Source organism: Hyperolius riggenbachi, chromosome 3, assembly GCF_040937935.1.
Source record: "Hyperolius riggenbachi isolate aHypRig1 chromosome 3, aHypRig1.pri, whole genome shotgun sequence".
Classification (NCBI taxonomy): domain Eukaryota; kingdom Metazoa; phylum Chordata; class Amphibia; order Anura; family Hyperoliidae; genus Hyperolius; species Hyperolius riggenbachi.
Genome location: NC_090648.1, coordinates 214215419 through 214287507, shown reverse-complemented (window position 1 = coordinate 214287507; position 72089 = coordinate 214215419). Strand labels below are relative to the sequence as shown.

The 72089-nt window shown below is 43.7% G+C and overlaps 1 long non-coding RNA gene across 2 annotated transcripts; it reads right to left on the bottom strand.

The window, feature by feature from the left end:
* Positions 1-38813: 38813 nt before the first annotated feature.
* On the bottom strand, positions 38814-57014 carry LOC137563349 (uncharacterized). Of its 2 annotated transcripts, none has more exons than XR_011030325.1 (3): positions 56908-57014; positions 43674-43733; positions 38814-38875 (listed from the first exon to the last, which is right to left on the bottom strand). It is a non-coding gene; the product is annotated as an uncharacterized lncRNA (long non-coding RNA). The 2 variants fall into 2 exon arrangements; XR_011030326.1 differs by lacking the exon at positions 56908-57014 and adding an exon at positions 55225-55305.
* Positions 57015-72089: the final 15075 nt, after the last annotated feature.

Genomic DNA, 72089 nt, shown 5'->3' with positions numbered 1-72089 from the left:
GCAGTCAAGGGACTAACCCCACAACATCATGGGACTTTGAATTTGATCCTAGTTTCATTTAGGAAGTGTTTGGCAATTTCATACAGGACTCTGAATGACGTAATAGATTTTCTGCTATATTTTCAGTGGATCCAAATCCGTGCAGCCTTCAACATGAATTTACTATGCATTCTATGTGTACCACTTTCAAGTGTTTAATGGATAAAGAGGTGCAATACTTCCAAAGGAAAGTAAGCTAGCCCAATTCATTTGATAATTCAGGGTCCCAGTCTGATTTTTATGATTCCTCAAACAGTAATAGAAATCAGGCACAGTCATTGTCCTCTGCCCCTTTACTTGTGTCGGGTTACTCCATGGAACGATTCATCCAGAGGACACCCGATCCTTCCCCCCCCCATGCTTACTACAGAACATCCAAGAGGAAAAACAAAACAAAGAAAAGGAAAACCAGAGGAGAGCAACCAGAGCAGGCCGTAAACTTAGGAAACTTAGAAAATTACAGTCACAATTAGCTAGAGAAGGCCTGGTTTCTTTTAATAGTGTGGTTAACCTCTCTTGCCGTGTTCTCACACCCAACCAGATTGCACTCCCAGGGCCGGCTCTAGACTTTTTGCTGCCTGAGGCAAACTTGTGAGAATGTCATTTCACATATATTGGAGATATTAGGAGCAAAGTAGACAGGTGCTCCTTTAGACTTGTTTCATTCAGAATCTGTGTTTTGTTTTTGTTTTTTTTTGTTTTTTTGTTATTCCATCGCCATTTTTAATAATTTACAATAAGTGTGTATGCAAAACAATAAATAACATCAAGAACATCAGAATTTGGGTCTAATAGCATCTGATTTTTCCTTACTCATATTGCCCTCCCTCCTCCCCGTCATTCCCATTTTTATCTCCCCAGCCTGGCACTTCTCAGCTGTGCCCGTCATTTCCTCCTAGGCGTACGTACATTCCAAGGGACAACGGACCCCCTAACTTATTTACTCTGGGAGGACCAGTATGAGCGGGGTCTATCTGATGTCCTCTTGTATATGAAAGAAAGTTAAGAAATCAATAAAGAGATAGATAAGAAAAGTGTGTAAGAATAGAAAACCTGCCCCCCTCCCCCTCATTCGATAGGTGGCATCAGTATCCTCTATTGTTCCTTGTCTATCTCTAAATTACCGACTATTTTCTATTTCCCCGTCCATGGTCTGTGTTCTACTTAGTCTCCCTTGGTCTCTTTTCCTAATCTCTTTATATTCCTCGGAGTTCTTAAATTTTAATTCAGAATCTGTGTTAACAGAAATCGGGTTTAAACAGAAGAAAGTTTACTCATCAGCAAAGTTGTGAGGAAGGAAATAACAGCACAATTTAGGACTTATGCCTGAGTTTTATATCTATAAACAGCTAGACACAGGTTAGTTTAAAGTTTTATTTTTGCTGATGGTTTTGATATTGGGTCAGCCATGCAATAAAACCCCCTATGAGTGAGAGTTCGTTTCCATATGCAGCGCAGGTGCGTCAACGCGGCTCTGCATGGCATCACGTGATTCCCCGAGGTGATTCTTGTGATACCATTCATTATAATGAATGGGATCTTGGGCGCAATCGCCCCAAAATGTGTGCAACCATGCGCTGTGATTCAGTGGTGAATCGCAGCCCATGTATGGAAACATCAGAGAGTGCAGTATATGCAGTGCGCATATGGAATTGAGCCCTAACCATAGCCATTCAAGGCCAAAGGCAGAGATGTCAAAGTGTATCTCCAACCATCTCCAAGTTGGCAAGGTATGTGTAGACAACATGTACATGTAATGCATACACATTATTATTATTACTATTATTATTGTGCATTTTTTGCTTCGCTTTGCTTTTCGCTTTGCATTTTTGCTTTGCTTTTTGCTTTGCTTTTTTGCATACAGCGTTTTGTAGAGCACATCAGAGAGTTCACACCACCACTGTCACTTGGGGTCACAGTCAGAATGGTGGTAAGCGGTTAGCACACTAACCTTTCATGGAGTTTTTATGAACTCCTAGTGTTTGTGTAGGTCTTTTTTAGATGCGTACGTATTGTTTGGCTGTCAGTCAGCTGGGCACATGACGGCTCACCCTTCTGCCACTGAATCACAGGGCAGCATAAATACTATTCCCCCTCTGAGTTGTAGCAAATCAGAGGGAGAAGTAATTTGGGATCGGCTGGCTATCCCCGAAAGTCCCGTGCGTGGGGTGTGGACTACTGCTATAGCCGCGTCGTCATCTGGCGCTACGCTCCGGGTGCCTAGCGCCCAGATGACCTGATTTATCTCTGGATGCTCTGGTTTCCTTCCACATCTGAAAAACAAGCCGGTAGATTAAACCCCTTCTTTATCTGTGACAGGAACATAAATTGTACAATATACTCTATAAAGCGCTGCATAATATGTTTGTGCTATATACAGTGGGTTGCAAAAGTCTGGACAACCTTGTGATTTTCCTATATAAATCGTTGGTTGTCACTATAAAAAATGTCAGTTAAATATATTATATAGGGGACACACACATTGATATTTGAGAAGTGAAATTAAGTTTATTGGATTTACAAAAAGTGTGCAATAACTGTTTAAACAAAATTAGGCAGGTGCATACATTTGAGCACCACAAAAAAGGAAATTAAATCAATATTTAGTAGAGCCTCCTTTTGCAGAAATGACAGCCTCTAAACCAGGGGTCCCCAAACGTTTTCGGTCAAGGGCCAGGTCAACGTACTTCAGACTGCTGGGGGGCCGGAATATACATAAAATTATGTTGAAAATCTAGGTATATATTACCCCCAATCATGCCTGGAGGAGAACTCCCAGCAGCAGCCATTCAGTCATGCAGCACCTGAAGAACGTCTTTGTGCACCAGAAAGTGAAGCATACCCAGGTGACAACCTGCTGTCTACTTGGACAGCAGTGTCACCTGATGCAGAATTGGATTGGAAGCCAGGGAATACCTGCTCGCTGGCTTCTACAGTATGTGGATGGGTGGAGCCAGCACGGCTATTCTATATGCAGGCAGACGATATTTAAAGGTAAAGTGGGTCGCATCTATAAGTTATACATTGTGTGTTTGGGGGGCCAGTGAAAAAGCCTTGGCAGGCCGCATTCGGCCCTCGGGCCTTAGTTTGAGGACCACCGCTCTAAACGCTTCCTGTATGTTCCAATGACAGTCTGGATTCTGGTTGAAGGTATTTTGCACCATTCCTCTGTACAAAACATCTCTAGTTCATTCAGGTTTGATGGCTTCCGAGCATGGACAGCTCTCTTTAACTCACACCACAGATTTTCAATTATATTCAGGTCTGGGGACTGAGATGGTCATTCCAGAACGTTGTACTTATTCCTCTGCATGAATGCCTTAGTGGATTTTGAGCAGTATTTAGAGTCATTGTCTTGTTGAAAGGTCCAGCCCCAGCGCAGCTTCAGCTTTGTCACTGATTCCTAGACATTGGTCTCCAGAATCTGCTGATACTAAATGGAATCCATGCGTCCCTCGACTTTGACAAGATTCCCAGTCCCTGCACTGGCCACACAGCCCCCCAGTATGATGGAACCACCACCATATTTTACTGTAGGTAGCAGGTGTTTTTCTTGAAATGCTGTGTTGTTTTTCCTCCATGCATAACACCCCTTGTTATGCCCAAATAACTCAATTTTAGTTTCATCCATCCACAGCACATTATTCCAAAATGAAGCTGTCTTGTCCAAATTTGCTTTAGCATACCTCAAGCGGCTCTGTTTGTGCTGTGGGCTTCCTCTGCATCACTCTCGCATACAGCATCTCCTTGTGTAAAGTGCGCTGAATGGTTGAACGATGCACAGTAACTCCATTTGCAGCAAGATGATGTTGTAGGTCTTTGGTGCTGGTCTCTGGGTTGACTCTGACTGTTCTCACCATTCGTCGCTTCTATCTATCTGAGATTTTTCTTGGTCTGCTACTTTGAGTCTTAACTTGAATTGAGCATGTGGTCTTCCATTTCCTCAATATGTTCCTAACTGTGGAAACAGACAGCTGAAATCTCTGAGACAGCTTTTTTGTACCCTTCCCCTAAATCATGCTGTTGAACAATGTTTGTTTTCAGGTCATTTGAGAGTTGTTTTGAGACCCCCATATTGCTACTCTTCAGAGAAAATTAAGAGGAGGGAAACTTGCCACTGACCCCCTTAAATACTCTTTCTCATAATTGGATTCACCTGTGTATGTAGGTCAGGGGTCACTGAGCTTACCAAGACAATTTGAGTTCCATTAATTAGTTCTAAAGGTTTTGGAATCAATAAAATGGCAACAGTGCCCAAATTTATGCATCTGCCTAATTTTATTTAAACAATTATTGCACCCTTTCTGTAAATCCAATAAACTTCATTTCACTCCTCAAATATCACTGTGTGTGTCTCCTACATGATATAGTTACCTGACATTTTTATCGTAACAACCAACGATTTATACAGGAATATCATGACGATTAACAAGGTTGCCCAAACTTTCGCATCCCACTGTAAATATTGGTAATAATTACAATGTTCCTACTGCATTCCTGGGCCAGGTAACTAACCTGGCAGGAAGTAACTAAACTTCCAGTATACTTGTAGGATGTGTGAAAATTACAATAATCTAGCTGCAGTGTGAGCTGATCCCTGTTTGAATAATCCATGTAAAACATGTTGCATTGGCTCTTTATTATTTATTATTAGTCTGTCAGCACTACTTGTCATCTCTGTTTAGCTCTTATCAGCACTCAGCAAACAGTGAATAGGGGATATGTGCTTATAATGAGTCATTTATTTGTATGAAAATACAGAGTGACTCATTACTAACCTGTACACCATACATAAAGTCTACCAGAGCTGGAATAAAGTAAAAGTTTTATACATACCTGGGGCTTCCTCCAGCCTCATGTGCACGGATCACCCCCAAGCCGCCGCCCTCAGTCTTCTCCGTCTTCTATACCGGGTCCCATTTACTTCCTCCAGTCGCGGCCAGTCTGGCAAGAGAAGTGCGCCCTCTACGTATCTCTCCGGTGGCTGCTGGAGAGATACGCAAAGAGAGCACTTCATTTGCGTCAGACTGGCCGCGACTGGAGGAAGTAACGGGACCCGGTATAGAAGATGGAGAAGACTGAGGACGGCGGCGTAGGAGTGATCCGTGTGCATGGGGCTGAAGGAAGCCCCAGGTATGTATAAAACGTTTACTTTATTCCAGCTCTGGTTTCCGTTAAAGTACACCTGAACTGATGGAGATATGGAGGCTGACATATTTATTCCCTTTAAACAATGCATATTGCCTGGCTGTCCTGCTGATCCTATGTTTTAATACTCTTAAGCTAGGTACACACATCTGATAATTGTTGCTCATAAGGGCTGGGAAAACAATCCTGCAGGGGACAATTCGGGGAACAATCTTATACTGATGCATCCCTAGTTTTTGGCTACTGTTGTGTGCCCTCCTCATCCCCCTCAGTTATGCGCTCCTTTTCTCCCTAACCCCCTCAGTTGTGTGCTCCTTCCCTCCCCAGCCCCCTCGGTCGTGTGCTCCTTCCCTCCCCAGCTCCCTCGGTCGGGCGCTCCTTCCCTCCCCAGCCCCCTCGGTCGTGCGCTCCTTCCCTCCCCAGCTCCCTCGGTCGGGCGCTCCTTCCCTCCCCAGCCCCGTCTGTCGTGCACTCCTTCCCTCCTCATCCCCCTCGGTTGTGCACTCCTTTTCTCCCCAGCCCCCTCGGTCGTGCGCTCCTTCCCTCCCTAGCCCCCTCAGTCGTGCGCTCCTTCCCTCCTCATCCCCCTCGGTTGTGGGCTCCTTCTCTCCCCAGCCCTCACGGTTATGCGCACCTTCCCTCCCCAGCCCCATCGGCCGTGCGCTCCTTCCCTCCTCATCCCCCTCAGTCGTGCGCACCTTCCCTCCCCAGGCCCCTCGGTCGTGCACTCCTTCCCTCCCTAGCCCCCTCGGTTGAGCGCACCTTCCCTCCCCAGCCCCCTCAGCTGTGCGCTCCTTCTCTTCCCAGCCCCCTCGGTCGTGCGCTCCTTCCCTCCCCAGCCGCCTCGGTTGTGCGCTCCTTCCCTCCTCATCCCCCTCAGTTGTGCGCTCCTTCTCTTCCCAGCCCCCTCGGTCGTGCGCTCCTTCCCTCCCCAGCCCCCTCGGTCGTGCACTCCTTCCCTCCTCATCCCCCTCAGTTGTGCGCTCCTTCTCTCCCCAGCCTCCTCGGTCATGCGCACCTTCCCTCACCAGCTCCCTCGGTCGTGCGCTCCTTCTCTCCCCAGCTCCCTCGGTCGTGCGCTCCTTCCCTCCCTCGCCCCCTCAGTCGTGCACTCCTTCCCTCCCCAGCCCACTCGGTCATGCGCACCTTCCCTCACCAGTTCCCTTGGTTGTGCGCTCCTTCCCTCCCCAGCTCCCTCGGTCGTGCGCTCCTTCCCTCCTCATCCCCTTCGGTCGTGCGCTCCTTCTCTCCCCAGCCCCCTCAGTCGTGAGCTCCTTCCCTCCCCAGCCCCCTGGGTCGTGAGCTCCTTCCCTCCCTCGCCCCCTCAGTCGTGCACTCCTTCCCTCCCCAGCCCACTCGGTCATGCGCACCTTCCCTCACCAGTTCCCTCGGTTGTGCGCTCCTTCCCTCCCCAGCTCCCTCGGTCGTGAGCTCCTTCCCTCCCCAGCCCCCTCGGTCGTGTGCTCCTTCCCTCCTCATCCCCTTCGGTCGTGCGCTCCTTCTCTCCCCAGCCCCCTCGGTCGTGAGCTCCTTCCCTCCCCAGCCCCCTGGGTCGTGTGCTCCTTCCCTCCTCATCCCCCTCAGTTGTGCGCTCCTTCTCTCCCCAGCCCCCTCGGTCGTGTGCTCTTTCCCTCCCCAGCGCACTCAGTTGTGTGCTCATTCTCTCCCCAGCACTCTACGATGTAAGTATGGCTCCTTTCCCAGCCCCCTCGGTCATGCGTTCGGTCCCTCTTCTGCCCCCTCAGTCATGCCCTCATTCTCTCCCCAGCCACCTAGGATCTGTGCTGGTTCCCTTCCCAGCCCCTTCAAACATCCGTTCCTAACCCAAAACATCTTCATGCATCCTTCCCCAACCCCTCAACCTACTCAGTCGTGCAGTTGCTACCGTCACAAAGGCCTAGCACCCGCAGTCATGCATTAATTACCTCCTTAACACCGCAGCACCCTCAATTCTGTGCTTACTCCTTCCCAAGCCCTCTCAATCAGCACTCATTCTCCCTCTGCCACCACATCAGCCATGGAGCCTGAAAGAGCAGCCGTACTGCGCATGCACAAATGTATCTGCCTTACACAGATGCATGACGCACTGGTACCATATACATTATATAGGAGACATCATTTCATGGTAATTTTCCTAGTTTCAGCATCAGAAACACTTCTTATTTATTTCCTATATCTACCGTATATATTGCTGTATATTGGTATGTAGCTCAGCCCTACCAGTGCTCAGCTTAGGCTGTGTTAAGTTATGCAGAATTCTCCTCCCAGAGCATTCTGGGAGACCAGGTATCATTTTCACTGGCTTTGGAGCTTTCAGTAAACAAACATTCTGCAGAGCTGCACCAGACAGGACTAAAAATGTCACCACCCATGATTCATTTCAGAGTGTAAATTTGGTGTGAGCAAAGATTTTACATTTAGCACTGACTAAATAGTTTCCAATTAATACTGTATTGTGAAAAAAAAAATCATCCCTGTGATTTTTTGCTACTTGATACTGACATCTTGGTGAACAACATATCTACTTATTGTGCTATCTTGCAGCACAGGGCCATACTGTTGTTGAGGAGAAGGAAGTTATACTGCAGCTGGGTGCACACATAACATAGCGTGAAAGGCTGTGCTTTATGTCATGTTTTATGTTAAAGTTGTGTTCTTTTTTTTGTGCAATTTACAGCGTTTTTGGTGCGTTTGCGATGTGTTTTTCATGCGTTTTGCGTGCGTTTTACTGCATTTGTGGTTCACATATATGTTTTTCATGCGTTTTTATATTTCCATTAATGCAAATCACTAGGAAGACAACAGGAAGTAGAAATACAGCATAAAAAATTATTTTGGGGAAAAACCTATATGAAAACGCATGAAAAACGCATACCATTGCATTCCCATTGACTTTCATTATGTGCTTTTTTGATGTGTCTATGAATATTATGCAGCAAAACCAGCATTTTTTAAAACGCAGGTTTGAAAACGCATATGCTTTTTTTAATATGCGTTTTTTCCTGCGGCCCATATTCTTCCATTAGCGGCAAAAACGCAGCGTTTTAGGCAATGCTAGCATTTCTGCTATGCACCCAGCCTGCGATACATGTTAAGCTGGTGTATTGATTGCCACACCTCATTTGTCTGGGCTGGAGAAGGCGGTTATATTGGCCACATTTGTGAGAATTGGACGAAGTTGCTATGGGGAGAATAAGAGGTTTAATGTGTCAACACTTGTGTATACTGTATACAACTGAGAGGCGGGCATGACATCTTTGCTGGTGGGCCCCACAGTTTGTAGTTACCCCCCTGGCAATGTAGTGATGATGTGCTGACCATGAAAATGGGGTAGGTGGAGAACGGCACTCTTGCTGCCAGCACTACAGCAGACTAAGAGCCGAGGCTCACAAGTAATGCTGGTATTTCGAATGGCGGAGCTCTGTGGAGCCCATGCTAAGGCACCAGTGATTAAGGGGCAATGTTTACACTTTGTATAATGAGGACTAGGGATGATCAATGAGATGCAAATATTTCCGAAATTTATGCAAATGTTCGCAGCTTGAAAATGGACCAATCAATATAATCCTGGCTGGGACTTGATTGGTCCACTTTCAAGCTGCAAATATTTTCCTATAAATGTGCATAAACTCAGAAATATTTGCATCTCATTGATCATCCCTACTGATGACTGAACTGTCCCTAAGTGTCCTGGGAAGATTGGTCCACACTGCATCGAATTCCTGCCATGCATGATACAGTGGATATACAGTGGGATTTGAAAGTTTGGACAACCTTGTTAATCGTCATGATTTTCCTGTATAAATCGTTGGTTGTTACGATAAAAAAGTCAGTTAAATATATCATATAGGAGACACACACAGTGATATTTGAGAAGTGAAATGAAGTTTATTGGATTTACAGAAAGTGTGCAATAATTGAATAAAAAAAATTAGGCAGGTGCATAAATGTGGGCACCTCAAAAAATAAAACCAATATTTAGTAGATCCTCCTTTGCAGAAATTACAGCCTCTAAACGCTTCCTGTATTTTCCAATGAGAGTCTGGATTCTGGTTGAAGGTATATTGGACCATTCCTCTTTACAAAACATCTCTAGTTCATTCAGGTCTGATGGCTTCCGAGCATGGACAGCTCTCTTTAGCTCACACCACAGATTTTCATTTATATTTAGGTCTGGGGACTGAGATGGCCATTCCAGAACATTGTACTTGTTCCTCTGCATGAATGCCTAAGTGGATTTTGAGCAGTGTTTAGGGTCGTTGTCTTGTTGAAAGGTCCAGCCCCAGTGCAGCTTCAGCCCCACAGCATGATGGAACCACCACCATATTTTACTGTAGGTAACAGGTGTCTTTCTTGAAATGCTGTGTTGTTTTTCCTCCACGCATAACGCCGCCCCTTGTTATGCCCAAATAACTCAATTTTAGTTTCATCCATCCACAGCACCTTATTCCAAAATAATGCTGGTCACTGGGTTGACTCTGACTGTTCTCACCATTCGTCACTTCTGTCTATCTGAGATTTTTCTTGGTCTGCCACTTCAAGCCTTAACTTGAACTGAGCATGTGGTCTTCCATTTCCTCAATATGTTCCTAACTGTGGAAACAGACAGCTGAAATCTCTGACACAGCTTTCTGTATCCTTCCTCTAAACCCTGATGGTGAACAATCTTTGTCTTAAGGTCATTTGAGAGTTTTTTTGAGACCCCCATGTTGCTACTCTTCAGAGAAAATTAAAAGCAGAGGGAAACTTACAACTGATCCCCTTAAATACTCTTTCTTATAATTGGATTCACCTGTGTATGTAGGTCAGGGATCACTGAGCTTACCAAGCCAATTTAAGGTCCAATAATTAGTTCTAAAGGTTTTGGAATCAATAAAATGACAACAGTGCCCAAATTTACGCACCTGCCTAACTTTATTTTAACAATTATTGCACACTTTCTGTAAATCCAATAAACTTCATTTTTACTTCTCAAATATCACTGTGTGTGTCTCCTATATGATATATTTAACTGACATTTTTTATCATAACAACCAACGATTTCTACAGGAAAATCATTACAATTAACAAGGCTGTCCAAACTTTTGCATCCCACTGTATTTGCATACAATAAAGATATGTATTTAGACTGGGGCTGCTTAGAAAAGGCCCCTAGGTTGTGTTTGTTTGCCCCCCAGGCGAAAAGGTCCAAGTGCTCCCCTGGGAGGGACGATCATAGGCACAGCGGCTTCCATCGGTCAGGGGGACGTTGGAAATAGCATTGTGATCGGTCATGTTTGAGCATCGGGGGTCGTTAAGGATCTGACATTAAGGATACCCCAATGCCCAAATAGGACCGATCAGCGGCCGCTGTACACATAGAGCGATCGGGGGCTGAACCTGCCATTATTAGCCATTTTGGCTGCCAGTTATCACTTGTGTACTTACCTTAAGCCATAGACGTTGATCAAGCATGAAGATCAGGTGTCTCTAACTGAAGTCTGACTGGAATAGCCACATGCTTGTTTTGTGTGATTCAGTAGATGAGAATATAACATTTGTACAAGAGTCCCCCAACATTGCCTAAAGATTCTGCACACTGAACCTTTAGTGACAAAGATGCCTGATTGACCCCTCTTGCATTGTTCCCCTCTTCACCCCATCCACCAGAAGCCATTCCATCATGCGCTGTTCCTTGTCCCTCCTCCCCCCTCCATAGCAACAGATATGTTGCTAGTCTCTATGCTGCAATACATTTGTGTGGTACTTAGCCCCAAACTGTTTACCAAAGGCATCAAGTCCTGATCTGAAACCACAGAGATCGTGCTCGTGTTCCTAGCTTTAGCTTTTGCTAGATGTGCAAAGAGATAACAAGCAGCGCAGGGACAAACTTTTGTTAAATGTGGCTATTACCTCTGCTACTCTGCATTTGCCTTGTAGTCTGGGAGCATGGCTGAAAGTAATTCTGGACTTTGCACATTTTCAAAGAGCTTGCAAAGTATCTTTCTGCACTTGGACACAGATACATGATCCACCTTACTACAGCTACACCAGCCCAACCAGTACTGAATTTCAGGGGCGTTGCTAGTATCCCAAGAAATCCGGGGCACTTTTGGGCACTCCAGTTGGAAAATGAGTGTGGCCATGCACCAAAATGTGGGTGTGGTCATGGGTGGAGCCAAATGTACATGAATGTAACAGTGGTCTAAGTAGGCCTGCCCAGCAATATGTTGGAAGAAGTCCCCCTATCCATTAATACAAAAAAGCAGCAAATCACATAAATAGGCAGTGTCACTTAAACATAACTAGGCAGTTACCTGCCTTCCGTGCTGGCTGGTCTGGCTTTCTGCTGGGTGGGCTGGCCTGCCGACAGGTTATCTGGCAGTTCCCCCATAGCATTCCCTGAACTTCTAGTGGACCCCCTTCCATGCTCACACGGTCCTCCCATTCAGGCACCACAACTCCCAACATGCCCCCATAGAAGAACCACAGCTCCCTGCATGCCCCTACAAAGGCATCACAGTGCCTAGCATAGCATCACAGCACCCAGTATGCCCAGCATACCCCCAACTGATGCACCACAGCCCCCAGCATGCCCGCCATTTAGGCGCCACAGTTGACTATGCCTGGGGGACATCCGGAGCACCCCAGAATAGATCCAGGGCATGTGCTACTAATCTTTGGGGCTAGCAACGCCCCTGCTGAATTTGCCTGAGATACCCAGTATCACAATTAGCTTTCATAGTAGAAAAGGAAGTGTATTTCAATAAAATCGGACAGTAAATGGTGATTTACATATACGCACTTGCATGCTTCTAGAGGTGTGTGATACACTGCTGTCTAATAAAGTTATTAAGTAGACAGGACAAAAAAATCATGAATTGCCTCACTGCATGTGACTGCTACAGAAGGATGTTTCCACTGCTAGCGGATAGTCTAGCCTTTCCAAGAAAAGATGCTATATCAAGAAAGAATACCCACATGGTTGTATGTGGGATTTAAAATGACTGGTGATCCAAGAATTGATGTGTGTGGAAATAAGGGGTCTGCATATATACTTGGTTGTGTAGAGGTTGTGTAGACACTATTTAAAATTATTCCTGCTGCTCAGAATGAGCTTACACTAATCAAACACCGTATTGAACATTTACTGTATAAAATAAATAGACTCATTCAGAAAATCTGATATGTGCCCCAAAATTTCCATAAAAGGGTACTTGGTTTAATGCTGCACATACTGTTTAAATACAACACAAAAATAACCATGTGCTGCAGGCAGTACATTTACATATGTGCTTCTGGGGATATCTGTAAATCATGTAAGTTCTGTATGCCAGTTGCCTCCTTCTCTGTCACTCTCTAAATGAGACAGCAATGAGTATACAACAAGCAGACGAGAATCTCCAGCCCACATAGTCACTCATTGCTTACTAGTGTACCCTGGAGAGCAGATACATGGCATTGATCTGATTTTATAAAGTAAAGTGGTTCGGTGCATTCCAGGTATGGCATGGAAAGTCCTGCCTTGGAGAAGTAGGCTGTCTTTCATGTATACATTCTAAAGGCTTTAATGCCAACTGTTGTGCTGCTACTTTTAAGGTTTTACTTTTAAGGTTCTCCTCACTTTGCGAGAGGATTTGTTGCACTGCATGGAAGATTTTGGTGCATTTGTGATACATTTGTAAGGCATGCAAATGACCCCATCAAACTGACTGTAGTTTTAACTGCAGGTCAATACATGTAGCAGAAAACTTTACTAATCAAAATTTAGCACTATAAACTGCCCCATCCAGCCATGTTTTGCAATGATCTTGTATCTGGCAGATGGTTTCATAGCAATGATCTCCTCATATCTGGCAGATGGATTCATATTCCATCTGCAGAAGGACTAAAAGTGTTGCAAGAGCTCCTGCATTGTTTTCAGAGGGCCTTTAACGATCTGCTCAGCGGTCTGCACGGGCAGACAGCTGTTTGTCCATTCCTTAAGTCTGAGGGCTGCAGGTCTCTGGAAAAGAGACCTGCCTGTGCTTTGCAAGTATCTGACCTGTTTTGCTGCTGAGCAATTTGCATACACTTGTCATGCAAACGGCCTAGCTGCCTCCTTGGAAGGCTTGCAGTATAAATACCATGTGATCCCAGAATCCTTTGCTGCTCATAAAGGTTTGTTCCTGCTGGACTCACCTGGAGTGTCAGCCACTGCTATCTTAGTATAGTTAATTCTTGGGGAGTGCTCCTTGCATTCCTAGTTAGTGCAGTCAGTTTGTGTATAATTTGTACTGCCTATTCTGTCCTGTCTTGTCTGTCGCGATTGCGCTGTCGCCAGCGACGGTTGATAGCGAATCGCTCTGTCTTGTTTGGATCGCACTAGCCTCTAGGGGTAGCGGCTGTGGATCCTTCTGATCTGAGTTCCTGGAGTGTAAGCTGGAGCAGAGGTTGCTACTGGCTACCTCATCTGTCTGTCTTGTTTGGATCGCACTAGCCTCTAACGGTAGCGGCTGTGGATCCTTCTGATCTGAGTTCCTGGAGTGTAAGCTGGAGCAGAGGTTGCTACTGGCTAGCTCATCTGTCTGTCTTGTTTGGATCGCACTAGCCTCTAGCGGTAGCGGCTGTGGATCCTTCTGATCTGAGTTCCTGGAGTGTAAGCTGGAGCAGCGGTTGCTACTGGCTACCTCATTTGTCTGTCTTGTCTGTTTGTGCTCATTTGTGTTACTTGTGGCTAGTTAGGGTGGCGTGCTTGTCTCTGTTGCGCTTTTCGTGCAGAGACCGCGCTGTAAACGCGTTCGCTGTTGCAAATGAGTGCGGTGTTCGCGTTTAGCTAGCGTTTGTTATTTTCTTTATCCTCTGATTGTTGTTTGCTGTGCCTTTGCTACTCTCGTGCTCTGTCCTGCTCAGTCTGGTGTCACTATTTGGCAATCGCCATTCTTGCGATTGCGTTCCCACTTTGTTTCCGCCGTTGTGTGTTCACCGTCGCTGGGTGGCGACTAGTTTGGTGGACACACATTGATTCTGTCTCTTTGCTCTCTCTCTTTAGGGGCTATCTTGCCTTGTGTTGCTTCTCTTCGTACAATTTCCATCTGGCATTTGTGGCAGCGCAGAGGGTTTATTCCTCTGCACTCCACAGCTCCATCTGCCGGTGGGAATTCCCCTCTACTGGTGCTTGCACCAAAAGCTGAGTTCTATTATTTTGACACGCTTGTGGAGGACTTCCGCAGTGTCAGCGCACATTTTGTTCGCTGACCAGGGAGATATCCCACAATCGTTAGAGGGCCTCACTCACCCGACCTCCATTCCTGCATTACCAAGTAGCACTCTAATTTCTTCTAACCTCCCTTATGCTGAACATGGTCTTATGGTCATTGTCTGTAGTCTTTAGTGACTTCTGGCGCTGATTCCTCAATGCCTCCACCACAGAGAATTTGTGTTTTTAGGTGCATGGATATTGGAAATGTGAACCCAGTCCATCCCAGACTACTTATTCAGCACAAGTTATTTATTTCTAGGCAACAAAAGATCTAGTCTCAGCTACTATGAACTCAGAGCCCAGTACATGAGTTACATAGGATGAGGCTAAGTGGCACACTGTGTAGAGGGCACAGGTCCCAAAGCTTGCACCGGAGCCTAGAGGTCTTCCTATGCCTAGTGCTGCTAGAAAAACATTGTAAAAGTTTCTTATTATTCTTGTACCATAGGGCGATGTTTCGCTGAAATTATGGAGACGTATTCCAGGTTACTGTTGGTTTAAACCTTAAAGACAATGGAGTTTTCTACTGTACTTTTTTGTTTTTAAACACAGTATTGCAGACTTTTCAATGCCAAATGTTTCTCACCCTTTTCAGAATTGAAGACAGATAAAGAATGTGAGAGAACAGCTGAGTGTAGGAGTGTGAAGAAAGATTAGTGATTTGATGAATGTAGTTTATATCTGTAAAACACTGCAAAGTAGTAGTGATAGCTATACATTAACCAGTGAGCAAGCATAAGGCCTTATATTTAGCTTCTGACACTTGGGGTCTGTTGAATTAAAGCAGATGGGAACGGTAGGGCCCCTGAAGTCAACATGAAGAGTTTCAGGAATATGTGAATTAACAAATTATCTTATTTTAATTCCTACTTTCACTTTAGGTGTAATGGGTGTTACTTTGTGGATAGCCCTCATAAAACAAATAAAATATCTTATCTAGTGATTATATGAAAATATCTTTACGTTTGATTGTCATTACGGTATTATTATGCATATGCCGGCATTACAAAAGAAATCTCTTGTGCTGGCTGTGAACGGGTATGAATTCTGAATATTTTCAAGGTCATATGACTCATATCATAATTTTATATTGTATGTAGGAAATGTTAGCTGAAATACACATGTTTTGTAGACTCAACAAGAATATCTAAAAAACTGTATTAGGGCTCGTTCGCACTCCAGGCGTTTTCGGCTTTTTTTTTTCCCGCCTGCGGTTTTTCAAAACGCCCCCGACCGCGTGGCCAATGAATGTGTATGAGAAGGTTCATATCAGCACGGATCATGCGCGGTGCGGCTAGGAAAGCGATGCGTGTTCCATTTTCGGGGTGATTCCGCCTCAATGGAAGGTATAGGAAAATCGGCGAACATGTACAAAAATGCGCATTAAGGCGCTTGCGCTTGCGTTGTTAGGAATAAATAGATTGTATTTATTATTTCCTGGGTCAAAGAGTTCACTTCCTGACTTGAGTCAGGGAGTGAATTACAAAACCGCTCGGAAAAAACGCTTAGAAAACCGCTAAGCACAAAAACGAATCGTCCGCCCAATCGCTGGGAATCAGAAAAAAAAAGACGCTCAAAAAAAGCCCAACGTGGATGGACAGTTGAACAGAACGCAATGTGAACAAGGCCTCAATGGTGGTTGATGTTGGCCACGTCCATCAAGAAAAACAGCTAGTAGACTTGTTGGGTAGGCCAAGGGGTGTGTGAAAAGATCCCACTATAACTTTTCTCCTTTGTTAATATGAAGAAACACGCTAGTGGTAAATAGAATGTCCCTTACAAGGTAGAGAGAGAGAAATAAATCACAGACTTCCTTAAAGGACAACTGAAGCGAGAGAGATGTGGAGGCTGCCATATTTATTTCCTTTTAAGCAATTCCAGTTGCCTGGCTATCCTGCTGATCCTCTGCTTCTAATACTTTCAGCCATAGACCCTGAACAAGTATATGCAGATCAGGTGTCTCTGACACCTGTCCGTCCCACATGTTTTTTGGGACAGACATACATGTGTCTATGTGTAATGTAGGGCTACAAAGGGATGCATGAAATGTTATTTACTGCTTTGTACAGACTTAACAATCATACAAGCAGAGAAATTAGCATTCTGGGAAATCTTTAGCACCATGCCATAATATAGTACTAGAATACAGCCATATTACTCAGAACATCACAGCTGAACATATAACTTCAGCAGATAATAAGATGCAATGTCAATAACCATCATGATTACAAATTACCTGTCTCACTTAGTGTGTTTGCATAACACAATCACCCACCTTGCAAGGTGCAGATGCTTCTTGAGTTACATAAGCTATGACTTACTAATGCAAGTGCCATGCGGACTGATTATCACTGTGACAACCACATCAGTCTATCCATACAAGTAACATTTCCTAGGGAGTGTCACAGAAAATACAGAAGGGGACAAGCAGAAAGCCACTCATATTCTGTCCTTGGGTAACTTGTATCACTTTCACTGCAGCATTGCCATGGAGCATTTAACAAACAATACCTGGTAAAAGCTGTATACACTGACCACTTCACTTCTAATACTACATTTTTGCCATAGTGCAGATTCCACATTTATACTTATACAGACTTTGAAGAAAATGTAACTACTGAATTACCTTGAGATATTTGCAGCCAGGCAGGATGAAATACACTGCCATGCAGGGGCGTAACAAGAGACCCTGCAAGGGATGCAGCCGCAAGGGGGCCCAGAAGCCACAGGTGGCCCAGTCCTTAGACACTGACAACTTAGGGCAAGGAGAGAAAAAGCTTTATGCTCTCTGCACAATTGTTCTAATGACTGCATCTGCGCAGCCACTGATGAGGATTGATACAAGGTTTTGCAGACAAAGATTTGTAGACATTCCCTATTCAGTGTTTTGCAGCGTCTTGTCTACAACTCTTCTACTCCCAGCCTTTCTACACCTCCCCAAGTACAGTTTTCTGTAGTGATGCTTGAGGAGTCTGGGCACAGAGAGAAAAAGCTTTCTATTCTCTGCAGGTTTGAGGTTCGGCGGGAGGGGGCCCCATCCAAAGTTTTGCAGAGGGGCCCAGTGATTTCTAGTTAATCCCCTGCTGCCATGGTCTCAGCATGGCTCAAACATACCTCTGGTGCTTTTAAGGGTTATTCCGCCAAAACAGGTTTTAGATGGGATTGAATCCAAACACCACTGAAATCAATGAAGTCAAAGTTCTGGTGTTTTGTCGGAAGAGGCAATCTAGGCATTTGTATAGTAGTGAAGAGAAGCCATTTTACATGTGCAAAATATTAACATGATAAAGACACAATTCCTTAAAATTTCAGGTTTGTGGAGATCCTTTAATGCTGGGACTCACCATACATTAGTAGCGCATACTTTGCGTTATATGTCATCATTTTAAATTTTAAATCTTTGTTAATATGCAGCATCACCCCAAAATCCCTTTCTTAATAAATGTCAATACAACTCAAGTCTTGCTCCTGTAGCTTCAGCTGGTGTTACTTTAGAAAATGGTTTTAGCCGTACATTGGCCTGCTCCCCAAAAGCCCATAATTTCATCATTGTCCGTTGGCAAGAAGGATGTTTATCAGTAGGGATGGTCAATGATATTCAAATAATTTTGAGTTGGTGCCGCATTTTGCAAACTATTTATGCAAATTTATGCAGCTTGAAAATGAGCCAATCAAAGCCTGCTGAGGTAAAATTTGATTGGTCCATTTTTAAGATGCATACATTTGCATACAAAATTTGCATAATTCTGCATCAACTCGAAATTATTTGCATCTCGTGCCATCCCTATTTATTAGAGCTTCAGCTATCTGTGTTTGCAGGTTAAAAAGTATTGCATGGCACTCCATTTGCATGGCATGACATTGCAGGCATAAAAAACCGTCTTGGTAACAAAAAATTAGAGTGTTAGCCCTTGGGTAAATATGAGCATAATGTTTTAGTTAGCCTGTGATGCCACATTTGGATAGAAACAAAAATAAGTGTCATAGGTTGGGCAAAATATAAAGAACATTCTTAAAACTTTCTTTCATTTTCTTTTTTAAATGTAGCTCTTTTGTTTTATTTACTTTTAATGTATATATATATATATATATATATATATATATATATATATATATATATATATACAGTGGGTTGCAAAAGTATTCGGCCCTCTTGAAGTTTTCCACATTTTGTCACATTACTGCCACAAACATGCATCAATTTTATTGGAATTCCATGTGAAAGACCAATACAAAGTGGTGTACATGTGAGAAGCGGAGCGAAAATCATACATGATTCCAAACATTTTTTACAAATAAATAACTGCAAAGTGGGGTGTGCGTAATTATTCGGCCCCCTGTGTCAGTACTTTGTAGAACCACCTTTTGCTGCAATTACAGCTGCCAGTCTTTTAGGGTATGTCTCTACCAGCTTTGCACATCTAGAGACTGAAATCCTTGCCCATTCTTCTTTGCAAAACAGCTCCAGCTCAGTCAGATTAGATGGACAGCGCTTGTGAACAGCAGTTTTCAGATCTTGCCACAGATTCTCGATTGGATTTAGATCTGGACTTTGACTGGGCCATTCTAACACATAGATATGTTTTGTTTTAAACCATTCCATTGTTGCCCTGGCTTTATGTTTAGGGTCATTGTCCTGCTGGAAGGTGAACCTCCGCTCCAGTCTCAAGTCTTTTGCAGTCTCCAAGAGGTTTTCTTCCAAGTTTGCCCTGTATTTGGCTCCATCCATCTTCCCATCAACTCTGATCAGCTTCCCTGTCCCTGCTGAAGAGATGCACCCTCTGAGCATGATGCTGCCACCACCATATTTGACAGTGGGGATGGTGTGTTCAGAGTGATGTGCAGTGTTAGTTTTCCGCCACATATAGCGTTTTGCATTTTGGCCAAAAAGTTCCATTTTGGTCTCATCTGACCAGAGCACCTTCTTGCACATGGTTGCTGTGTCCCCCACATGGCTTGTGGCAAACTGTAAACGGGACTTCTTATGCTTTCTGTTAACAATGCCTTTCTTCTTGCCACTCTTCCATAAAGGCCAACTTTGTACAGTGCATGACTAATAGTTGTCCTATGGACAGAGTCTCCCACCTGAGCTGTAGATCTCTGCAGCTCGTCCAGAGTCACCATGGACCTCTTGACTGCATTTCTGATCAGCGCTCTCCTTGTTCGGCCTGTGAGTTTAGGTGGATGGCCTTGTCTTGGTAGGTTTACAGTTGTAAATAGTTGTATGACCAGGCGCTGGATTCGATTCCCTAACAATTAAGCAGCGTGTGAGACAGAGGGATCCCTCAAACCCTCTAGATTTAGTATCAAGATAAATTTATGAAAGTCTGACACGCGCTATCAATAAATATCTTCTTTATTCAATTAAAAGCATCAAAACAAACAAGGAGGAAAAATACAGTAATTAAAATTGATAAAAACTATCCCAAATTCACTCATCCATTCCACACTGCCTCTACATACACACCATAGAAGGGCCCTTCTAAAAAATTGTATTGACTTAATAAAAAATAGAAGTAGAGAGTTCCCACTGTATTAGGATTCTGACCCCAAGAGTGTCCTGTATGCATATGATTTAGAAAGCCTTGTGTTTAAAAAGGAGTCCGTCCTTATGAATTTTTTCCAACAGTGTCCCACTTTCAAAAGATCAATGAACAGATAGATCCACTTACATATCAGAGGGTTTGATCAACGTATAGATTCCTGCAAGATCCTCATACCATTCCTGGCGACTCTATAATCATCCACAAGGCTGGGATCGTCCGCTGTCACACAGCTTTCTCCGTGCACTCCACGCTGGCCTCTTCGTGCGGCATGCGTCACTTCCGTGTGAAGAATACAGTGCTCCACTTGCCGCACTTCCGCTCAGCTGACTCAGGCTCATATTGGTGTTTAACATTAAAGTTTTAAAGAAGAAAGAAACCTCATTGCGTTTCTGCCAATAAACGTTGGCCTTCTTCAGGAGGATTTTGCTAGTCTCTGGAGCTGCACTCATTTCTCACTTCCTTAAACGAACAATCGTTCACCACCTTTTAAACGAGCAGCTGTTAGGTGGTGAACAATTGTTCGTTTAAAATATGGAGAGTATTGGTTTATAAGAAGGTATGTGAGGGGGAATGTGTATGTAGCTGTGAGAATATCTTGGGTTTTATATGGTTTTATTTTATTCATTTATTTAATAGAATCTTGCAGAAATGCACCCTGTCACCGGTGATCTTAGATGTGCCCAGCAATGGAATCACCACTCCATCAATCGTAAAAGTATATACGCTGGCACCATCTGTATTTAAGCTCTTTTATTCAGTCATGTCATAGGTAAACAGCCACGACGTTTCGGAGTAACCTCCTTTATCAAGTGTAAGACAGACTGACATATATTCACATTATCACATTCCTTTTATATCCTCACTCTAACTAATACAGCCAATCATCTTTCTATATTTAAATCATCCAATCACATTTCCATCTAGAAGTCTGCGGACCTAATGGGGAACTGAGGCTGAAAGAGAAGAGCCACTCACAGTGTCTGCAGTAGACCCCGTGACCATCCAGGAAATGTCGGGGGAACGAAAGGCGTGACAGCTCAAAGAGCGCACGCCCTTCTGCCGCTCGTCATATCTCCGTCTCCACCTCCAGGTCAGCGGACCTGATGGGGACAGGAGAGCCGGCACGTCACCTCTGCCAACAAGCCAGAGAAGAGCGACCAATCTCCGCAATGTGTACGCCCCCCCACTGGCACGTCATCTGCCACAGTCCAACCCACCCACACCCCAGCAACCAAGCCAAGCGTTGCTAGGTAGCCTCGCTCGGATTGGCGCACGAGGTCTGTGAGCAGGCAAAGCAGCGGCAGACAGCGGCATCAGCCACAGCCTGCATCCACCGCATGACACTAGGTCACCCATCCCCTAGGAGTGGGTTATTCCCAGCGCCACCAGGAGACACAGACTGTGGCCAATCATGGGGGAACAACACAGTGCAGCGATCAGTGTGAACTGACAATGGTCAGTAGTTGGTACAGCCGTGTCGGGACCAGCGGCAGGAGATCCCCCATCCATCTGGGATCACATCTGCTAGAGGAAATAAAGAGACAGTAAATCAAATGAAAATATTCACAATAAGGGCAATAAATCATATTCTCGATTGAGACCATTTGGTTCTAATGCATCTAAGGTCCTGATCCAATATGCCTCACGTTCTAATAGTTTTTTATATCTATCCCCTCCCCTCTTGAGTGGAGGTATTTCTTCAATTATCTGGCATCTAAGCTGGCTGACATTGTGATTGTGCAGTCTAAAATGATTTGAAACTGCCTGATCTGTCAATTTTTTTCTAATGGCATGTTTATGAGAGGACAGACGCACCTTGAATTTTGTGGTCGTCTGTCCCACAGAAACAAGTCCACATGGACATTTGAGTAAATATACTATGTATTGTGAATCACATGTGTAACAGCCACGGATGTCATATCGTCTGCCAGTTAGGGGATGTACAAAGTAAGGGCTTCTGATTATAGAATTGCAGTGGACACAGTTTAGGCACGGAAACGTGCCTTTACTTGAGGACCTTTGGTGGTCTCACCAGGGTTCTCATTTCTGCATGAGTCAAGCGGTCTCGAAGTGTCGGTGGTCTTTTGTATGACATTAGTGGAGGATTTTGTAGTTCAGCTATAGAGGGAAGAGAATGCGCCAACAGTGACCAATGCTTCTTAATAATCTTATGTATAGTATCACTATGTACATTATACTTTGACACAAAAGGTAAACGGTTGGCACACTGTCTCCTCCACGGTAACGCAGGCGCAGTGGTTTTCAGACTTTAAAGTCTGAAATTCCAGAAGTGAACCGGAGGCGGGGCCGGAGCATCAGTGAGTGGCTGCGCGGGCACAGGATGTCTGTGGGGGACCATTAGAAGCCCCAGGTAACTTCAACTAATTTTCCCCCGACCCCCTACAGTATCCCTTTAAGACGAGGACTTACTTTAAGAAGGTAGATACCAATAGTTATATTTTTTTGGATAGCTGCCATCTTTTGAAATGTTTAATCAACATTCCAAAGAATCAGTTTACACGGGTTAGAAGAAACTGCACAGAAATGATAAATTATGAAGCACAGGCAGAGATTTTGAGAAAAAGATTTTTAGAAAAAAATTATGATGCTTGTGAATTGGAACGTGTAGTAGAGACAGTTAAGATCTGTCCTAGAGAAAGTTTATTGATTGAGAAAAATAAAAATAAAGAGATTCCACCACTCTGCATAAAAATGCAATATAATCAGCAGACAAAATGCATATGTAACATAGTGGAAAGATACTGGCATATATAGCAACAAGATAAGACTCTAAACGGTATTGTAACGATTGGTGTCAGTGTCAGCAAGAACAGATTTCTGATTATGTGGTGATCTGCAGTATCACCAATAATACAGATGCTATACCTGATTATATGGTGATCTGCAGAATCACCAATAATGCTAGTATAGCGAGACACAATGTATAAGCTGATGTACAGGTGAGTGATTGGTGCAACAGTAATTCAGATAGAGATACCTACTCCCCAGAGGAGCTGGTAGGGAAGGATATCTCTGGTGATGCAGGCGGTACAGGAATGCTGTTCACCTGGGAAGCTGGTGATACAGATAATACAGAATATGCAGACCACCCGAGGAGCGGGTGATAATACTGTTCTGAGTATGCAGTTCACCCCGAGAAGCAGGTGATAAGGCTGTACTGAATATGCTGATCACCCGAGAAGCGGGTGATTCAGACTGTACTGAGTAAATGGATCACCCGAGGAGCAGGTGATTCAGACTGCACTGAGGATACTGATCACCCGAGGAGCGGGTGATACAGATTGTACTGAAAACCCCTCACCAGTGATTAGGCCCACTGGATAGAGTAGGAGAGTGAGACAAGCAGATTCGGCAACAGACAGGCAGATGCAGTACAAAGACAGAAGGCAAGATCAGAGTGGTTTCCAGGCAGAGTCGGCAACGAGATCAGAAAGGCAGAAGCACAGAATCAGCAAGCAGAAGAATAGTCAAGACTAGCAGAAGGTCATAACAAATGATACAATTCAATTAGTACTTTAAGCTATCAACAGAATCTGACTAAGTGTGAATTCCCAGCTCCTGCTAATTCTAACACACTTGGGATCTGACTAGGGTCTGAGTGCTAACACGTTGCATTCGCAACAGCAGACAAAGACCAACTGACGGCCAGCTCCTTTTATGCTGTAAAAGTTACCCAAGTGTCTGGGCAATCAGAAGTGCTGCTGGAGTCAGCTGACCGGCCGATCAGCTGACTCCTCTTCTATTGGCATAAAGGTCCTGCCGCCGGGCGCGCGCGCGCGTACCTCTTACTCTATGTGCGACTGAAGGACCAGGCAACACACAGCGAGTGCGCGGCGGAGGCCGCTGGTTGAGACGCAGAGACGGCCGCCACGCCGCTATCCGCCGCGGCGGCCTCTCTGCTGCCTATTACAGGTATCTTAACGGAAAAGCCAAAATTTATTTTTAAAAAAGCTTCTAACATTAATAATATGATCGCACCTACAGTTGTGGATTGTAAAAATGAACCAAAAAAGGAAAGGGGGTCCTTTAAGAGGTGCGGGTTCTGGTTGCCCTGCCGGAATATCAAATATGAGGCTCCCATTACCAGTTTTATATTTACAGCTACTAAGGAGGAATTTGATATAATGGGCAGCTTAAGCTGCACCACCACTGGAGTGATCTATGTTATAGAATGTGGATGCAAGAAACAATACGTAGAGAGGACTAAAAGAAAACTGCTATCAAGAATAGGGGAACATAATAACAATATAAAAAGTAAAAACAAGAAGTATCCCCTAAGTAAACACTTCTTTGAAGTACATGGCGGCAGCTTACAAACTTTTAAGTTAGCCATACACTGGTCGATTTGCCATTAGATCGACCAGCTGACAGATCCCTATCTGATCGAATCTGATCAGAGAGGGGTCGTATGGCTGCCTTTACTGCAAACAGATTGTGAATCGATTTCAGCCTGAAACCGATCACAATCTGTTGAGCTACTCCTGCCGCCTGCCCCCCCTCCCCCCTCGTATACATTACCTGATGCTGGCTCCCGGGCATCTTCTCCGCGCTGCACGGCTCTGTTCCGGCTCCATCCCGGCGCTTCCTGTGTCACTCCGTGACCAGGAAGTTCAAATAGAGCGCCCTCTATTTGAACTTCCTGGTCACGGAGTGACACAGAAAGCGCCGGGATGGAGCCGAAACAGAGCCGTGCAGCACGGAGAAGATGCCCGGGAGCTAGCTTCAGGTAATGCCTGATCGGATCGGCCGCCGCTAGCGACGCACTCCCTACCCGCGGGCGATCGAGGGTAATTTCCCGCACGGCCGGATCGACGGACCGATCCGTTTTCGGGAGGAAATCGGATCGGCGGGTGCGTTTACCGCGAATGATTGGCAGCAGATTCGATCCCAGGATCGAATCTGCTGTCGAAACGGCCACGAATCGGGCCAGTGTATGGCCACCTTTAGATTTTTTGCTATCCAAAATGTGGCAAAAGAATGGAGAGGAGGAGACTTTATTAAAAAGATGTCCAGGACAGAGACGAAGTGGATCTACACTCTAAACAGTTTAGCTCCAAAAGGGTTAAATTAGACGTGGAGCTATTTGCATTTGAATAGGAACGAAGATACGCAAGATGTTAAGTGTAGATCTGCAAGACATCAAGATACGCAAGACGCTATAGATACGCAATGTAGATACGCAAGACACACAAGATGCATTAAGGAGAGGGGGTGGAGAGAAGGAGTGTGTATAAGAATAGACTGACCCAATGAGAATTAGCCCTGAAGAAGGTAGGCGTGTCTACCGAAACGCGTTGGCTGATTGGCTGTGTAAGTGGTGACGTCACCCGAACATCCGGTAGAGCACGCCGGAGTTTGCCGATCTGTTTGGGTCAGGACTGTGGAAGACGGCGTAAGCGCAAGCCGTAAGACATCCGGGTGAGTCCTCGGCCGAGACTCATTACCGCTGGAAAACACAGGAACTCTGACGTTTGTGAACTACAGGGACTCTGATGCTCTCTCCCCTGTCCTGGACTATACTAGAAAGTGAGTTGTGGTGAGGTTATTGACACTGCCGTAAGCTTTGATTTTTGATTTTTAATGGATTTATATTTTATACTGCCGTAAGCTTTGACTTTTAATGGATACATTTGATGAATGAATATTCAATAGTGACTGTAACGCTTAAGGAGAAGAGCGTGATACACTTTTTGGAAACTTACCCTTCTGAAAACTACATTTTTAAAGAAACAGGATACATTAACAAGAGGAGTGTGACCTATTAATGTGGATTATCTGAGATGATCTCCTGATAGAACACTATAGGTAGATAGAAAATGCCAGAGTGTGGAATCTTTTATGGCAGAGTGTGTTGGTGGGAGTGCTGCTGTGATTTTATCCAACATCTAGGTGTCATTCTTCCTTAAGCAGTATCTATTAGGCTAATGTTGATGATTTTCATTTTTTGCAGGTATTGAATTCATTTACTGTATGAAACACCATCTAGGCCACCAACACCAATTGCAAAAATTGCTTACCTTCATGGTGAAAAAGAAACATTCCCTGTATTGTTCTACCAAATGGCAGTTGAAGAAAATACAATAATGCAAGCAGTATTAAAAAGGAACTTTAACCCCGGATTGAACTTACTACATGGGGGTGGTTAAATTGGTCAGTGATTGACCAGTGATTGACCAATCAAAATTGTATGTGCGTATACATCTTTAATCTATGCCTATACTGATTGTAAATTATCTAAATAAAGGACGGAGCCATCCAAAATTTCGATGGGCTGCAGGCCCATTATCTGTAGCTTACACCGCTGCTAAGTTCATGTACATTTGACCCCACCCATGGCCATGCCCACTCACAGAATGGCCATGCCCATTTTTGCCACACCCACCTAGTGCCCACAGGTACCCCCGATCTTCAAGGACCCTAGGAACGCCCCTGTTCAACAGTCATATGTGGGCCCCCAGTGTTTGCCTGCAGTCATCATAGGTGGCCCACAATATTTATGATTAGTCATAGGTGGACCCCAATTTCCACCAGCAGACATAGGTGACCCTCAAATATCTGCCAGTAGTTGACCTCAACATCGGCCAGCAGTCATAGGTGGCCCCAGATATCTGCCAATAGTCATAAGTGGCATCTAACATCATCGTCAAGCAGTCATATGTGAGCCCTGATATCTGGAGGCAGTCATTGGTGGACTCCAAAGCCTTTCAGCAATCATGGATCGTTTTCAATATTTGCCAGCAGTCAACGGTGACCACCAATATCTGTCAGCAGTCATAGCTGACCCCAATATCAGCTAATAGTCACAGGTGGCTTCTAATATTTGCCAGCAGTCATAGATGGCCTCCAATATCTGCCAGCAATCAAAGGTGGTCACAATCTTAACCAGGGGTGAGTCCCTGACTGTTTCCGTCTGTGGTACTGAATGCTGAGGACATACCGTGGGGTAAAGTAGAAAGCTGCTACACATTCTGAGGAAGGTTTAGACACAACAGGGTGCTCAAAAGCAGGAAATGCACTGGTGAGCACTGAAGAGCTGGGTCACTGGAATTTTGTCAGTAAATATTTAGCACTTGAGGCACCACCCATTTTTTCCAGCACTCCTCCAATGCCCACTTAGTTTTGTTCTCTCCCCAAAGCTAAATGGTCCCATTCCCCTTCAGGAGACACTCTAATGAAGTATTTGTGCTATGCAGGGGCGTAGCAATGGGGGTTGCAGAGGTTGCGACCGCATCGGGGTCCTTAGGCCAGAGGGGCCCCGAATGGCCCTTCCTCAACTACACTATTAGCTCTCTATTGGCCCTGTGCTCATAATAACCACTTCTATAGATAGTTTGAATAGTGATAATCATTAACAAACTTCCCCATCCCCTTCTTGCACCTCTGACACTGTAGTTGCCATTGGCAGGTTTTGGTGCGCCATATCAATTGTTTTGTATAGAGTGCTTGGGGAGCCCCTTTGTAAAACTTGCATCGGGGCCCACAGCTCCTTAGCTACGCCACTGGGGCTATGGTCAGTGACAGAGCATCCACTGTGTCTGTGCACGGCACAAATCTGTCATAGTAGGGAAAGAGCCTAAAGCTGAATACCCACCTGAAGACGTAGGAAGATGTATCACAGGGACGTCACCAGATGACAATCGTTACCCGATCCATCTTCCTGCCTGTGGGAACAGGCAAAGTTGCGTGATGACACACGATAGGCACTAACTAGTGTTTAAATGTGGCACTTTGCGCGGGAGTTGTTGAGGATCTTAAAGGACACCAGAGATGGTTTCCTAGTGCTAATTTATACTTACCTGGGGCTTCTTACAGCCCCATAAGTACCATGGCTTCCCTCACAGTCCTCCTCAGGCCCTCTGTTAAGCCACTATGACAGTCGCAGCCTTCTGCGCATGCGCGGCTTGACCGAGCATGCACCCCTTGTCACGCTCCTGTCCCCTGGAGCTCCCTGTGCCTGTGTGCAAAACGCTCCAGGGGACGGGAGCGGGGCATGTGCATGGCCGAACAGCGCATGCACAGAAGCCCTCAACTGGCGGCGAATGACCAGATTCCTGGGAGTCGTACCGCCCCAACAGATGGGCTGAAGAGGACGGCAAGGGAAGCCACAGTGCTTATGGGGCTGGAGTAAGCCCCTGGTAAGTATAGATTGGTGCTAGTGTACCATCTCTGGTACACTTTAAAGACCCAGTCTGCCGTGACAGTCGTTATTGCTGCACGTCGCAATGCTTCGTTTGCGTAATCGCACACTTGTCCCCGCATCGCAAGACCTCAGAAACAATCATTCATCCCTCAAAAAATCGCCGGCAGTTGGAAGAATCACGCACAAAATCGCAACGTGGACTTACGAGCCGTTATAGAGGTGGGCAACGCCAGTATCTCTCGTGTTGCACCAAGACAGGTGTATCTGGGGTTTCCTTGTGCTACTGTATATTTTCATATTTAACTCAATATAAGTAGTTAAAAAGTCATGATAATGTTATGGGACACCAAGCTAAAGAACAGGAAAATTAATATAATCATCATGCATGCAGAGTGTATCTGAGTCTGCATCTCTGATGTGTGTAATACTGTATACAGTATGTGTATCACTATTAGGAAGAACTATTGTTATATAACATTCGCCCCCTTGTGGCCATACTATAATAGTGCTTTGCTGGCAGTGATGTACTCTCATGTATGACATTTGCTTCATTCGAAAATGAAATCGCTGTTGATTTTGCAAACATTCAGCATAGCATTACGCTTGGCAAGAAGTCACATTGTTTGTGGCAAGGGACCTGCTATGTCTGCTATGCAATATCACATCGAAGGGGTTGTCTACAAGAAATAATATGGGCATCTTTTCAGCAAATCTTCCATCCAGAAATGCACTACAACCTCCTGAATATGTGTGTAAATACACATAGTACATATTACTGGGAAATTAAAATAGTGGGCAAATATCATGTTACTTAAACAAATCTTAACCCCTTAAAGAGACTCTGTAACAACAAAAACCTCCCCTGGGGGGTACTCACCTCGGGTGGGGGAAGCCTCCGGATCCTAATGAGGCTTCCCACGCCGTCCTCTGTCCCACGGGGGTCTCGCCGCAGCCCTCCGAACAGCCGGCGACTGTGCCGACTGTCAGTTCAATATTTACCTTTGCTGGCTCCAGCGGGGGCGCTGTGGCGACTTTCGGCACGGAAATAGACGGAAATACCCGATCTCCGTCGGGTCCGCTCTACTGCGCAGGCGCCGGAAACTTGCGCCTGCGCAGTAGAGCAGACCCGACTGCGATCGGGTATTTCCACCTACTTCGGCGCCGAGAGGCATCAGAGCGCCTGCGCAGGAGCCAGGAAGGTAAATATTGCGTCACGGCTGTACGGAGGGCTACAGCGAGACCCCCGAGGGACGCAGGACGGCGTGGGAAGCCTCATTAGGATCCTGAGGCTTCCCCCACCCGAGGTGAGTACCCCCCAGGGGCCGTTTTGTCGTTACAGTTCCTCTTTAAGGAGAAGAGACTGCTGGTACCAAAAAACGCTCTCCCACCACTGCAGGCTCCTCTCTTTGCCGTCACAGGGACGGGGCTCTGTGTGCCGGTTAGAAGCCGATTTCATTGGTTCCTGACCCTGTCCGTCAATATAAGCCAATGGGATTGGCTTATAGTGGTCACGCGGTCAGGAGCCAATAAAATTGTGACCTTCTCATACAGCTCTGTCATCATATATAGACAGCAGGGTGAGTGAACTGGAGTGGGAGACAACAACGCGATTGTCATAGAAGCAGGAATGTGTGGTTTCTGAAGCAGTGGTAATTTTTAAAACCCTCCTCCAGGGCTGGTTCTAGACATTTTAGCTGCCCGAGGCAAACTCCCCCGACAATTTGCACTGCAAGGTATCGCCGTGGTGTGACTAAAAAAACCAACCCTCAGTATAGGTAGGTAGCCAGGTATAGGTGACCCCTGTATAGGACGCCAAGTATAGGTGCCATCAGTATAGGTTAGCCAGGTATAGGTGCCCCCTGTATAGGTAGTCAGGCATAGGTGCCCCTTGTATAGGTTAGCTAGGCATAAGTGTCCCCAGTATAGGTTAGCTAGCTATAGGTGCCCCCAGTATAGGGTAGCCAGGTAGGTGCCCATAGTATAGTTAGTCAGGCATAGGTGTCCCCAGTATAGGCTAGCTAGCTATAGGTGCCCCCAGTATAGGCAGCCAGGCATAGGTGTTCCCAGTATAGGTAGCCAGGCATAGGTGTCTCCAGTATAGGTTAGCCAGGTAGGTGTCCCCAGTATAGGTAGCCAGACATAGGTGCCTCTAGTATAGGTTACCCAGGTATAGGTGCCCCCAGTATAGGATAGCCAGGTAGGTTCCCCTAGTATAGACAGCCTCCCCGCACCCCACCCCAGGCTGTCGCTTGTTTACCTTTTCGAGTCGTTGGCTGCCTCTTCCAGGACAGCCCCCGGATCCCCCTCGCCCTAGACAAGACCTCAGAACAGTGGTGACCCGCAAGGCTGCAGTGAAGAGAGGAGAGCGGTTCCTCAGTAAAGGTGCATATACCGTAAGTACTTCTAGTATATGCACTGCTACGGGAGACACTCTCCTCTCTTCACTGCGGCCCTGATCTGAGGTCTTGCCTAGCCTGATGGGGATCTGGGAACTGTCCTGGAGGAGAATTAAAAAGGTAATCGAGCAGCATCTGGAGAGCATGGGGGGAATCTGGAGAGCATGGAGGGCATGCTGCTGGCATAATGACCCCCCTTGGAAGACACCTCCTGACGCAAGACCTTCAAGCTCATGCATGCGCAGTGGGCCCCAACCTGGCCGGGTTGGCGGCCGCTACAGAGGGGACCCTGGGAGACAAGCTTGGAGCTGAGCTGTGGTGAGGGATGCATAGGCCTTCAGGGGCTGGAGGAAGACGCAGGTAAATAGATCTGATTTTTTTTTAGGTGTGTTAACTCTCGGGACCCCCCCCCCCCCTCCACCTCAAAACTCCTTCCTGACATCTAACCTTAACCATCCACACCCCCAGTGCAAATCTCCTCCCTGATGCTTAAAATTAACCGTTCCCCCTCCCCGCCGCAAATTCCCTTCCATATGCCTAACCCAGGGCTGGGCCAAAGCAGAGGTGACAGAGGCTCCAGCCTCAGGGTGCAGTGTAGGAGGGGGCGCACAACTCACTCAGCTATCATTCCCCTATTGTGTTTGAAGCAGAGAGAAATAAGAAAAGGTGATACATGGCAGTGACTGCAAGCCAGATAACTAGATATTAAGGTGTTAGGGGGGTTTGGGCCCTGGGGAGCCTCTTAGTCTAAAATCATTGGGGTGGGAGGAATGGAGGGGTGCACTTTGGTGTCTCAGCCTTGGGCGTTGGAGGACCTTGTCCCGGCTCTGGCCTAACCTTAATCGTCCCCCCCACCACAAATTGACTGCAAAGTTGTAGAATAGCGGAGGTGCCGCAGAAGTTTAGACACTGTCATAAGAGCTTATACAAATATTGTTTATGAGTAGTACCCAATATGCAAATTGTGACTACCAATAGTGCCCCCTATTTATCGGGTGCCTCTGGTGCCCAGCTTTCCTCATAAACAATATTTGTATGGGCGCCTATGGCAGGACACAAACTTCCGTGGCTCCTCCCACACCCAAATTTATTGTTTCCACAAGAGATACTCCCCAGTGGTTGGTAGGCAGAGGGGCACCCAGTAATAGGTAGCCAGTGGTAGCCCCCCAGTATATGTTGCTGAATGTGACCCCTGTATAGTTAGCCAGAGAAACCCTTAGTATTAAGTAGCCAGAGAGTCCCCATCCTTAGATAACCAGAAAGTATGCAGCGGAATGGAAGGATGAAGTGACTCATCTCTCTAGGATCCAGCGACTCATGCAATCCAACTTCCTTTAAGGTGTCCCAGTCTATGGTTCCAACGGCATTTGTTTTATGTAACCATAGAGACCAGGACAAGACCATGTGAGTCATTTCATCCCTCCTTTTGCTGCACACTTTGTATAGGTTCGCTTCTTCCCCTCCGCCATTTCATCATGGGCAGAGATCGCCATGTGTGTCCCTAAAATGGGTCTGCACTGCATCAACTAAATTTGCTAGCCATTTCACATTAGCTTTGTTACATACAGATGCTACATTTTTATTTCCAGAAATGGCCAGCTCTAGCGTTGGGCGAGAGAGGGCAGGGCCCCCTCAAATAAATGTCCTGCCCCCTCAATCCGGCAGAGCGGCAGGGAGGGGCAGAGGGGGACAGCGGAACAGGTGGTAGGGGACATGCCCACCTTCCCCTGCCAGACTGCGGAACTCCCGTGGTGAACTGGCCGTGTCTAATAGACACCGTGCCAGTTCATCCTCGCAGCCCGCAGCTCACCGCTCCAGCCTGCATAGTCTTCCGGCAGGCAGAACAGGACTACGGGAAGATGGCGCCCGAAGCCCTGTACTGGGGACTATTTGTGTCTCCAGTACAGAGCTTCGGGCACCATCTTCCCATAGCCCTGCTCTCTGCCTGTCAGCGCGGGACTTTTGCAGGCTGGCTGCGCGCTGCAGATCGTAAGGGGGAAGCTGAGCCCAGGAAGAGGAGTCTTCTGCAGGTGAGTAAATACTTTTTTTTTTATAGGTGGTCATAAGTTTGTGGTGAAACGCTGGCCACATTACGATTATTTTATGGTGAAATGCTGGCCACATTATGATTACTTTATGGTGAAACGCTGGCCACATTACGATAATTTTGTGGTGAAATGCATTTTATGTGCTGGAGGTAATAGTTCCTGCATTTCATGTGTTGGAAGTAATGGTTCTTGCATTGCCGCCTCACTGTTACGGGTTACATTACAGTTAGCCACGCCCACATGATGTTATGGACACACCCATGTTTCCCCGCACTAGCATTACCGACAAAAAATGTGCTCGAACATGATGCCCCATTCATATTTCTGACTGCCCCCTCATATGTGCCTTTCTAGAACCGGCCCTGTTGCCAGATATGGTTGTCCATGATTCTTTCAGTCATAAATCTAGTGTCATTATAGGTTTCCCACAGCATTGTTTAGTCCAAGGTGATGGATCAATAAGTGACAAGCAAGTGCATTTTGTCACAAACAAGTGCTCATTACTAAGCAACACCTGGCTTATAATTGGCTACAGGGAATGCCAAATTTAAAGGCACAGAGTGTGCAATTGCATCTGCAGTACCAAAAATAGCAAGGGCTGAAACCAACTATGTTATCTCTTCTTCTTACAAAGAAACGAGCAATTACTTGTTGGCTGAAGCACTGCATGCAGGCTGTTTCATGCCCCCTCCTAACCTCTCACAAGCGTTTCACTCAATTTTGGGAACATGTATGCTATGTGACTTGGGAGCTACATTACCTGGAAGTGGGAACATTAGAGGTAGCTACCCAAGTGCTCTCATTGCCTAGGAACACCACCTGCAACTATAACCCGGGGAGGGGGGCTGGGGAAATTGGAGCAGTGCAAACAATGCTCTAAGTGTGGGGTCAGGAACCTTTTTGGCTGGGAGAGCCATGAACGCCACACGTTTTAAAATGTATTTCCGTGAGAGCCATACAATATGTTACAAACTGGGAAAGTGCACATGTTCCTGTTGCCATGGTAATGTGTGTACAATTGATTCGCCCGGCAGCAGAAGTGTCAGACACATCTTCAGCTTCTCTTGGGTTTCAGCAACATCAGCAATTTCCCAGAGAGCCAGACAGGGGAAATGCCGACTAACAGCTTGTACAATTAGCTAGCTGACTTGGGGGTTGATTCACTTTATAAGATGAGATCCCCGCACTTTGGCCCAATAGGCTGCCTATCCTGCCTGTTAAGTGACAGGCAGCCTATTGGGCCAATCAAAGTGCAGGGATCTCCTCCTACAAAGTCACTGGACCTGATTGGGTCCAGGAGTGGGAAAATTGGAGCAGCCGTTAGTTTTGTGGGAGTGTGAATAAGTAAGTGGTGCATGCTACAGCTACACTAAGCTGTGCAGCTTAAGCAGTGCAGCTTAGTGAATCAACCCCTACTGATTTGTATGTGAGCCAGATGCAGACATCAAAAGAGCCACATCTGGCTCCCGAGCCATAGGTTCCCTACCCCTGCTCTAAGTGTTCACACCATCTGCGATAATCACCCACAACCACTTCCAAAATCAACAGAAAGTTTTAAACTGTTGAAAACAAGTAGGATGGTAAGTGTTCATTGCCAAGCAGCGTCTGGCTTATAGATGGCTGCAGGAAAAGCCTCTCAGCAGATATAAAGGCACAGAGGCCTACAGAGAGACACTGGTGCACATAATGCAATTATGTGTTGGCAAAGGCGCATTTGGCTGTCTCATGTCCCTTTAAAATTGCTTTTACATTTTCAGAGGGGCTTCCCCTGAAGCCATTTATAAGCCAGGTGCGGCTTGGTAATGAGCACTTACCACTCTACTCTTTTGTAATTGCTCATAACTTTTTGTCTCTTTGGGGAGTCGTTGTGAGTGGTTTTCTCAGGTAGTGATAGTACTAGGGGTGCTCTCAGTGCTGCTCCCCCGCTCCAGGGGTGTAGTTGCAGGTGGTGTTTCCAGATGATGATAGCACTTGAGGCACTGCCTGTACGGCTCCCTCTTCCAGGTAATGTAGCTTTAAAGTCACATGGCGAATGTGCAGTGCCGTTTTTATTGACAGACATTCTATGGATTGCTATATTAAGTAAGGACAGACTCCAATGCCTTATCTCCCATGGCATGGCCCCATTAAGCTGGAAAAGACAAGCTGCAAGTAGTGGTCCCCCCAGCCCCTGCAGAGTACTTGTAGCAGAGTGAACTCATCTGTATGGCCTGTGTGCTCCCTCCTTTAATCTGCGTGCTTTTATCTTCAAACTTACGGTTGATTCTTCTCCATGACCCGTCAGCATGTAGGTACTGACGTAAGCACCAGCCAACTCTAGAGCTCAGGGGGAACCTACCACCAGAGTAGAGACTGTGAGTTATGCAAGTTTAGCTCTTGAGTTTCTTTGTTTGTTAGTTTATTATCCATCCAATAAAAAAGGCCTGAAAGTTCAAAAAAAGGATCCCCCCCCCCCCCACACACACACACCTTAACGCTAGAGACTTCTTGTTGATATTGTTAGTAGTAGTTCTCTTGAATGTTGCTATGGAGCAAATATTTTAATTTGTCAGCCAGTTTTTGCCAATGGTATCCTCTGATTAAGTATTTTGTCATCCTACTCTCAACTTCCTCGGGTAGTGGCGTAGCTAAGGAGTTGTGGGCCCTGATGCATCCGATTCCATTTTTACATCAGGGGCCCCCCAAGCACTCTATACATAGCAATTGATACGGCATACCAAAACCTGCCAATGGCAACTACAGTGTTTGAGGCGCAAGAAGGGGATGGGGAACAGTTTGTTAATAATTACCACTATTCAAAGTATCTATAGAAGTGATTATTATGAACACAGCACCAATAGAGAGCTAATACTGTAGCTGAAGGAGGGCCCTTCGGGGCCCCTCTGGCCCAAGGGCCCAGATGCGGTGGCTACCTCTGCACCCCCTATTGCTACGCCCCTGTCCTCGTGCCTTAATTGCAATATGATCTGAGCATGAGCGCCTCTAATATAGATCATATTGCAATTAAGGCAATGTATTGACCTGAGGAAGTGAGACAACATCCGTGTCATTATGTGCTTTAATAAATAAATTATTTTCCAATAATATTGGTTTGTTTTTCAAGAGAGGTAATGCGCATTACCTCTTCCATACAACTTTAGTTGTCATTAGCAACAATTATTATACTCAGGACACCTCCACCAGTGTTTTCTAGATATTAAAAATTCACCAAAAGTGAGACTGTCTGGAAAGGGGGATCGACTAATCCTATCCTATATAATAAAACCCCTGTGCCCCTGCGTCCTTCTTTGTCCCTGTGTCCTTGCTTCCAGACCTGACAGTTTGCTGTCTGTGAAACTCATTGCATTGTGGGAAATAACAGCTTTTTCAAAATACCAAGCAAGCAACATCTCCCTGTGTGCATATACTTCAGACAGCAGTGGGGGAAGGGCGAGCAGGACGCGTTTGTGCATGCGTTGAGCCTGGGGGGGGGGGGGGGAATATCGTCCATTTTAATGGGCGGGCCTTTTTACTGATGTAATAATAAGAAGGTAAAACAATAAATTTAGACCTTTGTGTTTTGTGTTGAAATTGTTTTGTATATTATAATGATTTTTATCTTATGATAAATGCTCTTTTCTGATCTGCATCATCCAAAATAATTCCAGCAGCTTCTACTATGTGCAGCGGAACCCCACTGTGTTCTATACACAGTATAATGAAAAATGATCATGCAGCCTGAAAATGCACTCATGACATCCTGAGAGTAATGCCTAATAATGGGACAGGTAGTCTGCTGGATTAATGTCCTTTTTCTCTATGCTGAACCTCCCATATGGCTATCTTTAGAGTAAAACGCTTAGCTGCCCATCAAAGAAGAGTTTCTATTAACCACAGAACAAAGAAGTAATGTTTAGAAAAGGCTAAAATCCTTCTGATTTATTTGGTAAGGCTATGTGGCTGTTTTTACTTTTTTCAACAAAAGAGGCAGTTTTACTTTAAAAATTGATAAGATAAGGAAACACAGATTTATGTAAAGCATTATAAAAATGAATAGTGTGTCATGATGAATGACGTCTTCTGCTAAACTGCTGTTGTACATTATTGTTGCATGTTACAGTATGTTAGTAATCTTGTAATGGATGGATGTACTGTAGTCTAAATGAAGTGTTAAGGCTACATAACATGCAGCCTTGCCAAACTTTGCTGTCTGTTGTAAGCAACGGGGCCCTCTAAACTCTGACAGATACTAGAATCAGTGGCATAGCAACAGGGGATGCAGAAGTAGCGCCCAAACCCGGGACCAGAGAAGCCCACTAGGGGCCCGCCTCCAGCAGCTCCTTTAGCTGGTCATTGATGCTTTGCTGGTGATGATGACCTCTATATGTGTTATTGTTATGTATTGCTTGAGCGGGCCCAATGTAAAACTCACACTGGGGCCCATAGCTTCTTATCTACACCACTGACTAGAATTTGAATGATAAACTTACTTGTGGTGTTTGTCCGCACTTATTTGCAATCCTGTTCCCAACTCAATGTGTCAGCTGCCTGCCCTCATTATTATTATTGTGGGGGGCAGGCTTCTGTACTTAATGTCCCCACCAGGAAATCCAGCCAAAATTAAAAACATCCACAGCTCACAGCACTGCTAAGGAGGTAGGCCTACTTCGTATGTATGACCGAATGGAGTGTGAGGAGGCATACCCTACCTCCCTGTGATGATTATTTTTCCTTCACCTCCCCACACCATTCCTCCCACTTTTTCTACCCCATCTCTCTCTTTTCCTTTCCTTTCTAGCTTTCTGCCTTTTACCTCCCTCCCCCCCCCCCCCCCCCCCCCCCATTACCTCTCTCTGAGTGCTGTGGAAAGCTGCCTAAGATTGCATACACTACCTACTGTAATTGAGGTTTATTTTCTCTGTCTCAGTCTCTCTTCCCAATATCTCCTCCTCAGTGGCGTAGCTAAGGCGCAATTGGGCCCGGCCTGGTGCAAGTTTTACATGAGGCCCCCCAAGCACTCTATAAATAACAATTGATACGGCGCATCAAAACCTGACAAGGACAATAACAGTGTCAGAGGTGCAAAAAGGGGATGGGGAACAGTTTGTTAATGATTATTGTTATTTAAAGCATCTATAGAAGTGATTATTACCAACACAGGGCCATTAGAGAGCTAATATTGTGATTAAGAGAGGGCCCCTCGGGGCCCCTCTGACCCAAGGGCCCTGATGCGGTCGCTACCTCTGCAAACCCTATTGCTACGCCACTGCTCCTCCTCTTTCTCTCTGTTTAGATCTATTTGGACCCTCAATGACGGTATTAGCTCTTTATTGGTCCTATGGTGGAAATGACCACTTCTATAGATACTTTGAATAGTGGTAATTAGTAACAAACTGTTCCCATCCCCTGCTTGCACCTCTAATATTGTGGCTGTCCTTGGCAGGATTTGGTGCACCATATCAATTGTTATGTATATAGTGTTTGGGGGGTGGGCCAATGTAATGCTAGGTACACACTATGCAATTTCCTGGCAGATTTACTGTCAGATCGATTATTTCCAACATGTTAAATCTGACTTCCGATCGATATCCGAGCATTTTGCGACTGTTTTCCATTCACTTCAATAGGAAATCGATCTGAAAATGCTCAGAAACCGATCAGAAATCAAATCGGACATGTTGTAAATAATCGATCTGACAGTAAATCTGCCAGAAAATCTCATACTGTGCACCTAGCATTAAACTTGCATTGGGGTCCAAAGGTCCTTAGCTACACCACTGCCTGCATCAGTGTGAAGAAGACAGAATCAGTTCTATGACGTAAGTCACGTAACCTTGATAACTAACTTACTGAAAATAATTAAATTGTCATCAAATGAACCATGGCAATTTGTTCAAAAACAATTTAAAAAAAATCACTAATAAAAAATCAATTGGTTTGTTTCATCTTCATCTAAAGAATGAATAGTGTATTGTCTCAAACTGATACCAAAACACCAGATGATCAGCCAATTTGATGATCACATGATAAAATCAACTAGAAAATGAGCATTGGAATTGTTACATGTGTTCATTTTGTGAGCTACTGACATGGCACCAAGTAACTACTACAGCCAGGGAAGTGCCACGGTGACAGAATGAGGGAGTAGGGTGAATGTAGCAGGAACCTGAACTGTGGCAGTTTGTCATAGACAAAGGATGGCTTGCTGCCAGAGTGATGCTCTAACATTACATTCATAACTCAGCTGTACCACAGTTACATGAGAAATAGAAATTACCTTGCCCTTGAAGTAGACTCTTATTTCCAAGGCATCTAGGGGTTCTTTATTTCTCGATTTTCTAGTAGAAACAAAGATGGTACAGGTTTTAAGGAAATCAGTAGCAAGTGTCTTTATTCATAAACAAGAGTATAAATAGTTGCTTAGGTTCAGTGAGCACCAAGCTCAAAGCTCCAGTACTCAAAGAAAGGTTCTCCTGCTTCTTAGTAGACAGAGGACTCCTCAGACATGGTACAGACAAGCTGGGGACCACTCCTGCTTAGTTAGCATGTATGTTTACATATTAGCAAGCAAAGTATTAGTGATTAGAGTTGGGCCGAACGGTTCGCCGGCGAACGTGGTTCGCGCGAACTTAGGTGGTTCGCGTGCGGGTACCGCACGCGAACGTTTTGCGGAAGAAGTTCGGTTCGCCCCATAATGCACCTGAGGGTCAACTTTGACCCTCTACATCACAGTCAGCAGGCCCAGTGTAGCCAATTAGGCTACACTAGCCCCTGGAGCCCCACCCCCCTTATATAAGGCAGGCAGCGGCGGCCATTACGGCCACTCGTGTGCCTGCATTAGTGAGAGTAGGGCGAGCTGCTGCAGTCTCTCATATAGGGAAAGATTAGTTAGGCTTAACTTCTTCCTGGCTGCATACCTGTTCTGTTCAGTGAGCCCTCAGCCCACTGCATACCTGTACTGTGATCCTGCCACTGCATACCTGTTCAGTGATCCTGCCACTGCATACCTGTTCTGTGAACCCACCCACCACCACTGCATACCTGTTCAGTGATCCTGCCACTGCATACCTGTTCTGTGAACCCACCCACCACTGCATACCTGTTCAGTGATCCTGCTGCCACTGCATACCTGTTCTGTGAACCCACCCACCACTGCATACCTGTTCAGTGATCCTGCCACTGCATACTTGTTCTGTGAACCCACCCACCACCACTGCATACCTGTTCAGTGATCCTGCCACTGCATACCTGTTCTGTGAACCCACCACTGCATACCTGTTCTGTGAACCCACCCACCACTGCATACCTGTTCAGTGATCCTGCTGCCACTGCATACCTGTTCTGTGAACCCACCCACCACTGCATACCTGTTCAGTGATCCTGCCACTGCATACTTGTTCTGTGAACCCACCCACCACCACTGCATACCTGTTCAGTGATCCTGCCACTGCATACCTGTTCTGTGAACCCACCACTGCATACCTGTTCTGTGAACCCACCCACCACTGCATACCTGTTCAGTGATCCTGCTGCCACTGCATACCTGTTCTGTGAACCCACCACTGCATACCTGTTCAGTGAACCCGCCACTGCATACCTGTTCTGTTCAGTGGACCCGCCACTGTATACCTGTTTAGTGAACCCGCCACTGCATACCTGTTCTGTTCAGTGGAGTTTGGTGTGTCAGTGTGAAGCAGTACCTTAATTACACTACCTGATTGATGTATACACATGCAAGATGTTTTAAAGCACTTTAGGCCTGTCATTTAGCATTCAATGTGATTTCTGCCCTTAAAACGCTGCTTTTCGTCAAATCCAGATTTTTCCCGGGGACTTTTGGCGTGTATCCCACTCCGCCATGCCCCCCTCCAGGTGTTAGACCCCTTGAAACATCTTTTCCATCACTTTTGTGGCCAGCATAATTATTTTTTTTTTTCAAAGTTCGCATCCCCATTGAAGTCTATTGCGGTTCGCGAACTTTAACGCGAACCGAACCTTCCGCGGAAGTTCGCGAACCCGGTTCGCGAACCTAAAATCGGAGGTTCGGCCCAACTCTATTAGTGATTCCTGCAACAAAGAAGACCTTCATTACACTAGAGAAGTAATAGATGCTAGAGGCATCTATAAAATGGCAAAAACGATGTTAGGAAATGAGGATTCAGAAATAATTACTTGGATTTTTGAACACCTCAAGTCTCTACTTTGGTTAAGTAGGTAAGAAAAGCATTAGTGCATCAACAATACTACAGAAAAAATGCAACTTTTGTGTCACCCTTTCATGGCATAAATTGTACTGACATACCCGTTCCAGTTGTCGCACCTTTCTCTCCCATTCTAACAAAACTAACATATAATAACACTGTATGTATAGAAGGACCAGCTGGTAAGGTAGGTCAGGAGAAGATGAACTGTTATACAGCTAGGATATCTAACTAGACAAACATTTTCTCTTCCTACATGCATACATGTACAATTACTGTCATCCACAGGGAATGGGACTTGAACCCTTGGGCAACAGTTCTGGGCCAAGTTCTGTATAGATGCATTGCTAGCCTACAGGGGGGGAGGAGGTTGGCTAATGGTGCTGTGCATGATTGAGTGGGACTGACCAAGAAGGGTGAGGAATAGAAATAGGGTCATGCTGTGCTTGGACAAGATGATCCACCAATCCAGAACCTCTCGCTGATGGATTGTGGGGGAGTACGCTGTACACACACTAGATTCTTGGCAGAGGCGACCCCCGAATGTCTGTTGCTGCCCAGAACCATTTAGCAAGTGAACAAGACTTTATTCTTCAAGTCTGGTAAGAGGAGGTGACAGGGCATGATATTCGAATTACCTACATATCCTGTGGTGGAGGAATGCAGATTTGATGATGTCCTCTGCAACAGGCTTTGAATGGTGCTGTGAAGCAGACCAGGATGTATAGACCTGAGGCACAGGCTTAACAATTCTATTTTATGCTGTACACCTCAAGATATTATGCTGTGATCCAGATGTTTAAGTGTAAGTGGTTTGTCATACTAAATCTGTGATAAACATATGAAAGTCACACTATTTTCCTGCTCTGGCTATAGTCTGCTCACACCACAATACACAACCCTTGTCAATGCTTCACTGTCCACCTGCCAGTTTGCTACATGTGAGATATGAAAAACCCAGACAGGATTAGGTCACTCTAATCGGTTTAGATAACGTAAAGTTGATCTTACATGCATGAGGATTGACCTTTTCATGTCTGGATAGCATGATTTACTCCATGTAATTATTGTACCTGCTTTTTCATGGGCTAACCCAACAACAGAACTGGAAGTGCTAAGGCTTTATATAAAAAATATATGGGCTCTAGATTGCTTGGAGACCATCTGCACCTAACACAGGCTGTCTGCACAGTAAGGTAATGCATACCACAGACTAACATACCCTTAGCTTTTATGCCATATGCTGTGTAATATATATTCAGCTCATAAAAATCAAAAGTATAGTATTTTTATGTGCTGTAACTCATTTGATGTATGAAGTTCATGTTCTATAAATTAGAATTTCTAACGCAACTATTTATAAAATGGCAATAAATACCATTTTATACATTACTTTCACTCCACTGCACATTGTAAAGCAATTTTTCTCTGCATTTAAAGTGTATATACTGTAGTCAGATCCCCTTTTAGTGTTTATAGGCAGATTTCCCCCCCCCCCCCTTAGTGTATGGAGGCAGATTCCCCCTTTACTGTATATAGCCAGATCCCCTTTCTGTGTATATAGGCAGACCCCCCCCCCTTTAGTGTATATAGGCAGAACCTTTTCTATAGTACATATAGGCAGATCCCCGTTTACTGTATATAGGCAGATCACCCCCCTTTAATATATACAGTATAGGCAGATCCCCTTTAGTGGATATAGGCAGATCCCCCCTTTAGTGTATCTAGGCATATCTACCCCTTTAGCGTAGGGAGGCAGTTGGGGAACTTTACTTTTCTGCTGGGAACAGAAGATGGCCAGGAGTCAGGACAGGAGTGACAAGTCCAGAGCAGCATCTCCGGAGCAGTCCGCATCTCCCACTGAAGCAGGCTGAGCCATGCAATTCGACATCGCCCGTGAGCAAGGGGCGGAGCTACTGGCTCACACACACTCCACAAGAGGCAGCAGGAGTTTCCTGGAGTCTTCGCCCCCATCACCCCCAGCGGCACCAGGGTGCGGAGCTACCACTCAAAGCAGCCATACACGGACCCGGCTAGAGCCCGCAGCCAGGTAGAAATGCGGCCAAGGTCAGGTAAATGCACATGCGCCCCCCCTGGAAGCCTGCACCCTGAGCGACCGCTCTGGTCGCTCAGGTCAAAGGCCGGCCATGGGTAGGGATTAGACTGTGAGCGCCTCTAAAGGAAAGTTAGTGACAAGACTATGTACTCTATAAAGTGCTGTGGAAGATGTCAGTGCTAAATAAATGTTAAATAATAATAATACGGTGACCTAATGACTCACTCATCAGTCTGCATTGCCTTTTAAGCCACTTTTCTGTCATGTAGCTTAAAAGGGATCAGGACCAATGCCAGTGTGGTTTTTGCTAGTTGTATCTGAAATGGGGATATTTTTCCCATATTCCCTGTTTTGTTTTGTTTTGTTTTTTTTAAGCAGCTATGAGTAGGATAGAAAGCAACTAAAGTAGGACAGACCATACTAAAAGCCTAATAGATATTCATACTCATCTTCCACTTAGAAAAAAACAATATTTTGTCTGTATCATTATTGACTAGAATTCCTCTTATTTTCCTTACTTTTTCTTTGATCACCATGACAGCAACAAGAAATGTTTTTAATTTAATCAGTTTTAATTTTCCTATTATGGGTATTCAAAATAGCAAAGCTGAACAGTTACTTTCTGGCCGACAGCTCTCAAAGAGCTCAGACTGACAGAAATGTATGCTGACCCAATGAACTGATACATTTTCATTTAACCTGCTGGTTGCATATGGCACATATAAAATATTAGTACATAACATAATATCTCATATTTACCTAACAAAGTAAAAAAAAAAAAAAAAAAAAAGTAAATTACATTTTAACAATACTTTATTTACTTTATTTAAAAAATGTTTTTATAAATTTCCCTTAAAAAGTTGTCAACACAGAACTTACCATCTTGTTCCCTGCAGTCATTACAGTCCAACAGCAGCACTCATGGTTTCTGTTTGGCATCTAATGAACAGAAGCAGTACAAATATGTATATTGTATTTTCATAATGGGATATGTGATTTTCATTGTTCATATTTATTTTTTACATTTTAAAAACAAGGCACATACCACTAGAAAAGCACAGACATTAAAGTTCCTAGCAGTTAAAGTTAAAGAGTACACAATTTCTGTGTCACTAAGACTGGAAGGAATTCTACTCTATGTAAAGTCGCTGTTATTAACCATATCAATCAAATGTACCCTCACTGTCACAGACCGCGCCGCAAAAGCTTCCTTTTTATACCACTATAAATACCAATTCCAAATAACACGCTGCTAACGCAATTAATTCACTGCCATTAATAATGTTAAGACCCCACAGCGCAACGTTTCAAAACCACACTCTGCAGGGACTCTACAAAATTCTCTGGTGATAGATGAACTTACAACTGAGATACAAGTCACGTGTTTAATGAGGAGATGCAAAAGAGTATTTTTCAGGGCAAATTGCTGCTAACAAGCAAGCCTATATTATCCAAGAAAGGTTCTTAGATGTTCCAGGAACCATGTCACGAGGAACCAAATAGCTCCAAATCAAAGATTGGCTTTTTATGAAATTCTAAAACATCAGAAACAAACAAGTATTTATAGTTGGTAAAGAAAAACTTTCTTTTACATGACCACTTAACACTTTATATCCAAGTATTTCAATGTGCAACATCAGTGAAATATATAATCATGGTCAGTATACTCCACAAAGCACATAATTCAGTTTCATAGAAAAAGTAAAAAGGCAAATTTAAGACTTCACTTTGCATAAATAGAATTAAGGATATGCCAGGTTTATTCGTTTGTGAAAAAGATTATCCCCCCCCCCTTCTTCCTTTAGATTGTAAGCTTGCAAGGGCAGTGCCCTCTCACCCTTTTGTGTCTTGAATTTTGTTGTTTATGTCATAGTTTGCACTCTGTTATACATTTTGTTCATAATGTTCTGTCTTTGTAATCACCTGTATTTTGTACCAATGTCCATATTGGATGTATATCATTGTCTGTATCATGATGTGCCCCATGTTTGTTTTCCTACTTTGTACATCGCTTCAGAATATGTTGGTGCTTTATAAATCAATAATAATGTTTTCATCTTTCAAGGGACTGCATACTGATTTAATTTAAAGTACATCAGTAGAGAAAATTTGAAATGAAAATTGCCTGTACAGAACCCAGAGCACCCACTCCACCACATTTTGGAAATGATGGTTCACATTAATATCATTATGTACTTACATAGCGATTACATCTTCCACAACCCTTTAGAGAGTATATAGGCATGTCATTAACTGTCTCCCAGAGGAGTTTGCAACCTATTCCCTACCATACACTTAGTCTAATGATGCTATCATGCACTAAGGCTAGTTTTGTGTGCAATTAATTTGACTTATCTGTATGTTTTTGGCATGTGGAATGAAAATAGAGTGCCAGTAGGAAACCACACAAACACAGGGAGACTATACTGTACAAGCTCCATACACAGGCAGGCCAAGAGTACGGCAAGTTGAGAAAGTGCTATCCAGAGTTCCAATGTGCTGGACAGTTGAGTAATACAAGTATCCGGGGCCCTAATAACTAATAACCCCATCTATAAGGGATGAAATAACAAGCATGGCCACTATTATTCCAGCCACTATAACACCCCACCCCATAACAACGTGGACGCAATAAAACTCCACAAACCAGTGCAGCCACTATGAGACCCTTCCCTTTTCCCAGAGCAGTGATCATGCCTCCCTTAGTGCTGCCGGGTCCTCCAAATATGGCCATGCTACCCCAGTATAGTCATGTCACCTTGATACTGCCTTCTCCTTTGCGTATATACACATCCTCCCTCCTCATCAGTATATCCATGCTCCTCCACTGCTATACTGCCATTCACCCATTGGCCAGTAGAGCCACCCCTTTCTCCACCCTCCCCAAGCCTCCCACTCCACCAGTAGTTCTATTTACCTCCAAATAGAAGGACCATGTATATTTCCCCGGTATTGCCATTTATCCCAGCATAGACATGCCCCACCAGACGCAACCTATATTTCTCTGAGTATAGCCGTCCCCCTATTAGTGCCATTACTTCCCACTATCCCCAGTATTGCTGTCTTCCAGTGCCTTTAATCCATAGTGTTATTTATTTTATGTATTGTATTTATAAAGCGCCAACATAGTACGCATGTTCCTCACTGTACATGTAAAAACTATTTTTTATTATTTTGTGTAATCCTCAAAATAACTAAAATAAATATAAAAACATTGCAAATGCTCTTTAAATAAAATCTATCTAACCCAATTTTTTTTCCAGTGTTTGCTTTTAAATGAGCAGCTGAAGGGTCTACAAGGGTCTGGCAGTCTCTTGCTTCTGTCATTCCTGCAGATTAGCAGTTGATCTATAAATACTAAATGCAGCTTTCTTCTGAAACTACGCACCCATAGGTGGAGGCACAAGAAAAGGTCACAGAAAAACAACAATTTATAAACGTTGCCATTATTATTACAAAGTTTGCAGACTTGCAAATAGGTATAATCATCTTCACTGTATGGCTTGTTAAAGCAGCATGCAGAGGGAACTGTGAACATATTTCCTGTGTGTGAAAACTGGCCTTGAATAGAAACCCTGAACATTTGTGTTTATTTCCTGATGAAACTGCACTAGTTCTGACACTCCATGAGTGACTCCATGCCATTTATTATTTTGTTATGTTATGACTGATTCAAAGCTCTCAAGACTGTATTCCTCAGGTCTTCCTCACTTGTGACCTAGACAATATAATGCCTGAATAAAGTGCCTACATTACTATACAGAAATTAATAACGGGACTTTCTCTCCCCATTTTAGAGAAAATCACTTGCGTGTATGGTGAAACAGAAGGCTAGATTTACACCTTTTCTCTCCTAGGCTGACTTTCTTGTAGTTCCCCTTCCATGCCTTCTGTATATAGCAACCACCACTTATTAGTGCTCTCTTATTACACATGTTGCACCCTCTTCCATGTGTAACACTCATGTACAGCAGCCCCTCCCTCAAGTACCTCTCCCTTGGGCAGAATGTTCTGTCTTCCATGTGTTGCACCCTGTTTTTGTAGTCTTAGTATTCCTTTTGCACACTCCTTTTCCATATGCACTGTCTTTCATGTCTCGCCTATGTGGCCTTGGCCTTGGTGAGCCCTGGTGAAACACCACCCAGATCACTGTTTCTCAAAATTGTCAAATGGGGGTCATTGATTGGCCACAAGATGCAAAAACGGAAGATGGAGGCTGGCACTTCCAAAAATAGAAAAGCTCTTTTATTGAAGCATCATATAAAATCAGTGGCTATACAGCTTGATTGCCCACAAATATGTCAGATGGTCACAAGCCGTGTGCTGTGACTTGCACCTCTAGTCTAACAAAATGTATTATACAGTGGGATGCAAAAGTTTGGGCAACCTTGTTAATCGTCATGATTTTCCTGTATAAATCGTTTGGTTGTTACGATAAAAAATGTCAGTTAAAATGTATCATATAGGAGACACACACAGTGATATTTGAGAAGTGAAATGAATCCAAGATGGCTCTGGCTAGGCTGCCTCGGTACACAGGGCTCTGATACATTTCTGATTTCCTCTTTTTTTTCCTTAGTGCTTTTTTTTTTTTTTTAGTTAGTTCTAGTTAGTTTAGGGGTGAGGGTTAAAAATTAGCCTAGCGTGCATTGCCACCAGTGCTCAAAATTGAGCGAAGCCGGCTTGGAACAGAAGAAGGCTTCTGTGTCGTCCACCCATGTGGAGCGACCCGCACAAGCACGTGTGCCTTTTCCCTGGATCAAGTCCACTGCCAGCACTGTGGATCTGCTCCCTCGGCCTGTACCCCCAGGACCTACATGAGGAAACTCAAGCCGGATGTCCGCGACAGCCCACGCTCACCTTCGGCGGTCTGGCTCCCACTAGCAGGGCCCTGCTCCCAGACCTGGACCACGGCAGCCTCTGCCAGATCCACAGCGCAGAGCACAGTCCCCGCTGCCAGCCAGCCTCCCAGTCCGCAGCACCACAGAAGCTCCTCCGCAGCCAGACTTCACCCCACCAGTACCTCAGTCTGGGACTGCACCCCAGCCAACATCCGGCTGTCCAAACGGCCCTCCGCCTCCTGTACTTCCCGCGGCCTGCTACGTCCCAAAACCACGGCATTGCTCTGTTGCTACTGAGCATCTCTGGGGGGCTACCTCACACCAGATCCTGTTTTCCACCGCACCAGGACTCCGGTCTTATCCTCCATCTACCACCAGGTGAGACCTCTGTTTTCTGGGCCCCTGCCACATGGTCTTGCAAACCTCTTTTGGTACTGCCACTGCTGGGTACTGGTACCGAATTGGAACAGGGTACAGCCTAGTGCACTATCACTGCCTGCTCTGGGAAATGTATGTACTACCTGGAGCCCTTGCACTGCTATAAGCATCTGCTATGCACTGCTAATGATGGACTGTTTGTGCATCAATTCTTTTTTCGCTGTCAGTTTATGGACTGTATTGCACTGCTGATGGACTGTTATTATACATGCTTGTGACTGCGCCACACTGCTGAGTGACTGTTATTGCACATGCTTTTTGCATCTGTGTCACACTGCTGATGGACTGTTATTGCACATGCTTATTACATTTGTGTCACACTGCTGATAGACTGTTATTGCAAATGCCTCTTACATCTGTGTCACACTGTGGATGGACTGTTATTGCACATGGTTTCTACATATGTGTCACACTGCTGATGGACTGTCATTGCACGTGTTTTTTTTCATCTGGGTCACGCGGCTGATGGACTGTTATCGCACATGCAGTCTTTTGCTTTACCGAAACGTGGCTTCATGACGACATCCCTGAGAGTGCCCTCCAGCTCCCAGGTTTCAGCCTCATTCGAGCAGACTGTGACAGCACCCTCTCTGGGAAAAAGAAAGGGGGCCGGCATCTGCTTCTACATCAGCTCCTCCTGGTGCTCAAACACCTCTGTACTGGCCAAGAAATGCACACCAGAACTTGAACTCCTCCTCATCAATTGCAGGCCAACCTACTCGCCCAGGGAGTTCTCTTCCTACATCCTCGTCACCTCGTGGGTATGTATATCCCTCCTGATGCAGAGGTAAATGCTGCCCTGCGTGATCTCAGTGATACCATCATGCAGTGGGAAACGGCCCTCCCGGACTCGCCGTTCATTATCATGGGGGATTTCAACAAGGCCAACCTCCGCAAAGAGCTGCCTCGCTTCCATCAGCACATCACCTGCCCCACCAGGAGTGCCAACACCCTTGACCATTGCTACACGGCCCTGAAAGATGCATACAAAGCGACACCGCGGGCAGCCCTAGGCTCATCTGACCACTGCATCATACACCTGATACCTACTGTACTTACAAAAGGCGCCTGGAAACCTCAAAACCTGTCACCAAGTCCTCCAAAGTGTGGTCAAGTGAGGCTAAACTACAACTTCAGGCCTGCTTTGACTGCACAGACTGGAAGTGGTATACCAGTGGTACCAGTGGTAGTGACACATTTGTCACTACCACTGGTATACATCATATACAAATTGGATTAGAGTAATTTTTAATATTAACAGGTGTTTTACTTAAGTAGTATCACACATATCGCCAGTCATGCAATCAGCCATGAAAAATTCTAAAAGAAAAAATGATTACAATTTTTGGAAAAAGTATCACTGTGTATTTATTTAAAGGCCAAATATATTTTTTACAATTGTACAAACACTGTGGAATTTTAGCAACACTCCATTAGGGTGAAGATCAACAACTTGAATGCATTTTTATTATATGGTTTCAGTGTTTCCTCATACTATATTCATGTGGAGAGATTGCCAAGATTGCCCAATCGGATTGTGAGGGGTGTGGCCACTGTAACATATGTGCTTTATGTGAGAGCTGCTGGAAAGGACTGGGGAAAGCAGAAAAGGAAGGGGTGGGGAAAGTTAGGAGACAACAGGAATAAAGAAGACTAGAGAAAGCACCAGTTACTGTAATGTATAAGCAGTGAATTGAAGAATGCAAATTGTGATATTAACCACATGAACCAGTGCTGTGAATCACTCCTTCTCCCTCCCTCACATATAATGGCCATGGTGAATTGACAGAGTTCAGAAGGAAACATTTTATAAACTATTCAAGTGCTATAGTACCATCTGAATATTTTGTACTTTTTACTGTCACTTTAAGCACAACAGTTGCTTTCTCTAAGACGGTCAGTACTCAGCCATCTAATAAATAGATTGTTGATTAAACATTTCTTTAACATTGCATTTTGAAGTGTTCTTAAACTCACAGACAGAGATACATTCTTTTTTACGTAACGCATTCTTAGCTCGAGATTCAGGCGGGTGGACAGAACTTAATTAGATTTAGCAACTATTAGATTAAGAAGGGCAAACAAACATACATGAAATCAGTTTATTCTTGGCTTGTTTATCCTTCCTTCTTAGAATTTTATACAGATGTCATTGACTTGTTCAAGGGAAAATAGATTTCGATGGCTTCAGTCAGTTCTCTACAAGGATGGGAACAGTAATGTAATTATTACATCACCTCCAGGTATTGTTGATGTTACTGAGAATCTCATCCTTTTGCACTGGTTTAGGAGGGAAGTTTTATTTTGCTTTCTGTAATTCAATACTATTTGTTATTTTATGTATTTGGGTTCTGTCCCTCTTGTCTGAAATGAAAACTGTACCTGTGTAAAAACAGCATGTATAGAACAGCCACAGATGGGTGCAATTATTATTATTTAGTAAGTATAAAGTGCCAACATTTTTCGCATCGCTATACACAGTATATAGTCTTGTTACTAACTGTCCCTCACAGGGGCTCACAATCTAATCCCTACCATAGTAATATGTCTAATGATGGCCACTAATGATCCAATCTTTTTCATCCAATCTTACCAAATCTACGTAGTAGAAGGGTAAATTGAGTGAATATACTGAATGGATACTTAAGGCAGTTACCTTATATTACATATAAATGGTAAGATTGGATAAAAAAGATTGGATCATTAGGGGCCACCTTTAGGCCAATTTATAAGGGGGAAGCTAAATAACCTATCTGTATGTTTTTTGGGATGTGTGAGGAAACCGGAGTGCCTGGAGGGAAACTCACACAGACATGGGGAGAACATACAAACTCTGTGCAATCAGACTTTAGAGGATACAACTTAGGTGTGTGTAAGCAGAAAACTTTGTGAAGTGTTGCAGATAGGGTAGAATTTAATTATACAAGATCAGCTTGGGTGAAAATCTAGTGACAGTATACTGGTGGTAGTTGTCCCATGATGTTATTTAGTGATCCATCAAGACAGACTGCTAAATGACAAAGGCGGAATGAGCATTTTTGCCTTTCATTCTTCTTGCTGCTACCGTTGTTGCTTGTTTGTCCACTATTCATCATCCTCTTTCTCTCTCCATAGAAGAGGTCATCATAGACAACAGAAGCAAAAAAAAGAAAGGATTGATACTCCAAATGCATTCAAAGCTGGATTTTTGGAAGCTAAATATTTTAAATGTGTTTGGGTGCCGATCCTTACTTTCTGCATATGTGTTGGTCTATCCAGTGACAATTATTGCTCAAATAATAGTCACCCAAGCTTCACCAAGGCAGAGCCGGGACAAGGTCCTCCAGCACCCAAGGCTGAGACACCAAAGTGCGCCCCTCCATCCTTCCCACCCCAGCCGTCACACACTGATTGCTATTAGACTAAGAGGGCCACAGGGCCCACAACCTCCCCAACACCTTAATATGTAGTTATCTGGCTTGCAGTCACTGCTATGTATCCCCTTCTCTTATTTCTTTCTGCTTCATACACAATTAGGAATGACAGCTGAATGAATTCTGCGCCCCCTCCTACACTGCGACCTGAGGCTGGAGCCTCTCCAGCCTATGCCTCGGCCCGGCCCTGCACCAAGGCATTACCATATGGTGTGCATTATATCTAACCCTACCACTATCAGAGACAACAGAACAACCCTGTGTCCTCAGTCTGCTGATAGCAGGAATGTGTCAGTCCTCTTTTTAATTTTTCCCCTGCAGAGTTTATAAGCCAATCTACCCATGGACAAGAGGAGTTTGTTATAATGCTTTAAGCTGGGATGACCCAGCAAAGCAACAGCAACACATAGACCCTTTTTCAATACAATAAGGCTTCACACTCATTTGGACAGGCCCTCTCAGCAGCCAAACACTCATAATTTTCCTCCCTAATCTCCTCACTGTCCCACAAACCTAAACTACTCTTTGTCACCTTCAATTCCCTCCTCCGGCTAACACCACCACCTTCTACTCCATTCAATTTAGCTGAGGACTTGGTCTCCTGGTTTTCTTTTTAAGAGAATTTTTATTGAGTTTTCAACAAACAAAAAACAAATAACAGATAATATCCAGTACAGCATTTTCAAATGTTCAGTGTCAGATGCCATGAAAAGAGACAGTAATATAATAGTTTATATAAATATCCAAACGGGTTTATACACCTGGAAGAATAGTCAATAATGATCTCATATTGGTCGAGTAGAAGATCCATTATAAATATTGATGTATACAGCATAGCAGATTAAGTTGATTGAGTTCTAAAAAAAACCCTAAACATTTAGCATATGAGAACTGAGCAAGGTCTTGTACTGCTACGTTAATATCCAGGTTGGGAATAGTGGTGTCCGAGGCATCAACCCATGTGTGCCAAATTTTATCAAATTATTTGAATTAGTTACGTGATTGGTAAGTGATTTTGTATAAGGGAAGAGCTAAGTTAAGTAATTTCCGCCAGTCTAGTACGGTGGGGAGAGTGGATAATTTCCAATTAAGAACTAATGCTTTTCTAGCATAAAAAGAAGGATACGAATCAGTTGTAATTGTTTTTTTGTACAAATCATGTCTCCCACGATTAGAGCCGGGACAAGGTCCTTCAGCACCCAAGGCTGAGACTGCAAAGTGCACCCCCATCCCTCCCACCCCAGCCGTCACACACTAATTGCTATTAGACTAAGAGGCGCCCCAGGGCCCCCAACATCCCCAACACCTTAATATCTAGTTATCTGGCTTGCAGTCACTGCTATGTATGTCCTTTTCTTATTTCTTTGTGCTTCAAACACAATTGGGAATGACAGCTGAATGAATTGTGTGCCCCCTCCTACACTGCGCCCTGAGGCTGGAGCCTCTTCAGCCTCTGCCTCGGCCCGGCCCTGCCCACGATTCCCAACAATCCATTGTTACTGGTAGATTTAAGGAGTTTCTCATAAAATGTGTTACAGATTTCCAGTATTTATGTACCAATGGACATAACCAAACACAATGGATAAAATCAGGCCTGGATGTTTTACATTTAAAGCAGTTATCATCATTAGTGCCTATTTTGGCTAATTTTACAGGTGTCAGATAGGCATTATGGAACCACTTGATGTTTGTAAGTTTATCGTAGGAGGCAATGACTATTTTATCAAAAAATTCGGAGTGTTCTTTCCAATGGTCCTGGGTTAGATCTGTGGCAATAATTTGCCGTTTTTCCTTGGAGGAGTGTAATTTTTGGGTATTATTTTTTGTCATTAAAAATGTATAGAGAGTAGAAACCTGCTTGTTTTTTTTCTTTTCTAAGGAGCATCTGTTCTAGTTCAGATGGTATTAATGAGACATTAGATAGTCCTAGTTGCGCCTTAAGAGCATATCTAAGCTGAAAATAACGAAACATGGTATATTTGGGAAGGCCAAATTCTGATCTTAGAGTAGATAAGTCTTTAAAAACTCCCTCTGTATAGAGCTGCGATATATATTTGATATTATATCAATACCAAAAATGTATCTGGGATTGAGAGAAGTTCGGGGAAGATTATTGTTACCCCAGAGAGGAGAGCTTTGTGAAATATATCTAATGGGTTCTCCTAAGAGATTATGCGTTCTTTTATATGTTCTAATAGTATTATAAATAAGTTTAGTCCCTATACGATCAGAAGGTATTTCATACCTATATATTGCTCCGCATAAGGCTTCGTAAGAACCTGCGATTTCTGCTTCAGTCGCCAGACTGGAGTCCAGTCTATCACTTCCCAACCAACTCTGAATGGGGACTAATTGGGCTGCTACATGATATAGGAAAAAATTGGGGACTGCTAGGCCTCCCAAGTGTGTAGGTAGTTGAAGGGTGGATAGTGAAATACGCGGTGAGGAACCCGACCATATAAAATAAATCATAATCAAGTTTATACGCTTAAAAATCAATTGAGGGATCCAGACTGGGGACATCTGCAGTTGTCTCCTGCATTAGTGACAAAATCACCAATATCAGGAAAAGCTTCACCAAGCAGCCATCTCTCTCCATACAAACCCCAAACCTTATATTCTCCTTAACTGTGTTCTCACCACTATCTAAACTCATCATCTCATCTCTGTCTAAATAACATCCCATTACCTCATTCCCTCTCACCTTATTGCTCACCTATCCTCTACCATTACACCTGCCTCATAACCTCCCTCTTCAAAATTTCTCTCCCCAAAAGCATCTTTCTATCCACAGTACACAGAGGTGGCACCACTCAGGTTGAGCTACATGTACATTAGTCCATAAAACAGGTCCCAAAAATTCACAAAAACCGGGACAACGCCCCCGGGCAGACCAGTCATAAGCGGGATAGGATCGGTTACCAATCGTTTGGGACAATATTTGGACGAGTTTCTGCAGCCATTAGTGGGTAAATTGCTGCATGTACTAAAGCAGTGTTCCCCAACCCTGTCCTCAAGGCCCACCAACAGTGCATGTTTTGTAGAAATCCAGAGGGGTAGTTAATCAGCTCTGCTGAGACACTAATTACCTCACCTGTGAATGTTGGTGGTTTCCTGCAAAACATGTTCTGTTGGTGGGCCTTGAGGACAAGGTTGGGGAACTCTGTACTAACGGACACAACACACAAAAAAAGTTGGAAGGGGTAAAGATTGAGGAAGGTGAGGTAATGGTCACAGCGGACGTAGCGTCCTTGTATACCAATATTAGGCATGAGCTAGGACTAGAAGCAGTCCGAATTTATATGGAAAGAGATGGTACCATAAAAGTGGAACAAGGAATATATCCTCACATTACTGAAGTTTGCGTTGAAGCAAAATTATTTTTGGTTTGATGGAAAATTCTACAGGCAGCATAAAGGTTGCGCCATGGGAGCTAGTTATGCCCCAAGTCTTGCTAACTTGCTAACCTGTTTATGGGTTTATGGGAGGAGCGAATATTGGAAGGTGCAACATGGCATCGATTTATGGATGACCTTTTATTTTTTATTTTTATTTTTTTTTTGGGGGGGGGGGGGGATATGGACTGGATATATTTGAACAGTAATGAGGTGGGTATATCCCTGACTGCTGAATCTAGTGCAGACAAACTCCATTTCCTAGACTTGGAAATAATAAGAAAAGGAGATGGTGCTAATACAAAAAGTTTCCTTAAGGCAACAGATAGAAACGAATACATACTGTATCTGTATATAGTTGTCACCACCCCTCATGGATAAGTGGAATACCAAAGGAGCTGCACCACTTTGGATGATTATGATGAACAGGTGAGGGTCCTAAAAAACAGTTTTTTCGAGAAAGGGTACAATAATATGCAATTACAAAATGATATTGACAAGGGGAGAGAAAGGGATAGGGGAGAGCTGCTAAGTAAAGGAGCTACAGGAGAAAATCAAGGTTAGTATGATTTGGCATGTATTAGCACTTTTAGAACACAATATAGGGATCTGCAAAGAATCATATAAAACATTGGGATATTCTGGGAACAGATCAAGTGCTTGGGACCATCATCCCCCCTAAACCTAAATTTATATATAAAAAGGCAATAAATCTTAAACAAATCCTTGCTCCCAGCTGCGTGGATCCAGTTAGGCCCCCTAGAATGCAGGGGTGGCAGGTACCTGGATTTTTTCGTTGCAGAGGGTGCAAGGCCTGCCAAGAATCAAGGGGGGTTAGAACAAAACTAGTAACATCCTTTAGCAATGGGAAAGAATTCCCAGATCACCCATTTTATCACTTGCAATGATAGATGTGTGGTTTACCTGGCATGGTGTGTGTGTGTGGGGGTGACAATACATTGGGAGAACAACCCGAACCCTCAAAGAGAGAATGGGGAGCACATCAGGAATATAGGGAAGGGAATTGCAAACCACATCTTGTCAGCTCATTTTGCGGCCGAGCATAACTGTGACCCCAAATTACTGTCTTTTTGTGCCATCAAAAAGATAATCCCCTCCTGGCGAGGATGTGATATAACCCAGATGGTTTCACAAGAGGAAACCAGGTGGATTTATAATATGGGAACACTGAGGCCAGGAGGTCTAAATATTGATGTGGATCTTATGTGCTTTCTGGGGGAGTGAAAATAAATAGGCTAATGAGCATGAGCATTGGAATGCTGCTATTATGAGTATAATGTTTTATTTAACAGGCCTAGTATGTTTTAACTTATTTTTCTTGTATGTTTTTAATTATAATGTGAATGTAATAATGTAATATAGAGGGGTATATAATGCAGTCTTTTTTGCAGGGATCAGTTGCCGATATTGTACTGTCAATGGTGTGTACGAACAGAGTTTTCCCCGCTGAACTATAGGCAGGCTGCATTAGTCTGAGTGGTATAGAGGCTGTTTTACTGATTACAAGGAAGAGACAGTCGTTGTTGGAGTGACCCAGTTCATTGTCAGAGAGGTGGTGGACGACCCAGTAACGGTCCAAAGGCCACATTAGACCCGCCAGTGGGTCTTATTGGACGGTGAGTCTGGCACAAAAGGGTGTGGTGGCGGCTGTACCATCCAGCAGATTGTCCATTATATGGAAGATTGAAGTGATCTATCAATATTAGAGATCGTATTTCTTATTTTACTCAGAGAGACTCTCTATGTTTTATGGACTAATGTACATGTAGCTCAACCTGAGTGGCGCCACCTCTGTGTACTGTGTTTTGATATTGAAAGAGGAGGCGAACCAGTGAGAGACCACTGCATGTAGTGAACCTTAGCTGTCTAGCGTGCTTGTGTTTTCTTGTTTTTTTATCTTTCCATCCACACTCCCCTTTTGTCTCACAGTACTGGATAATGTGTAACAACATCATGTAAAAATCTGTAATTGACTTGTAGTATTGTTTATATTGTATTGTTGTACCTTGTATTCTGTTGTACATCGCCATGGAGGATGCTGGCACTATATAAATAAATAATAATAATTCTTATCATTATTAGACTCTGCTCGAGCTGCTGTTTGGGTTGCTAAGTAATCTTTCAGCAGAGGGAGAAGGTGGACTAGGTCAGGTGACCTGTGCTCACGGGGAGAGACTCACTGAAACCTCCTCCAAGCTCCTCATCAACTATTTCCTGTGTGGGGGATGATGGGATAGGGGGAGGAGTATGGACTGTTTCCTGTGTAGTAAAATTGCAACAGGAAGCAAAGCTACAGGGTGCTGCTAGTCAGTACATTTAAGATATTTACTGTAAAGAGTCATTGCTAATTAATGCAAATGTACTCTCTTGTGCATTAAACATTGGTTTCAGTAGTGACTATAGCACACGCCTGAAACTTGGATGCAGCCAGTGAAGTCAGACAAGAGTAAGAGATCACATGCAATAATTTACCTGCTGATTCTGTATCAGTGATTCAGGTGAAAGAAGCAGAGAATAACACAACAGCGTGGGAAGTGATATTTTTTAAAGGAGCTTAGCAGCAGTATCCTCTAGGTTTTTCTATACGTCCCTTCATCCCTTGGTTAATGTTGAAACATCTTCTAATAACAAAAGGTCAACATCCTGGACAAAGTTGCCTTATTTACCATTAGCATATAACTATGGGTTATAGAACAGTCGGACTAAAGGAAAAGCCTTACAGGAAGGCAGGCATCCGTTTCAAGTTTCTTTTAAACTGGGAAGTCAAGAAGTGTCCCTGTTTCTTTAAATTTGCCCAGAGTACTTCTTTAAATAGCTACAGAATAGGATTATTTTCAAGTATCCCATAGCTCCATGGAAGACAATGCTGCTTAATCTTTCATCCCTAAATACCAGTCAGGGGGGAACATGGGTCTGATTTGTGTGCGCTGTGTTTTCATTTCAGTCCTGAGCATCATCTGTCTTTCTCTTCCTTCCATTCTGTCTGTGTGCCACAGCTCCAGGCGTTCTGTGCTCCTCCTCCTGCTTGACATTTACTGAATGTCTGTGGAAAGATCAGTGTGTAATGCAGATGGCAGTGAGAAAGCCTGACAAGTACTTGCACTGTGGTGATTCAGATACACAGAGGACATGATGCATCAATGTCACAATGATGCTGAGAGGGGCTTTTAGTGGTGCCCATGTCAAAAGGAGCTTTGGACGAGAATGAAGACTTTATTTATTGTCCCTTTTTATTAAGCCGATTATTAGAGAAAAATCTCAGATTTTCATTTCATCACACTATGCAATTGCTTTCAGATTGTACTAAGCAATAAAGGGCATTCTTTGCTACATACTATACTAGCTTTTTAATCAGTAAAAGACTTATTTAGAGAGAAAAAATCCAGCTACTTCTGAGATTAAGGGGCGTATTTATAAAGTGGGGATAACTTGGTGCGTTACAGCTCACCCTACATTGCTTCTAATCCCAATGCCGTGCAAAAAGAAGCTTTGGCCTATTTATATAAAACCAAATACTCTTAGCAAATGAATAAATCAATGAATAAATCATAATAAAACATACTATAGTGTGAATTCCTGTTATGGGCCATATGCAATTTAGTTTTTCTCCTGAGTTTTCTCCTAGGAGATAATTTTCATCTTCCATTTAAAATAACTTTCCAGCACTTTTCAATTTAAAAAGTACCAAAAAGTAGGTAAAAAACTACTATGAAATTTATTTTCAGTATGTTCTTGCTTTCTAGTGGCTTAAAATGCATTTTATTGACAAGTTTAAAATGATCACCTAGGAGAAAACTCAGGTGAAAAAGTGAATTGCATATGGGTCTATGTGTGTCAGTCGCTGGATAATTTCACACTAAGGCCACATGCAATTAACTTTTTCTCCAAAGTTTTCTCATATGTGTTATTTTCACACATTTGCAATATAATGCCTTTTAAACCACCAACAAGCAAGAAAATACTCAAAATAATTTTGAGTTTATTTCTTCACATATTTTTTGAAACTTTTTCAATGACAAAGCACTGAAAAATTATTTTAAAAGAAGATAAAACATTCTCCTAGGACAAAACTCAGAAGAAAAATGTAATTGCATATGGACCAAGGGCCCTTATTTAACCACAAGGCTCTTTTTGCCTGATCTGTGCAGCGTGGGCTCTCCAGCCCGCAGCACAGATCAGGTTTGCAGCATGGCGATCAGACTTCCCCCCATTTTTCCCCACTATGGGGATGTCCTGCTGGGGGGGTCTGATCGCCGCCGGCTGTCTGTGATTTGCGGGGGGGGGGCTCCTCAAAGCCCCCCTCCGCAGCGATTTCCGCCCTCTCTGCCCTTACCTCGCTCTCCCTCTTTCTATGGGCTGCGCAGGACGGATATCCGTCCTGCGCCGCCTAAGATAGGCTTCAGCCTATCAGATGCCGGCGATCCCCGGCCAATCAGCAGCGCCGTATGATGTAAACAGCGGGGATTTCTTCCTCGCGTGTTTACATTTTGCCTGCGAGCCGCAGTCGGCGGCTCGCAGTCTGTTCACGGAGACACCCTCCGTGAACTGACATGGAACAGCCGCCGTCATGTAATTCCACTTACGACCAGCCGCTGCCTATCGGCGTTAGGCGGTTGTTAAGTGGTTAATTCACTTTTTCTCCTATGTTTTCTCCTTGGTAATATTTTTTTACACACATAGCCCATATGCAAGTAACTTTTTCTCCTAGGTGATATTTTTAAATGTGTCAATAAAATGCCTTTTAAGCCAACAGAAAGCGAAAAAATACTCAAAATAATTTTGGTAGTACTTTTTCACGTACTTTTAGGTACCTTTTTAATTGAAAATGAGAAATGAGAAAACTCAGGTGAAAAATGAATTGCATATTGCCCCAAGGCCCATATGCATTTAACTTTTTCTCATGATTTTCTCCTAGGAGATATTTACAAACTTGACAATAAAATGACTTTTAAACAACCAGCAAGCAAGAAAATACTTATAATAAAATTTATAGTACTTTTCCACCCACTTTTTGATACTTTTTCAATTGCAAAGTGCTGAAAAGTTACTTTAAATAAAATATGAAAATTATCTCCTAGGAGAAAACTGAGGAGAAAAAGTTAGTTGGGTTCTTATCAATAAAATGCATTTTAAGATACTCAGAATAATTTTGACAGTACTTTTTCACATACTTTAACATAAATATTATTGCAGAGTGCTGAAAAGTTATTTTATACAGAAGAGAGAAAACAATAAGGTCCTATTGTAAAACATGAATTATCAGTGAAAGATCTGGGAAAGCACATACCCAGGCCCCCATTTAAAATATCACCATGACTAATGGCCGGTGTTCCCTTGGTGGGGGCTTGCACTTGTTCCTGAAACTCGTCTGGATCTCCAGTTAGTTAAAATAGACTTTGCTAACTAAAATTGTCAAAGCTGTTGTACTGAAAAAGAAGCACTTTGAATCCCGCCACATTGGAGAGCAGCAGCAATTTTCTACCTCCTAAATCGAGTCTATAGTCTAATTGCTATGTTTTAGTTTCATTATTGCTGTGTTTGCTTTGCTGCTTTTTCACAGTAAATGCTCAGACTCCCGTTCAACTCCTTTTTAAAATAACTTTTCAGCAACTGAAAAATACAAAAATGTAAGTGAAAAAGTACTGTGAAAATAATTTTGGGTATATGCATAGCCTGGGTGCGCCACCAAGTAAAATTGAAAATTGAAAATTGCGCAAAAGGTGGATCAGCGCATCACCAGGCCGCCTCCAAATGGCCTCCAATCAGAGGTGCGCTGAGCCCCCCCAGAAACTGTTTCTAGGGGGGCTCAGCGCACCTTTGATTGGAGGCCATTCGGAGGCGGCCGGATGATGCGCTGATCCACCTTTTGCACAATTTTCAATTTTACTTGGTGGCGCACCCAGGCTATGCATATGCATAGGTTAGGATTTAGTTAGTGTTAGGTCCCCTCCCGTCAAGGATGACTTATCCGCAGTGGGAGGGATGAGTACTTAACAAGTTGCATGCAAGCTGTTACAGGAAACCAACATCCTCCAGTGGTAGACAGGTCATGTGTATGCTAGGTGTTTATTTTATCCCACAAGTGGGGCTTGCACTCTCTTGCAGGTAGGCACTTATCTGTTTTTAAGTAGTGCTGTTCATTTCCTTGCCATGTACTAATTTAATTCATTTTTGGTCAGCTGCTCCCACTTAACAGCCTTGCTTTTGTGTATATGCAGAGCTTCTGTTTGGGTTCAAGGTGTGTTTGCAGTTTCTGGGGGGGCTCAGCGCACCTCTGATTGGAGGCCATTCGGAGGCGGCCTGGTGATGCGCTGATCCACCTTTTGCACATAACCATCATCAGTGACTCAGACACTCTCTCTCTGCAACTGCCACAGTATGTACGTAGATCTCTGTTGGTGTGAGGTTCAGCCTCTTGGGCTGGATGTCCACCAAGTTCATTTTGCGTTTACCAATGGCACAGAGCCTGAGTTGGGTATGAGAATTGTTGATGTCTCCCCCTGCCTCCTCATCTGTCTTGCTGTACACATCATAAAAAAAAAACTCTGCGTCATTCTAAGAGCATGCTCCAATTGTACTTCTCCTGTTTATGTTTTTATTTCTTTCATTAACTCCGTTTTTCTTTTTGATTTTATACCTCAACCAATATGCTGCTTACAATATAGACCTTATGACAGCATTTTACCCAACTGATATTCATTTCAAATTCCTTTCAAATTTAATTTTTTCCATAAAACGGTTGTACTTACTTTGCCAAATTAAAATTTGAACAATTTACTCGTATATACTCGAATACAAGTTGACCTCGTGTATAAGTCAACTCCAATATTCAACCCTCTTAAACTGGAATATTTTATTGATTAAAGTATAAGTCTACCCAGCAGAGCTAATGGTTGCATTTGGGAACCAGGAGGGTTATTGACTGCACTGCATACAGTGATACAGCCATTAACCCCTCCTGTCCCATAAGTGCAGCCAATAACTCCTCTAGGCCCCCAAGTGCTGCAATTATTCCCTTCCCTTCCTGAAGCCCAGTATTTTTCCTCTGCCCTTTCCTTGGTAATTGTTTGTTACCAGGACTTTTGGACCTTTGTTTTCTTGGCATTTCCTTTCCTCAAAGTGTCACTTACCACTGAGTAAATTGCTGCAAATGGGAATGTCTATATTAGTACACACATAACTTAGTGTGCTCAGTGTTGCTTGTGACTCGTGTATAAGTCGACCCCTTTTATGAAGTGAATCAGACCTAAATAAATTTCTAGACTTATACTCGAGTATATACGGTGCTTGTTTATTCTGATTTTTCCTTTATCAAAGGGTAATTTGTACTGCTCAGTTAGCATATTAATAATAAAGTTGGAACACTTCACCAGGCCATCTTCAAAATCATTGTCCACTTAACAATGCAGGGTCTACTATAACACGCTTTAATAACATTCTTGTTTAAGATTCAAGCTTCAAATATTCTTATAATTGCCTTATAGAGTACACTCATCTTCAGTGGCAATATACAAATATACAAATTGAGAAACAAGCACAGGTACATGACAGAGGCATTGGTACATATTACAGAGTTGGTAGACAACATAAATATCATAACGACTACTACTGAGTAGAATGTGTAAAAAAAAAAAAAAAAAAAAAAACACCAGCAATTGCAAATGGAAATAAAAAATTAGAGAGTCCTGCTGTGGTGAGCTTACATTCTAAAAAGACTGCCAGATAGTGTAAGTCTTATAAGATTCTTTATAAATGAAGTGCACAATTCTTGTATTGGTTACATCATGAAATAATTTCGTACGTCTGCTGCTCCATGCCTCCTCTAATGAGTGCAATGAAAAGACGATAAAAAAATAACACAGAAGAATATTAAAAATGACAATAATTGCAAACATTACCAGTTGCCAAAAATGCAATACAGAGTGGTACAGTTTGCTGGCAATTGTTTACATTTGATTCAGGCACAGAGCCCGTAGGTCTACATAGTACTATAGGTGTTGCTAGAGCTTTCTGACCCGGGTCACAGCACTTTAAGATTATCCTTCCACACTGTGCTTCACAGAAGCAATGGGGGAAAAGGGATGGGGTGGGTCATTGCAGATAGTCCTTTGGTATACTATATCTATTTTAATTTTTTATGTCTATTTTAGTTTTATTTTAGAACTTTCATTGTTTGGTGAGTGTTTTGTCCTTTCAGTAAAGATATTTTCTTGCTTGTGTTTTATTAACTTTTTTTAACAGATGCTTTTATATTAAAGTTCACATTATACAAGCAACATTGTTAAAAAGATATTTTTAAGAGCCTAGCGGTCTCCTAGAACAGGGCTTTTCAACCCTATCCTCAAGTACCACCAACAGTGCAGTTTTGTAGAAATCCACAGAGGTAGTTAACCAGCTCTGCTGAGACACTAATTACCTCGCCTGTGAATGTTTGTGGTTTTCTGCAAAACATGCACTGTTGGTGGTACTTGAGGACAGGGTTGGGAAGCCCTGTCCTAGAAGACATGTGCTTATAAGCCCGGTTAGGGGTGCTCACCTGATTGCTCTTTTAACAGAAAAGCAAACTGCAACATAAACCCTGTGCAGTGGTGTAGCAATAGTGGATGCAGATGTAGCGACTGCACTAGGGCCCCTGGATCAGAGCGGCCGTCTCCAAACCGCTTTATTAGCTCTTTATTGGTGCTATGCTGGTAATGATCACCTCTATATGTACATTGATTAGGTGTAACCATTAATAGACTGTTCTCCTCAGCTGCTTACACCTCTCTGACACTGCGGCTGTTCTTGGCAGGTTTTGGTGCTCAATATTAATTGTTACATATACAATGCTTGAGGGGGCCGCATATAAAACTCGTACAGGGGTCCATAGTTCCTTAGCTACGCCACTCACCATGTGGAAAACTGTGGCCACAAGACTTTGCAATGTGGATAGTACTCTTTCAGTACTAAATCAATAGCAATTTGGTGATAAGAGTAGAGTTGTCATCTTCCTTCCTCAGACTTGAAGAATGTGCAGCACCAGTGGCGTAGCTAAGGAGATGTGGGCCCGATGCAAGTTTTACAACGGGGCCCCCCCAAGCGTTCTATACTTAATAATTGATACAGCACACCAAAACCTGCCAATGGCACCTACAGTGTAAGAAGGGGATGGGGAACAGCTTGTTAATGATCCCTACTATTCAAAGTATCTATAGAAGTGATTATTATGAGCACAGGACCAATAGAGAGCTAATACTGCAGTTGAGGGAGGGCCCTTCGGGGCCCCTCTGGCCCAAGGGCCCTGATGCGGTCACTACCTCTGCCCCTGTGCAGCACTTTGGAAAGCTACTACCCTGCAGCAACTGATCTGGAAGGCTCAGACAACATATGAAGGCCCATACCCTCTGAGCAATTTTTTCAAAGATTTTTCGTGACAAACAATTTTTTTCATGATATGGTGCAAAGTCATTTAATGAAAATTCATTGAACGATGTTTTACAATGCAGCTACCCACGGCGGTCATTTGTTTTTGAACCGACATGACTGATTAACTTCTCGGCGACTGCGGTGGCCGCAGAGTTGATTCCCCAGGACCGCCTAATGCCGAATGGCGTCAGGTCCTGTAGGTGGGTCCTGTAGGTGGCGCATTCCCCGCCGACTAACACAACGGGGATCCGTGATCAGCTTGCCAACCACGATAGGAGCTGGCAGGCTGTTAAAAAAACAGCTTTTTTTCATTTGTATAGCGCTGTGATCTAGCGCAGCGCTGTACAGGGGACAAATTTGTCACTTAGCTGTCCCCTGGAGTGGCTCACATTCTAATCCCTATCATAGGCTGATGCCTATGAGAGGGGATTGCAGGGATTGGATCTCGGGGGAAGGAGTAAAAAAAAACCTTTTCATTTAAAAAACAAAGAAACAATCAGATGCCCACCAACAGAGCCTGTTGGTGGACACTGGGCAGAAAAGGAGGTAAGATTCATTTGGCTGCTAAGTTGTATGGCCGAGCAATAAACTGTTAAAGCTGCAGAGTGCTGAATTGTAAAAAATTGCCTGGTCACTAGGGGGGTGTAAACCTGTGGTCCTCCAGAGGTTAAGTCGTGGAAGATCGTTTTGACAAACAGTGTCAGGATGCTGTAACAGTTGAATCACTTGGAGACTGGCTAAGTGATAAAAACAAGGCTAAAATGTTTTTTTCTTTATTTTTGTGTATACTTTGAATAATGGTTTAAGTGGTATGTGGGATTGTTTTTGAGCTAGCAGAAGTGCAAACATAATGATGATATGATTTTCTTTGGATATAAAATGATATAATTATGACCATGCTAGTAGATGGGGTGGGTGTTTTGACTTGACATATTTGTTGCTCTAAGAACTCTCAGCTAAGAGGTATACAGGACAAGCTTTTACACAAAAACAAAATACTTACTAAAGTTAGGGCTAAAGACATACTGCTGCTAGTTCTTGGGGATCAAGCACAACTTATGGCATGGGTATTTTTGGTTTCTGAAAGATAGGCGTCCTACATTATGATGAACTCTGTGCTACTTACATTTATTTTTTTTAATCCCACAGACAGTGTTAAGAAACTTTACAGGGTCTCTGTTAAACCTGGCCGGAGAGACTGGATCAAGCAACATTTAGGATGGTCCATCTGTTATTTATTAGTCTCCTAATGGGATCTGTCATAGAGCAATGAGGCAGAACGCCCAGGTAGAGGACATGATATGCTAACTGTAGCCTCCAGTACCAGATATCATTAGGGTCACCTCATGTGTCCTTCAGCCTAAAATTGGATGAAATCAGTTGTGAGCTGGAGAGAGAAAAGTGATGTTAATGAGATTTTTCGGGTAAGAATTTAACCTGACTGAACCTTATTTCATGGGTTCAGGAAATGAGTGATTATTCCAAGAACAGTATGGTATGGTAAGGTGAAAGATTTACGATATGCTTTATCAGAAAAGGTGACTTTCTGCATAGTCCAAAATTTTACAGCTAAAGCAGGTAAAACAGCAACCTGCTTACATTACATTAGATCACATGTAGACATGCACATAGAAGATGAGATACTATGCACAGTGTGTTGCATACGTGACATATGACTATGCACAGCAGAAAGATAATTTCCTGACACCATTGATGACAGATTATTGGTGTTGCATAGTGTGGATTCTCATACTTGACAGGATACACTGAAGGCCCAGCCTTCAATTGATATCAATCAATTCATTTGTATTTTTTTGTACTATCATGATCACGTGATTGTGGGTGGCATGACTGATTGTCTATAAAGTCAGCGGTGGCACTTAATTGTAGTAATAATGGGTAGTGCATCAGAATGCCTAATGTACTCGTGGGTCAGAACTGTCCCAGTTGTAAATGTAGAATTGTTAAGTGGGGCAAGATTATACAGTGGTAAGTCCATTATCATCCATTTGTAATGTACTAGAACTATAGTAGATGATATGCAGACACATCATTTTTCTACACATTGCTTCTCATTTATTCTTATTTTTTTTTATAAATACAGCAACAGTATTTTCCATGTTGCAGTTCAGTAAAACATATATAGCATATACAGTTACATAAAGTGTGCTAATACATAGCTGAATAATCAGATAATGGACTATATATAGAGGTGTTAAATATATATCCACATTACAAAGCAGTAATAAAACACTAGTGCAGGGGTCCCCAAACGTTTTGGGTCGAGGGCCCGGTCAACATACTTCAGACTGCTGGGGGGCCGGAACATACATAAAATGATGTAGAAGTCTTGGCAGGCCAGACAGTGAAGCATACCCAGGTGACAACCTGCAGTCCAATTGTACAACAGTGTCACCTGAGGTGGAATTTGATTGGAAACCAGCAAATTACTGCTTTCTGGCTTCATTCTTTATGGGGATCACCAATATTTAAAGATGTAGCTGACTGCATCTATAATACATTTTGTGTATGGGGGGGGCGGTAAAAAAGCCTCAGGGAGCCAAATTCGGCCCGCGGGCCTTAGTTTGAGGTCCACTACACTAGTGGGTTGATTCACTATAACAAATAGTGTGCCTTATCAGAGTTAACATGCTTTATCAGAGTTAGCATGCCTTATCAGAGTTACCATGCCTTATCAGAGTCAACGTGCCTTATCAGAGTAGCATAGCGAGCGCTATGAACTTATGCTTGCTAATTGGCAATGACGAGAGGTCCTGTGGGTCCAATCACTTTAAAGGACATTATCCCCACACTTTGATTGGCCCAATAGGCTGCCTGTCAAGTTGCTGTCCTGCCCTTTGAAGATTACATATTAGGATGTAAAAGGATATAAACAATGGGTAAAGGAAAGTTGTGTACGAGTGTACGAGGTGGTAGCGCGGGACTTAGTGACTAATTACAATCTTCTAGGTAAGATTAGGTTTACCTGGGGAGATGAGTTTTCAGATTGTTCTTAAAGATGGTAAGTGCTGAACAGGTTGTATATCAGTTCCAAAAGAGGGGAGAAACTGCAGAGAAATATTTGATGTGAGAATGAGGAGAGGTGACCAGGACAATATTGTTAGCAGAGTTTTTGAGCAGGTGCTATCTGAGGTATGGGCAGATATGTAAGGTGGATTGAGACTGTACATGGCTTGAAAGTGAGAGTAAGGATCTGAGTTGTGACATTAGCGGAGGTGAATGAGTTGTGCTGAGTTCATGGTGGATTACAGCATAGATAGTTGGTTAGCAAGTCGTTCACAGAGGAGGTTGTAGCAATACTCACAAGTTCACATTTCTAGCCTCCGCCAAATGGCACACTCTTCATAGTACCATGGCCCAACAGCTCCACCTATTAGAATGGTTGGAACAATGCAGAAGGAAAGGTACGGTTTCTAACAAGAGAAATCTGTTTAATCTTCCTTCCTATACATAATCTTTAAAGAACAGTTCCCATTACATCTAAACATCTGTTATATAACTAGAATTATTGTTATACAGATTTCTTTACACTGCTGAATTTTATTCATGCCAGTCTTGTGCTATACTTTATTAACTTCAGCAAGATTCTTACTATTATTATCCAGGCCTCCCTAGAGATAGAAGAAGAGAGAGAGTGGGGTTCTAATGATGACTTCATATGCATAGCTTCCATCTTCATTTATTAGACACATCTTCTCTGGTATATAGATTACATACTTGTCTCTTAACCCAACACATGTGATCTCCAGCCCCGCTGGAGAGTAATCTGCTTCATCTATCCACGTGTAGGAGGGCAGGAGATGTATCTGTCCCTATCTCTGCAAATAGGAGTTGGTAGCGCACCTGCTGCACTGAACTGTAACTCCCGGCGCCCTCAGCATGAAATATAGTTTCCTATTTTGGAAGCCACTGGCAAGTGCAAGAGTCTCATAGAGCCCCAAGCTCGTTAATCTTAAGTCAGGCTGAGAAAATAAGTGTCAGGCAAAGCATTATTTGGTGGGAGAAGGCAGAGGTTTGAGACACAGAACAAAGCAGAGAAGAAAGGAGGAATGATACGTGTGGTTCGGAAGCAGAGCACCCTGGTCCCTGACCACTGAATGATTAACTGGTAGCATTTATAAAGCCTAATGCATTATTCCCTCTTAACTGAAGTGGCTTTAAATAATAATTGTATATTGGATCTACACTATAATTTTGTATTTATTGAAGAAAATGTTTATTATAACAGCCACTGCTCATCTAAGTATGACTTCCAGTATGCTTACAGTACTAGAGCAGATAAAAAAAGCCTGGGTGATAGCCTTACAGTTCATGCAATTTGTACGCAGACAGGCAAGGTCTGTTTTTAATGTCCCCATGACATTTAAAACAGACCTTACCTGTCTGAATACAAATTGCATAAACTGTAAGGGCCCTTTTACACTTAATGCGTTTTAATGCGTTCCATTGTATTCCTGTAACGATTGGTGTCAGCGAGAACAGATTTCTCTGATCATTGGTGATCTGCAGTATCACCAATAATACAGATGCTATACCTGATTATGTGTGATCTGCAGAATCCCCAATAATACTAGTATAGCCAGAACCAGGACAACCAATGTAATGATAGGTGTTTGGTGCAACAGTAATGATAGAGATCTTTGTTCTCCCAGAGGAGCTGGGAGAGGGGAATATCTCAATATAACAGATGAGAACCAACTCCAGCAAGCTGGAGATGTAGACAGTAGTGAAATGGATCTCCCGAGGAGCGGGTAGAAATATATAGAACAAGTGTACTGATCACCCGAGGAGCGGGTGATTCAGACTATACTGAAGCCACTACTACCTGAGGAGCAGGCAGAGGAGATACTATTGTAGTGACTATTCACCTGAGGAGCAGGTGATTAAGACTGTACTGCAGCTACTGACCACCTGAGGAGCAGGTGATTCAGGCTGTACTGCAGCTACTGACCACCTGAGGAGCAGGTGATTCAGACTGTACTGAAGCTACTGATCACCTGAGGAGCAGGTGATTCAGACTGTACTGCAGTTACTGACCACCTGAGGAGCAGGTGATTCAGGCTGTACTGCAGCTAGTAATCACCTGAGGAGTAGGTGATACTAGCAGAGGATCCCTCACCAGTGACTAACTCACTGGTGAGGACAGGAAGGTCAGACAAGCAGGTTTGGCAACAGGCGGACAGAGACGGTACAGAGACAGGAAGCTAAATCAGAGTAGTATATCAGGCAGAGTCGGCAACTATATCAGATAGGCAAAGGTACAGAATCAGTGAGCAGAAGAATAGTCAAGCTAGCAGAAGGTCATAACAAATAATACAATTCAATTAGTACTTTAAGCTATCAACAGAATCTGGCTAAGTGTGGATCCCCAGCTCCAGCTGGTTCTAGCACACTTTGGGATCTGACTAGGTCTGAGTGCTAACACGTAGCATTTGCAACAGCAGATGCGGAGCAACTGACAGGCAGGTCCTATATATACTAAACGCGCTCCATAGCGCCACCCCAGTCACTCAGCCAATCTTGAGCATAGCTGGAGTCAGCTGACCGAGTGATCAGCTGACTCCCCTTCTAGATGCATAAAGGTCCTTTCGCTCGGCGCGCGCGTAGCCCTTAGTCTATGAGCGATAGAAGGACCAGGCAAAGCACCAGCATGTAACTGTGTGGCGGAAACCGCCAGCTGCGACGCGGAGATAGCCGCCATGCCGCTTGCTGTTGCGGCAGTATCTCCGCTATCCATTACAATTCCGTTACATTGTGTTTTTGCATCTGCAAAAAAGGATGCTTAAAGGATACCCAAACTGAAATGTGACATAATGAGATAGACATGTTTATGTACAGTGCCTAGCACACAAATAACTATGCTGTGTTCCTTTTTTTCTTTCTCTGCCTGAAAGAGTTAAATATAAGGTATGCAAGTGGCTGACTCAGTCCTGACTCAGACAGGAAGTGACTACAGTGTGGCCCTCACGGATAAGAAATTCCAACTTTAAAACACTTTCGTAGCAGAAAATGGCTTCTGAGAGCAAGAAAGAGTTAAAAAAGGGGAATTTCTTATCAGTGCGGGTCACACTGTAGTCACTTCCTGTCTGAATCAGGACTGAGTCAGCCACTTACATACCTGATATTTAACTCTTTCAGGAAGAGAAAGAAAAAAAGGAACACAACATAGTTACTTGTGTGCTAGGCACTGTACATACACATGTCTATCTCATTATGTCACATTTCAGTTCGGGTATCCTTTAAAGCTTCTTCACAATGTACTGCTATGGGAAGTTAAAACCGCATTAAAATGCAACGAAATGCAATGCAATGAAACACATTAAGTGTAAAAGGGCCCTAAGGGTGCAATCAGATATCATCTACCCCCTGGATCATTGCTTTCTAAAGCTCCCTCCCTAAGCCCAAGCAGGCTCTCTATATTCTTTGATTTCTGGGTATTCTCTCACCTCTGCAAAGATGCAGAGACTAGATCATATTCACGTCTAGAGGACTAAGACTATCATTCCTGAAACGTGACTTGTTGTGCAAATGGGAATGGATTTAAACTCAGCAAGGGAAGTTTGTAAAAGCAGTCACCACTGAGGCCTAAGAAAGGCTACTGTTCATTCAGTTAAACTTTGTATTTAGAATACCGTAATTTGCTTTACTGACTACTATAAATCTAAAAAGTCCAGATATATTAAAGAGTCCATTCACAGTTTTCTGCTGATATGAATGGAACAAAAAGCACTGTGGTTTCACTTACAATTTCATTGTGGCTATGTTTGATAGATGCTATACTTTATTAATGAATACAGTAAAAAAAATTGGCAATTTTATTCCTTATGTTATTTTCAGTAGCGTTCCTTAGAGAAATTCTGATGGACCTGTCTGACTATTTTTCACGAAATGTGCATTGGAACTGTATAATGCCTGGTACACACCATGCAATTTCATGTCAGATCAATGGGCTGAAATTATAATTTCCTTCATGTCCAACATGCTCCCAATCGAGATCAATTTTCAATTCATTACTGCATTAAATCTATCTGCATCGGGAGTAGGTCGGACATGACGGAAATGATTGATTCACCCATTTGATCTGATGGGAAATTGCATGGTGTGTACCAGGCATAACACTATCTGGGCCACCTGCTGAACCATAAGTGGACTGAGGTACTCATTTAAGATGCCATTCTTTCTCTCTGGCCCCGCTGATGTTTATCTATCCCCACATTCACCTTTATGTCTCAAAATTGTTATTGAAAATTTTTGAACAAGAAATTTTGACAACAAAGGGAAAGAACAAACATAGCTTATATGACATGAATCACAGGGTGACAGTGTATAATAAGGTAATAATAAGGTAATTTTATAACCGTAGCAAATCAAAAAGTATGTGGGTGGCAAGTAAGCCAGGCAAATTTCCAAACAAAGATACAATATGCCACCCAGGCAGGCATGGATACGGGATCCTAACTTTAATATGTAGGTCACTGAGGTGCCTGGAACAGAGGGTGGAAGAGACACACTGGACAGGGGATGACATACTTGGGGTCTATCTGGACCATCAGGCCCAGGATGGGTTGTGGAAGGGGGAGGGAATAGCATCTGTGGAAGAATGAATGTACCTCAGAGGTTTACACCAGCTATCTGGGATATGCAATGGTGTAGGGATGGTGTAGGGACTGACCCGGTAAGGAGGGAGGATCGGTTGAAGGGAAAGCTCTGGGAGATTTAGCTCTAGGCAGTGAGCATAAACCTTTGCTAATCGGGAAACTC